The following is a 72,089-nucleotide window of genomic DNA, read 5'->3' on the forward strand; positions in this document are numbered from 1 at the left end:
GTGCTAATTAACTTGGAAGCATTGCAACAAATCAAAAGTTTCCCTGAACAATTATTTCTCAGCACAACCTACCCTACTACACCCCTACAATCTTTTCAGACAGTTTCTGACCACCCGTATAGTCTGTGTGTACACACATTCTGAGCTATTTATTTTCATTGCATTATGATGGCAAATATTATATCATAGGGAGATGATCCCTGGATAAATAAATCAAATCAAATAGCTCAGTTTAGTCTGTTTTTCTCTCAGAAGTAGCTCTCATTGTGCTAATGTAAAGACAAATTGTGTTGGCTTATTTAGCATTTTATCAACCATTGTCCTCTTATGGATTTATCTTCTTGGGCAGTTATGAGCTCAACAAGTTATTAGAAGTACTCTGCAGAAGTATTGAACCATGCTGCCACTATAGCTGTCCATAATTGCAAAAGTATAGCATTTGCATGATTTTGTGCACAGACTGACCTCTCAATTATGTCTCATAATGTTCAATGGGATTCACATGTCAGGTGATCTGGGTGGCCCTATCATTTGCTCAAATTGTCTAGAATGTTCTTCAAACCAATCGTGAACAATTGCAACATCATCCATAAAAATTCTTTGAGTCTCTGGAAACATTAAGTCAAAGAATGGCTCCAAATGGTCTCCAAGTAGTTGAAAGTAACATTTCCAGTCAATGATTGATTCAGTTGGTTCAGAAGACCCAGTTCATATCGTATAAACACAGCCCACACCATTATGGAGCCACCGCCTACTTATGCAGAGCATTGTTGGCAACTTGGGTCCATGGCTTAGTGGGGTCTGCTGCACACTCAAACCATACCATCAGCTCTTATCAACTGAAATCGGGGCTTGTCAGACCAGGCCATATGTTTCCCCATCATCCAGGCCCAACCGATATGGTCATGAGCCCAGGAGAGGTGCTGAAGGCAATGTTGTGCTGTTAGCAATGGCACTTGCATCAGTCATTTGCTGCCATAGCCTGTTAACACCAAATTTCACCTCACTGTCCTAATGGATATGTTCATCATATGTCGCACATTGATTTCTGCAGTTATTTTAGACATTGTTGCTTGTCTGTTAGCAGTGAAAACTCTATGCAAACACCGCTGCTCTCAGTAGTTAAGTGAAGGCTGTCAGCCACTGTGTTGTCCGTGGTATAGGTAATTCCTGAAATTTGCATTCTCGGCACTCTCTTGACACAGTGGATCTCTGAATATTGAATTCACTACCAATTTCGGAAAGTCGTTAATTCCCGTCATGCAGCTATAATCACATCGGAAACCTTTACACTTGAACCTGAGTACAAATGACAGTTCTGCCAATGCACTGCCCTTTTATATCTCGTGTATGCGATACTCCTGCCATCTTCATATGTGCAAACCACTGTCCCACGACTTCTGTTACCTCAGTTTAGTACACAATTGCACATCTTTCAGAGGCCTTTATAAGGATTTTGAAATGCTTACACTCCCTTCCAAGTACATTTGTCCTTTTGTTGCTGACAATACAAATCAGTTTCAGCTGAACTTTGATCTACACAATGTAATCTTCCTTCTACTCATTGTGTTGTACTACAACAGCCTTAATTTGATTTTATATTGTTGTTGTTGTTGTTGTGGTCTTCAGTCCTGAGACTGGTTTGATGCAGCTCTCCATGCTACTCTATCCTGTGCAAGCTTCTTTATCTCCCAGTACCTACTGCAACCTACATCCTTCTGAATCTGCTTAGTGTATTCATCTCTTGGTCTCCCCCTATGATTTTTACCCTCCACGCTGCCCTCCAATACTAAATTGGTGATCCCTTGATGCCTCAGAACATGTCCTACCAACCGATCCCTTCTTCTGGTCAAGTTGTGCCACAAACTTCTCTTCTCCCCAATCCTATTCAATACTTCCTCATTAGTTATGTGATCTACCCATCTAATCTTCAGCATTCTTCTGTAGCACCACATTTCAAAAGCTTCTATTCTCCTCTTGTCCAAACTATTTACCGTCCATGTTTCACTTCCATACATGGCTACACTCCATACGAATACTTTCAGAAATAACTTCCTGACACTTAAATCTATACTCGATGTTAACAAATTTCTCTTCTTCAGAAACGCTTTCCTTGCCATTGCCAGTCTACATTTTATATCCTCTCTACTTCGACCATCATCAGTTATTTTGCTCCCCAAATAGCAAAACTCCTTTACTACTTTAAGTGTCTCATTTCCTAATCTAATACCCTCAGCATCACCCGACTTAACTCGACTACATTCCATTATCCTCGTTTTGCTTTTGTTGATGTTCATCTTATATCCTCCCTTCAAGACACCATCCATTCCGTTCAACTGCTCTTCCAAGTCCTTTGCTGTCTCTGACAGAATTACAATGTCATCGGCGAACCTCAAAGTTTTTATTTCTTCTCCATGGATTTTAATACCTACTCCAAATTTTTCTTTTGTTTCCTTTACTGCTTGCTCAATATAGAGATTGAATAACATCGGGGAGAGGCTACAACCCTGTCTTACTCCCTTCCCAACCACTGCTTCCCTTTCATGTCCCTCAACTCTTATAACTGCCATCTGGTTTCTGTACAAGTTGTAAATAGCCTTTCGCTCCCTGTATTTTACCCCTGCCATCTTTAGAATTTGAAAGAGAGTATTCCAGTCAACATTGTCAAAAGCTTTCTCTAAGTCTACAAATGCTAGAAACGTAGGTTTGCCTTTCCTTAATCTTTCTTCTAAGGTCGGCTTCTACTAGTTTTTCCATTCGTCTGTAAAGAATTCGTGTTAGTACTTTGCAGCTGTGACTTATTAAACTGATTGTTCGGTAATTTTCACATCTATCAACACCTGCTTTCTTTGGGATTGGAATTATTATATTATTCTTGAAGTCTGAGGGTATTTCGCCTGTTTCATACATCTTGCTCACCAGATGGTAGAGTTTTGTCAGGACTGGCTCTCCCAAGGCCGTCAGTAGTTCCAATGGAATGTTGTCTACTCCGGGGGCCTTGTTTCGACTCAGGTCCTTCAGTGCTCTGTCAAACTCTTCACGCAGTATCGTATCTCCCATTTCATCTTCATCTACATCCTCTTCCATTTCCATAATATTGTCCTCAAGTGCATCGCCCTTGTATAGACCCTCTATATACTCCTTCCACCTTTCTGCTTTCCCTTCTTTGCTTAGAACTGGGTTTCCATCTGAGCTCTTGATGTTCATACATGTGGTTCTCTTATCTCCAAAGGTCTCTTTAATTTTCCTGTAGGCAGTATCTATCTTACCCCTAGTGAGATAAGCCTCTACATCCTTACATTTGTCCTCTAGCCATCCCTGCTTAGCCATTTTGCACTTCCTGTCGATCTCATTTTTGAGATGTTTGTATTCCTTTTTGCCTGCTTCATTTACTGCATTTTTATATTTTCTCCTTTCATCAATTAAATTCAATATTTCTTCTGTTACCCAAGGATTTCTACTAACCCTCTTCTTTTTACCTACTTGATCGTCTGCTGTCTTCACTACTTCATCCCTCAGAACTACCCATTCTTCTTCTACTGTATTTCTTTCCCCCATTCCTTTCAATTGTTCCCTTATGCTCTCCCTGAAACTCTGTACAACCTCTGGTTCTTTCAGTTTATCCAGGTCCCATCTCCTTAAATTCCCACCTTTTTGCAGTTTCTTCAGTTTTAATCTACAGGTCATAACCAATAGATTGTGGTCAGAGTCCACATCTGCCCCTGGAAATGTCTTACAATTTAAAACCTGGTTCCTAAATCTCTGTCTTACCATTATATAATCTATCTGATACCTTTTAGTATCTCCAGGGTTCTTCCATGTATACAACCTTCTATCACGATTCTTAAACCAAGTGGTAGCTATGATTAAGTTGTGCTCTGCGCAAAATTCTATCAGGCGGCTTCCTCTTTCATTTCTTAGCCCCAATCCATATTCACCTACTACGTTTCCTTCTCTCCCTTTTCCTACACTCGAATTCCAGTCACCCATGACTATTAAATTTTCGTCTCCCTTCACTATCTGAATAATTTCTTTTATTTCATCATACATTTCTTCAATTTCTTCGTCATCTGCAGAGCTAGTTGGCATATAAACTTTTACTACTGTAGTAGGTGTGGGCTTCGTATCTATCTTGGCCACAATAATGCGTTCACTATGCTGTTTGTAGTAGCTTACCCGCATTCCTATTTTCGTATTCATTATTAAACCTACTCCTGCATTACCCCTATTTGACTTTGTGTTTATAACCCTGTAGTCACCTGACCAGAAGTCTTGTTCCTCCTGCCACCGAACTTCACTAATTCCCACTATATCTAACTTTAACCTATCCATTTGCCTTTTTAAATTTTCTAACCTACTTGCCCGATTAAGGGATCTGACATTCCACGCTCCAATCCGTAGAACGCCAGTTTTCTTTCTCCTGATAACGACATCCTCTTGAGTAGTCCCCGCCCGGAGATCCGAATGGGGGACTATTTTACCTCCGGAATATTTTACCCAAGAGGATGCCATCATCATTTAATCATACAGTAAAGCTGCATGCCCTCGGGAAAAATTACGGCCGTAGTTTCCCCTTGCTTTCAGCCGTTCGCAGTACCAGCACAGCAAGGCCGTTTTGGTTATTGTTACAAGGCCAGATCAGTCAATCATCCAGACTGTTGCCCTTGCAACTACTGAAAAGGCTGCTGCCCCTCTTCAGGAACCACACGTTTGTCTGGCCTCTCAACAGATACCCCTCCGTTATGGTTGTACCTACAGTTCGGCTATCTGTATCGCTGAGGCACGCAAGCCTCCCCACCAACGGCAAGGTCCATGGTTCATATATTTTTAGCTACAAATATGTACAGTTGCAGAAGACTGTCTCTGTAATGCACATTCATGAATCCATGTTACTTCCAATTTATTTTCTCCTGGGCCCACAGCATGGTAGATGTCTCGTACTGACATAATAAAATAAAAGTACATACCGTATTTACTCGAATGTAAGCCGCACTCGAATCTAAGCCGCACCTGAAAAATGAGACTCGAAATCAAGGAAAAAAAAATTTCCCGAATCTAAGCCGCACCTAAAATTTGAGACTCGAAATTCAACGGGAGAGAAAAGTTTTAGGCCGCACTTCCAAATCGAAACAAAGTTGGTCCATTGAAATATGAGACACAATTTAGGTCGAATGAATGTCGATACAGCTACAGTAGTTTGGTTCGAGTCGTAAGTTTAGCAGTTAAGCTTTACCAGGTAGCCATTGCTATGCGTCAGGTGCTCCGTCCGTATTTATACGAGTTCCCTTCCTTTTTCGCGTACTTCGCTTGGTTTGAAGTGATTGTTTATTTTTCTTTGATCTGATAAGTGCCGTTCTCTTTGTTATAGGTGTTTACGTCACACTAAGCTGCAAATGCATTACTGTACTGTGTCATGCATTGTTTGTCACATTCTGATAACGAGGGTTTACGACCTGTCACCGCTCGCGGCATGCCTTGCTTTTGTGGACACTACTGCCGCTTAAAATTAAAAAAAGAGAGAGAGAGAGAGAGAGGAATTGTCCCATTAGCGAAACAATGGCAAGAGACCGCTATTTGCTGTTACCTACACTCCTGCTTTCTTTGATAATGATCAACAAGAACCAAATAATAGACAGCGTATGATAGAAGATGTTCTGAACGAGAGTTTAGCGAAAAATTTTCTCCGTTTGAAAATCTTTGCAGACGCCTCTTTAGTACATTACATTCTGCACTGAAATTAGTCATCTTAGATTTAAAAATCTAGTCAGTTGCCGTGCTTTATTTCTGAATGTATCACTATTATGCATAAGAATAATACGAATATAAACATGGGTTGATATCTATATTTTTCCGCGTTTGCTGTTGTCTCACTCTAGTTTTGTAGTTTATTAGGCAGACAGGATTTAAATGAGTTAGCAGCAAACACGAAAGAATACATGCCAAAATGTTTATATTCGTATTATTCTTAGGGTGAAGAGAATACAGCATGCAATTCACAATTCATAAAAGTTCCTATAAGAAACCATCTCTTCTCACGGGTAGGAAAAAATTCAGAACGTAGAGTTGGCCATATTGACAAACATCCCAGTCTTGCCAGTCGGATTTTCGTAGTATATTGAAATGCTGCTACATTCGAAGATGCACAATACGGAATTTGTATTTACTTCGTTGGATAATGTATGAAAATGCAGTGGCCGAAACTCGAGGTGGAGAAAAAAGCTCTTCTTCCACCTTTTTTTTAAATTTATTTACTGACGCAGAGGGTTAGGCGCCAGTATTTATCTTTGTGCCTGCAAAGCATGCCTGTGTAGCGCTACATATATTCGACGGCAGAAGTTAGTTGTGGCGGCACCTACCAACATTTTCCAGAACTTCCGCTTACTTTGCACTCGATTCTAAGCCGCAGGCGGTTTTTTGGATTACAAAAACCGGAAAAAAGTGCGACTTAGATTCGAGTAAATACGGTAATGTACCAGAACACTACTATAACTGTTAGGCATTTTACATTAGCAATAGGCTTATTTCAGCCTTATCATCATCTTCAGGCTACTGCAATGCAAGACCGAATTCACCAATGTCAATTAAAATTAAGCACACCTTAAAATATTACTGTCTGTGTAAGTATTTTTTCTTTTTCTTTTTTTTGGTTAGTGAGAAAGAAAAATACACCCTTAAGAAGTTCTTACCATTAGTTAATGTTTTTGTATTCTGCTATTAGCTGCTAGAAGCATGTGATTACAAAATACGGTTGAGAACCACGGGCTGCACAAACACTTGATTCAAGCTACACATGGCCTACGGACCACAGTCTGATGATGACTGCTGTAGACTGTCACTGGATAGTAGCATATCTACAGATGGTCCAGTTTTTACCTTTTGGAAACTTCTGTAAAGCCAGTTGTTAGAATATTACTCAAGAACAGATTAGCATACATATACTGTTCTCTACCGTCTTTCCTCAAAAACATAAATAATTGTATTTGTTAGCCAATACCATGATTTACCAGGTATGCGCTCTGTATGTACCTACATAGACTGGTTATAATCAGCAGATGTACCACTGAAGTAAAATAGTGCCAGCCGTACATGTACACCACAAACTGATAAATAAAGGGCCATGGCATACATCTCAGTCCTTCCCATTGCAGCTTTCAGATTTCTGAAGCGAACCAAATTCTTGTACCATAAGTTTATTACTGTTTTCAGTGTTATTTTCATGGTTGCATACTGTTTCGTTTTCTTTCAGTAAGTTCCAACTTAATGGTATGGTAACAGAAGTTCACTGTTCTGGCCCTAGATGGGCCAATTGGACTGGACCAACTGCTATGTCATCCTCTGGGCACTGGCATCTTTGGGTGTGGTATGGAGGGACATGTGGTCAACACACCATCCTCCCAGTCACTTTTGACTTTCTTTACCTAGGAACTACTAACTGACTGAGTAGCTCCTCAGACGGCCTCACAACATGTACCAGGAAAATTCCTGACAGAACCAGGAACTGAAACCAGTCTCCCCACATGACAGTCACCTGCACTGACCATTCAGCTGCAGTGGTGGAAAACTTATGGTTTGATGTAAATAATTTACAAGGCAGATAAACACAAAAACATATTCACACACACACAATGCATGACCACTACCATCTCAGGTGCTGTGGCCTAACTGTCTGTCAGAAGTTAGACAGCATGGTTGAGGAAGAAGAGAAAAAAATATTACATCCCCTCTCCCATAAAGAAGTTTCATAGCTCGTATTAACAAACTTATTAAAACAAATAACTTAGGAGTAAAGAAAACCATTCCCTGTACAGCAGAAGCATGCTAGGAACGTGGGAGGGAGGAGTGGCAGGTGCATGGGCTGGTTATGTATACACAAGTACCAGAGCTGGTGGGGTGCAGTACCTGATGAAAGAGACGTGAATTGGGAGGGGGTGAAAGGACAGACAAAAGCAAAACTGTTGAGTGACTGGTGTGGGCAGTGGATTAATGGAGATTAGGTTGAGGTCAGGAAGGTTGCAAGAATCAAAAATGCGTGCAAGGATAACTCCAATCTGTGTAGTCCATAAAACCTAGTGCTGGAAGGGAGGATCCAGATGGCCCAAGTTGTGAAGCAACCACTGACTTGAGCATGGTGTGTTCAGCTGCATGTTGTGCCACTGAGTGATCAACTTTTGTTCTTGGCCATAGTTTGGTGGTGGCCACACATTCTGATGGACAGCTGGCTGGTTGTCATACTGACATAAAAAGTTGTGCAGCGACTGCAGTGGAGTTGGTAATGACGTGGCTGCTTTCACAAGTAGTACTGCCACTAATGGGGTGGGATAAGTCTTCACAGAACTGAAATAGGAAGTGCTGTATGGGTTGACTGGACAGGTCTTGTACATTGGTCTCCCACAGTGGCATGATCCTGTGGCACGGGATTGGGAGTGGATAAGGATGGATTAGGATCATGTGGATGTTTGGTGGGAAATGAAACATCACTTTAAGAGTGGTGGGAAGGATCTTTGGTAGGATGTCCCTTATTTCCAGGCATAATCAAAACCCTGTCATAGGATATGGTTCAGTTGTTCCAGTCCAGTGCGATACTGGATGAGGGGGGGCTGTGTCTTTGTAGTTGATTCTTTGTAAACAACCTACGATTCAAAAATGGGTAGTCCAGGATAGAATATCGACGATATTATGAAAAACATATTAAATGAATTTGCAGTTGCGAATAAGGACAAACATCAGCTGTAGAAGGGAATGACGACAACGAAAATTCGTGCCAGACTGGTACTCGAACCCGGATTTCGCACTTATCATGAGCAGTTGCCTTACCATTTGCCTACCTGTGCACGACTCATGGCCAGATCCAAACCTCCATATGTCGTCAAGCATGCATTTATGACCTGCACTGTTACACGCATTATGTATATTCCTGCATGCATGTCCAAAGAAACTTTGCATTGTAATCAGAATTACACAGGCACTGCAATATTATGAAAAGGACTGCTACTCACAGTAAAGATGACATTGAGTCATTGAGCCTTCAGCCAACACCTCCTCCGGCGGAAGGGGGGGAGGAGGAAAGCCCCCCCCCCTCCCCCATCTCACTCAAAAAGCACTCTTCATGCACACATGACCACTATCATTGGCTGCTTCACTATGACTGTGTTTGTATAAACATTGTAGGAAAAGATATAATTGCTACTTGCCTACAGATGGCACATTAAATTGCACAAAGGCACAATTAAAAGACACTTACACAAAGCTTTTGGTCACAGCCTTCATCAGTATAAAAGAAACATACAAGCAAGGACACCTCACACACAGATGACTTCCTACTCTGGCAGCTCGGGCCATATACAGGGTTATTACAAATGATTGAAGTGATTTCATAAATTCACTGTAGCTCCATTCATTGACATATGGTCACGACACACACTACAGATACGTAGAAAAACTCATAAAGTTTTGTTCGGCTGAAGCCGCACTTCAGGTTTCTGCCGCCAGAGCGCTCGAGAGCGCAGTGAGACAAAATGGAGACAGGAGCCGAGAAAGCGTATGTCATGCTTGAAATGCACTCACATCAGTCAGCCATAACAGTGCAACGACACATCAGGACGAAGTTCAACAAAGATCCACCAACTGCTAACTCCATTCGGCGATGGTATGCGCAGTTTAAAGCTTCTGGATGCCTCTGTAAGGAGAAATCAACGGGTCGGCCTGCAGTGAGCGAAGAAACGGTTGAACGTGTGCGGGCAAATTTCATGCGTAGCCCGCGGAAGTCGACGAATAAAGCAAGCAGGGAGCTAAATGTACCACAGCCGACGGTTTGGAAAATTTTACGGGAAAGGCTAAAGCAGAAGCACTTCTTAAACAGGAGATTGGAAAACCGATGGATCGGTCGTGGTGGAGATCATGATCAACAATTCATGTCATGGCCTCCACGCTCTCCCGACTTAACCCCATGCGATTTCTTTCTGTGGGGTTATGTGAAAGATTCAGTGTTTAAACCTCCGCTACCAAGAAACGTGCCAGAACTGCGAGCTCGCATCAACGATGCTTTCGAACTCATTGATGGGGACATGCTGCGCCGAGTGTGGGAGGAACTTGATTATCAGCTTGATGTCTGCCGAATCACTAAAGGGGCACATATCGAACATTTGTGAATGCCTAAAAAAACTTTTTGAGTTCTTGTATGTGTGTGCAAAGCATTGTGAAAATATCTCAAATAATAAAGTTATTGTAGAGCTGTGAAATTGCTTCAATCATTTGTAATAACCCTGTATACTCCATTCCCTCCATCCAGACTGAGCTGCAGAAAATCCTAAAAATTCAAGGTCCCTCGCAAGGCCTCACAACGGCTTCCATAGACCTACTCACTCCACCTGAGCCACGTACCCCTACCTTCTCCCTATTACCCAAAATCCACAACGAGAACCATCCTGGCCATCCAATTGTGGCACGCTTCAAAGCCCCAACACAATGTATCTCAGCTCTGGTAGACCAACACCTCAAACCTATCACCTGTAGACTCCCATCCTACATCAAAGACACAAACCACTTCCTAGAACGCCTCAAATCCATTCCCACTGCCCTCCCACCTGAAACCTTTCTTGTCACCATAGATGCTACATCCCTTTACACAAACATCCCACATACCCATGGTCTCTCTGACCTTGAACACTACCTCTCCCAACGCCCACTTGAAGATCTTCCAAAAACCTCATTCGTTATCACACTTACCAACTTCATCCTCACCCATAATTACTTCACTTTTGAAGGCCAGACCTACAAACAAATCATCCCATGCATCCCCCCCCCCCCCCCCCCACAACCACCTACTCCAGTCCCACTACTGGTAAAACATACACAATTGAAGGCAGAGCGACATGTGAAACAACATGTCATTTATCAGCTGACATGTCCGCACTGCACAGCCTTTTACATCGGTATGACGACAACTAAACTGGCTGAGTGCATGAACGGGCACAGACGAACTGTGCGCCTAGGAGATGTCCAATACCCAGTAGCAGAGCATGCCGTCCAGCATAATTCTAGGGACCTAGGAACCTGCTACAACGTACGTGCCATTTGGATTCTCCCACCCAACACCAGTCCCTCGGAACTGCGGAGATGGGAACTTGCACTCCAACACATCCTTTCATCCCGCCATCCCCCTGGACTGAACCTACGTTAACCAACCTCACCCCCATTTACTCTTCAGTCTTCTCCTTTTTCCCTCTCCTCTTTAGCCATTCACGCATCCTTTCATCCTACGTAGTTGTGTTTATCTTTATACTATATACCTCTTTACTTCTGTATGCATCCTCTTTGGTTTGAAGCTGGCACAGTACCTAACAGTAGAATATCTTTGGCTTCCCTCCGACAACCATGCCTCCATCCTTGCTACCCTCCCTGTTGCTTCATAACCTGGGTTGTGAGTAACTGAATCCACTTTCCCTTCTTCCCTCTCTCTCCTCCCTGATGAAGGAACAAAGTTCCAAAAGCTAGGAATGTAAAAATTCTCTGTTCTGTTTTGTGAATCTATCGGTTGTACTGAGCTGAGGTAAGTACTGGCCAGCCCATTTATAAGTTCTGTTCTTCTGTATAATTACAACTCATTCCGTGGCCATGCAATTCTCTTGTATATTGAATCAATGGAACACAAATCAGTATACAGAAATTCTTAGTTGTTATGTAAAGGTCAATTTACTTTCGATGTGTCATTTGTATTTAATCATGATCTGTAGATTAATATCCTCAGACTTGACAAATTTGGGAATTTCACAGATGGCCAGAATCCCCTAGAACAGAGGTTGTGTGTTTCCAGTTTTGCATTTTTTGCATCATCAGTGAGCTTCAATTCTATTTTTAGCAGGTTGTTGAGGAGCTACACATACTCTACATATCACTTGTTTTGTTCAGATGTCAGGCTCCTCAGCAGTGCTTTTAAGTCGCATACTTAGAAGCTTATGGTATATTATTCTTTACAGATATATGGTTGGAGACACTAATACGTGATGCTCAGAGCAACACATCTCAAATTTGTATTCAAACAATCTTCAGAAGCAGTATTCCACATGACTTGACTTTTTGATCATCTATAAACTTGTGTGTGCTCCTTTTGGAATCAACAGACATTATTGCACATAAATCACTTCACAAACATATATGGGCTCCAGCTGCCTGTAGGCTCCTAAAAAGCACAAAGATTCCCACCAGAGACAGGTAGCAATGCACTTTAAGAACGGCCTGCATTTCCAGGAAATTACGCATGCACAAATGCTTATGTGCAAAGTTGAACACAAAAAAAGGGATGGTGTGGGCACACTTTACGCACAGTGAAGCAATACTGTGTAACCCACTTTTACATTCCCAGAATTAACATTTTTCTGCATTCTATGACATTTGTCACTCCTGACAAATACCTTGTTTCACAATGTTAATTTGCATCCAATTTTGTGTTAACATAATTTTCCAGTGATTTACACCTTATGAAACAATGTTCATGGGCAAAAAGCTGACAGAATTGACAAAAAATGACACCAGTATGGCACTAGCCTTCAGGTATTCACAAACATTACACTGCAAAGTTCCTTGACATCAGGGTGCTCTACTCAGCAGATCTGAATCAGTAGAAGTCTTAACAATTCTTGCTTGTCTCCTGCTGCCACGCTTTATTCTGTATAGTGGCCGGTGGGAGTAACTAGGTTTGTGTAAGTAAAGGTATCATGATTGATCACAACCATTTACAAACTGTCTATGCACTTCCATGATTTTTCACTATTTACATTGCTCAAATTTCAAGCTTAGCAATAGCCATTTTGAGCATTTAATCTTGTTAAGTGCAAGTATTTTTTGTGAGGTTTTACACAAAATGTGAGTGATTGTATGCATATGGACAGTCTTCTGCATAATGAAGGAGGCGCATTACCTTATAACCTCAAGATGACAAGCGCAAGATACAGAAAACACATGCATACATCACAAAAATACTTACATAAATATTTCCACATGATTGCGATAGGCAAGAAAAGTGCAGTGTTTCATTTGGTCAAGACACTTGTGGGCTTTCCAGGTACACTGATTATGAGGAACAAAAGTGTTTCTGCTTCCCAGACAGTTTCCTGTTCCAGTTACATCACCAGTTAGAGTACAAAATTCAGACAACCTTTATTAGATAGTAAACAAGTCCCCCACAAGTATTTTGATGCCTATTATGTACACACATTCATATATTACAAATATGCAAGGACTCCTATAAGTAACTTACTGCTTTAAAAAGTTATCTCCCACATTTTGTAAAGGCCCTTGAAAAGTGTAAAAGTGGGGTCTCTCAGGAATCTACTCATCTAATTGCATGGGCAAGAGCTCAGAAACATAGAAAACTTTTCACATTCAAATAATTTTTCTAAAATCTACACAAATTGTTTCCCCTCTTTTCTGTATATAGAACAAACTATTAGAATATGCTGTACCTTTCCATAGAAAGTGGCCATATGTCACTGAAGTGCCCTATTCTCAACACATCCCTCCCTCCCTCCCCCCCCCCCCCTCGTCCAATACGAAGTCTGGGTCCACACCTCAACAGCCACACACAAAATCCCAAGATCTCATGGTACCTGACAGCAATTAAATCTTGCTGATTCACCCGCACAATTTCATGAAGAGGTATTCTTGTGGTCAACATAATCCCTGCTCCCACCATCAGGGATCCTCAATATCTCTCTCTCTCCACAATGTTTGGGTCCCAAAATTGTGCCCTCCAAATGCAAATCTGTTGCGACTCCAGACCACATCAGGACTCACCGGCCAAAAGAATACTGGCACACCACTCAACTATCCAGGTGGCTTTGTTGACAGCTCCACTCTAGACATTCCCTTCTGTGATGACACGCCAGAAGCAAACATAGCAGAACAATGAAGACCACTCAGCTGAAGCCCCTGTACAGTGTTTGCCTCGATACAACACATCCAGAGGATGCTGCAATGTCAGAAGCAAGGCAGTGCAGTACTAAGCCAGTATCATTGTGCCCTTACAGCCAAATAACAGTCCACTCTAGAATAGTTTCAGTCCCTAAATTGTCGCCTCATCTGAGAAACAACATAATTCATATTAAGCCATCAAGTCACATCAGTTTGCAACTCTCCTGCTTCCATTCTTCCTAAGTTCCTCCAAAATTGTGTGTCTGTAGGCATATCTGAGCCATACTGCACCATCTATGAGTACATAGTGTTTGATGTGGGACTACCCTGAAAACTATCCCACTTTATAGGTTCCCTGACAGTGGTTGTTCATAGATCAGAATGCCATCTTTCATGCTGCACACAACTGACTGACAATTTGATTATATCATGAATTAGACACAGGACAAGGAATTAGTTTGTTGCTTTAATTTTTGACAGTTTACATTATTTCTTCTTATCAATATTTGGAAACCAACACTGGAAGATTAGCCAAGGACAAATATTCATAGAATTTCCTTTCCTTTGCATTGGTACCATTATAAAGTGGTAGACTACTTGGTCTAGTGACCACTTTTCCCATATGAATTAGCCATAATAAACTGTCTGAAATGAGGGTACCAAAATTAATTAAAATGAGAAAACAGTGCTCTCTATGACTAACTCACTGCACTGAAAAATATGCAAGGATTAACATGTTGTCACATTAGGGTGTAGAGGCACACCATATTAAAGTGTCCGTGAAACAGTCAGTCCCTGTTAGGAATTTACAGTACACTGCAGTCAGCTGTAATTGAAAAATGTGGCAAGAGTCCAATAAAAGTTATAGCAAGTGTTCTTGTCTCAACCATTTCACACCATTAGTGAAAGTATGGGGGTTTCCTTAAGATTTATACCAAATCAGCATCAAGCATACAGGACAAATGTGTTCTTTCTACTATATATCTCTATCAGAAGAATAGATTCATTTCCACATCCATTAAACACAAGCCTTTGCACCTAGAATTAAATTTTATTATTACAACCACCCATCACAATGTGGTGGTGGCTGGGGTGAAACATTCAATTTCCATCACAGTGCAGCATCAAATGTTTCTTTCACTTAGATTTATTCCGAAGCATTTAAATTCGTGGGAGATGCAGTCAGCCCTCAAGAGTATAAAGGATGACTTCTCAAATACAGTTCTCAAAATGGAGTTCCACAAGCTGCATCAGACATGCAGACTCAACAACCTCTGTGTTGGTTGTTGAACCAGGAAGCTAGTACCCACATCCAGGAAGTAACATTTGAACCTACTATATAGCGTCACAACAGAGTAAAGACTATGACATGGGAACAAAACAGAGCAGGAAGTGCTCCTATGGAAATTTTGAGTAAAGATGAAGAGGTAGTGTACAAAGATCATGACGACGTCCTCCAGAGATGGGAAGAATATATAAAAGAGCTATATGACACAAATAGCAAACCAGAAACTCTGGAACTTGAATCACACAACAGTGTAAGTGATGACGAGAAAGGACCGACCATCATAATGAAAGAAGTAAAGTCTGCCATAACTGCAATGAAAAATGGCAAAGCGGTAGGTACAGATACAATACCTGGAGAAATACTAAAATGCTTGAGCCACGATGGAATAAGAAATATTGAGGTTATGTAATAAAATATGGCAGTGGTGAATGGCCCGAGGACTTTCTGACAGTAATTCCATTACCGAAAAAACAAGGAACCAAGAAATGCAGCAAGCACATGACAATCAGCCTCATTTCACATGCAGCCAAAGTGATGTAAAGAATAAGTAATAAGAGACTTGAAAAAGTAATGGAGGAGAATCTTGGGGAGGAGCAGTTTGGCTTTAGACGAAATACGGGCACCAGAGATGCAATAGGGCTCCTACAACTCTTGGGAGAAAGGTTTATTGAAAAAGGAAGATCTAGAAAAGGCATTTGACAATGTGGTTTGGGACAAGCTGGCGACTATACCGAGGGAAAAGAGTGGGCTGGAAAACCAGAAGACTTATAAACTCATATCTTAATCAAAAAGTTTCAGTTAAAGTGAGAGGAGAAAGTACAAACTGGATCAGACTAGGGAAAGGAGTGAGACAAGGATGCTGTTTATCACCTACTCTTTTCAACCTCTACTTGGAAAACATGATTGACCAATGCTCATTAGATGACAAAGGGGTAGAAATTGGAGGAAAAAGAGCAGGGCACTTGAGATTTACTGATGACATGGTCCTTCTAGCCACGGGAAAGAATTACAGGGTTTGGTGGACACCATTGCAACTAACGGAAAAGAATATGGAATGAAAATTAACACACAACAAAAGTATTGGCACTAGCAGGAAATAAAAATTATGCTGAATGGAGAAACACTAGAACAGGTGCAAAATTTTACGTATCTTGGAAGCAGGATAGACACCGACTGGAAGTGCACCACAGAAATTAAAACAAGGATAGCAACGGCAAAAGGTGTTTGTAAGAAAAGGAGAATCTTCTGCAGCGGTCTGGACAGAGAACTCATAAAGAGACTCATAAAATGTCTTGTATGGAGTGGTGGTCTATATGGCGCTGAAACATGGACTGAGGAAAAAAGACAAAGGCTGGAGGCTTTTGAGATCTGGACATGACGGAAGATGGAAAGAATAAGTTGGATGGACAGAGTAAAAAATGAAGAGGTACTGAGAAGAGTGGGAGAGAAAAGACAGTTATTAGATGTAATAAAGAGAAAAAGACATTGGATTGGGCATATATTAAGAAAGAATGACGGACTGATAAAAACAGTATTAGAAGGTTATGTAGAATGGAAAAGGAAGCGAGGAAGGAAGAGATTCCAGATACTGGATGATATGGACAGTACAACATACAGCAGCCTTAAGAAGGAAGCAATGGATCGCAGAAAATGGAGAGGCAAAGGACCTGCTAATATAGCACATAACATGATTATATATAATCATTTTTAAAAAGCCTTTATTTTTGCAATATAAAGTCCTGAGAAAGAAACAGGATTTTGTGGTCATTTTCCAATATCTTTCCGAGCCTACATTAAGTGTAGTGCTCCTCAGGAAATGTGTCAACTTTTTGCTATAGCAATTAACATCACTGTCTCAACACTGAGGCATAAAATTCTGTCGTGGCACCAGACAATCATTCACCAAACGCAAAATGATCCGTGAGTTTGGAAACATTTGAATCTACCAGAATTGGAGCTTCAGCATCTCATTCAAAGTATTTTCTTGGCCTCATACATTGAGAAATATAGCTGCTTAGCACAAAATACATAGTTTCAAAAGTGTTCTAAATGTATTTCATGGAATAATGTGAGGATGTAGATAATTCTCAATTTTTTAGGAACAGCTTCACAAGCTAAGTGGCAACTATTACAACATAAGGATGATGCATACGCAGAACAGGCTTCTTCACACACACTAATAAAATACCAACAAATTCACGTTGCAGAAAGTGACTTTGAACAGGAACAGTCTCCAAAAACTTTATACAACCCTACAATGTAAAAGTCACTTTTTGCTGTGCCACCCCTTCAACAAGCCTGAGTATGCTTTACAGTGTTTACGTGACAGGCATGGGCATGTCATGTGGCAACATGGGCACAGGCATGTGATATTTGGCCCACTTCAGAGTTGTGTCGGTGTACAAACTCATGTTTGCTGAAGGGTTAGCCTAACTGTTATTGACTAATGCTTCCAGATATGGGTTCTGCCTTCAATTTCTATCTCAAGGCACCCTGCATAAAGCCTCGAAATTGCCAGTATAGTTTTGTAAACCCTGTATATTGAGTTTTTCTTGGATTAGTTACTGCACCAGTAGGAAATCTCTCATAATCAACTGAAACTCTTCCTAAGTAGCACAGACTTTCTAGTACATGGGAAGAGCTTCAGCCTGTAAATTTAGGATTAATATGACATGAATTTCTTAATATAAGGCCAGGAGTAAATACCTTCTCTCAGTGTTAAGGAAACCTTTTTGATTATGTAACAGGGAACTCAAAAGAGTTCCTGTGCCTGTTGCAAATTTGTTAGTGGCAAAGGTAATGTAGTTTCTATGCCTGTTGCAAATTTGTTAGTGGCAAAGGTAATGTAGTTTCTATGCCTGTTGCAAATTTGTTAGTGGCAAAGGTAATGTATAAGTGGGTGATGACAATGGTACTAAACAAAACCCTACAACTCTTCTACACATTTCCAAGTGGACCATCCTACAAGAAAACAATTGGCTGATGCAAGCCTTAAAACTTTTATAACTCAGTATACAGTACACTCTTCTGATGTAAAGTCTTAATCCAGGCTGCACATTACTAGGTGGATAAATTTAACTTGCATTCACAAACCATTAAAAATAAACTCAGGAGGCAGTTTTCTCTAGTCATCCAGTGACACCATGTTCTTTACATCTGACCCATTCCACTTTTAAACCCCAGTTTTTGCCATTGCACTTACAGCTTAGAACACACTTACTGAAGATCATTTTGCTTTTGCACTACAATGGGATATTTGTCCAAGACATCAGTAGGTACAAATTTTGTCCTCACTTTGAGTGTGGCTTTTTCTATCAACCAGAGTCATTTAACAAAGCTTTAAGGCTGTAATGGCGAACACTGAAGCAACATAACACTTCATTATGTCTGACACTACTGTGCCCCGTTAGCATACCTATACAATTAGCTAGAGCATGTCTTGTTTCAGTGTTAGCTGAAACACATCCAAAGTTTCAAAGAAGCATTGCACTGACCAATTCATTCCTCCCCACCCCCAACCCAAAAAAAAGTTAGTGGTGACTGGGTGATTCCTGCAGCTAGCTACTTATGGCAGTCTCCAGTCACAGTCTGAACCAGCCTGTTTATCACCGTTGTTCCTACAGGTACGGAAGGAAGTTTTAAGTATTGCTCGTGTTCTTGACTCGAGCCAGGTGCTTAAGGTTTAGTGTGGGTTCAGCACAATTAACTGATAGCCTACTGGTGTGCATCCTCCCTCCCTTTCCTGATGTTACCTTCCATTGTTTATTGTAACACTAATACTTCCTCCCCACATTTGTTGCTTCACTAAATTTATACATTTGTGAGACTGACATTAGGTACCTCATTACTTTTGTCAAATTCAGTATTTATCTTGGTAAAATATTACTTCCTGCATACTTTAGGGCTTGACGTCTATATTCACAAATGAAGGTGTTTCAAGTTGACAGTTTCATATTGAAGAACTCAGATTTTTCAAGAATTGTACACTGGCACCTAAGTACATAATATTTTGAAAATGGAATAAACTGTTTTACACTGTATTACAATTTATTGTTTCCAAGAATGCTGAGTTTTAGAAGCCGAACTTTTGACTGCATGAAATTCAAGTAGTTATTAACATTTTGATTACAATGGCTTGAACATACAATATGAAATAATTTATACAAATAAAAAACATTAAAAATTACTTAAGCATTTCTATACAGGAGAAAATTACAGCAACTGTGACTGAAATAAATAGTTCTCAGACGATAACTGGGTAATTAAGGTCATCACACCTACTTTCAGGAACTTGATAATGAACACACCCCCAATCTTCATTACAAATAAATTTAATACATACTCAGCAATGACATAAAAAATCCTACAAGAAGACATCCAATACAAAAATTTTCAGTTGAGTAGAATGGTAGAAATTAGCTGGAATCAGCAAATACTACCATTATTACAATAATTATGACCAATTTTTGAATTACCAAATATAATGATAGTAATTACATAGTTTAATAACGCCAACAGGCTTTAAATTCGAGTTTACCCCTCCCCAAGTCGCCTTTTGTTTTCTTCACTTTGTAATACAATACCATAAAGTATAAACTCCACTGACATGAAAACAGTTTGCTCATGAGCCAACGAGACTAGATACTTGTTGGGCTCTGGATCATAGGTCCATCACGGGCAAAGCAGTTTGTGGAGTCTTCAGAAGAAAACTGCGCCTTACTGTCTGTCTGTGGCACGAAGTTTCTCTTCAACAGCTTCTTGAGAAGCTTCAGACATGTCTGTGGCCTGAAAAACAATACTAAAATTAGATTACTTCAACATTAACAATTGCCCTTTTTAGCCACTTTTACTTCAGAGATTTATTCTGTTACAGATTACATGTCTCAATTTAAGTCACCATTTTGTTCCCTTCCCAAATAAGATATCCTTTTTGTTAACTGCCTTTTTCTCAGATACAAATTTTTCTGGAGTACTTGTGTTTTCTTGCAAAAATTAATCAAAGTTACATTCAGCCATAATTCTGAAATAATTATAAATACCCTTTTCCTGATCAAGTTTATACGTTTAATTTTTTCTACAGTTACTACACGTAAAACTAGTTGTTACAGTATGAGCCAGTTGTATGCAACTTCTGTAAATATGTTTTAATTAAAATTTAAGTTCTCGTCTGATTCATCTACCTAAGACAAGTTAAGCACAGTAACCAACTACCAACATGATTTATTTTTTCAACTGGAATTCTTCCATCATCTTGATACAAAGGACTATGTAGCCAAAACATTTTTCCAGTTACTGCATTTCTTACTGCCCTATCTTTCCTGTCCTCCATAGCTTTTATCTTCCGCAGTATTCTCAGGCCTCAAATTCCATCACACAATATCACTATCTGCAAACTGTCCTGCAGTAACAATATTTTAGGAATAAGGTTGACCATACACTGAACAGCAGAATGACAACCCTTCACCTTCTCATTGACTGGTCTCTTACTCCTGAGGTATTCACATACTATCTGAGCTTTTCTATTGTGATCAACAGCAACTAAAGGGTGACAGCTTAATACTCTACAATAATTGGACATAAACATAATGGCCTCAATTCTAAAAAGTGGCTACTATATTATTTATAAGAAACATACCTGAATATACTTCTGCACACCAACCAACGATTTCTTCAGAGCATCGAAGCTAGAAGAGTACAACATCTTCTTCTTGACTTTGGCTGTGTCTGGGCACCAGGACATGAGAAACAGCTTCTGCTTCTTCGAGGCCTGAAATATCAATACCAGGATGTTAGGAATGTACTTAATTTTAGTACAATTTATACTCAGTTTGAAAAATTATGAAGAACTGAACTCTCAACCACCAAAATAATTTGAACTCGTTTAACATTTCAGGAGAGCTAATTATCAAATATGAAGAAAATCAATTATATCAACCAATGCTTCAAGCAATTTAAATGCAAGTCATAAAATCAGACAAACTTGAGAAACCCTATCTATATAGGCAACAGCAGCCAAGGACATATTCAGACAAGTCTCATCAGGACATAACACACACAAAACCATTTCCTCCTACATGGACATTAAATTTGTCACATGCAATGAATGAAGTGAAGTAAGGCTTTTCACAGATGCAGTTATCTATAATAAAGTACTATCTGAGAGATGCTGCATAAATATTCAGTCAGATCCTGCTAAGATTTCAAAGTGGTGCAGAGACTGGCAGCTTGCTCCCAACGTTCAGAAATGTAAAATTTTGCCCTTAAACTTAGTATCCTATGACTAATATCAATGAGTCATTGTTGGAACCTGCCAACTCGTACAAATACCAGGGTGTAACACTTTGTAGGGATATGAAATGGAATGTTCACATAGGTTCAGTCATGAGTAAAGCAGGTGGCAGACCTCTGTTTATTCGTACAATACTGTGAAAGTGCTATCCGTCTTCAAAGGAAATTGCTTACAACTGATTTGTGAGACCAGTTCTAAAATATTACTCAAGTGTGGGAAAATTACCAGATAGGACTAACAGGGGGTATTTAAAGCGTACACTCAGGGGCAGCACAAATGGTCACAGGTTAGTCCATTGGTAGGGAGGCTTGCAAGCCCCAACAATACAGATAGCATTACTGTAGGTGCAACCACAACTGAGGGGAATCTGTTGGGAGGCCACACAAACATGGTTCCTGAAGAGGGGCAGCTACCATTTTAGTAGTTGCAGCTGCAACAGGCTGGATAATTATGTGGCCTTCTAACACTATCAATGGCTGCAAGCAAGGGGAAACTACAGCTGTAATTTTTCCTGAGGGCACGCAGCTTTACTGTACGGTTAAATGACGATGGTGTCCTCTTGGGTAAAATATTTCTGAGGTAAAACAGTCCTCAATTCAGATCTCCGGGCAGGGACTACTCAAGAGACGTCGTTATCAGGAGAAAGACAACTGGCATTCTACGGAGCAGAGCATGGAATGTCAGATCCCTTAATCGGACGGGTAGGTTAGAAAATTTAAAAAGGGAAATGGATAGGTTAAAGGTAGATATAGTATGAATTAGTAGAGTTCGGTGGCAGGAGGAACAAGAATTCTGGTCAGGTGCATACAGGGTTATAAATACATCATCAAATAGGGGCAGGGGTTTAATAATGAATAAAAAAATAGGAGTGCGAGTAAGCTACTACAAACAGCTTAGTGAACGCATTACTGTAGCCAAGATAGACACAAAGCCCACACCTACCACAGTAGTACAAGTTTATATGCCAACTAGCTCCGCAGATGACTAAGAGAATGATGAAATGTATGATATAGAAATTATTCAGATCATGAAGGGAGGTGAAAATTTATTTGGGTGACTGGAATTCAATAGTGGGAAAAGGAAGAGAAGGAAAAGTTGTAGGCATATATGGAATGCGAATAAGGAATTTAAGAGGAAGCTGTCTGGCAGAATTTTGCACAGAGCATAACAATCATACCTAACACTTGGTTCAAGAATCATGAAAGAAGGTTGTATACACTTAAGAGGCCTGGAGATACTGGAATGTTTCAGATAGATTAAATAATGGTAAGATTTAGGAACCAGGTTTTAACTTTTAAGACATTTCCAGGGACAGATGCAGACTGGCTGCAATCTATTGGTTATTAACTGTAGATTAAAACTGAAGAAACTGCAAAAACTTGGGAGTTTAACCCTTTTAGTGCCAAATACGATCTGATCGTGATGTCCTTCTCATTCATTTTTTCCGCGCTTGAAGGGAAAGTTGTTAGTATTTCCTAGCCAAGACGCAGAAGGAAGGTCGAAGGCACAGCATATCGATCTTTTCGATTGTCAGTGCGATATTTCGAGTAAAATAAACTTCTCTGGTGGTTATTTACAGACTATTTTGCGGCAGCATGGCGTCGTCAAGTAAGAAGTTTCGGTTCGATACAAGTGATTTAGACAATAATATGATAAGTAGTGGAAGTGAAGATGAACTTGCAGGATTTGCAGAAAGTGAATCGGATTATGAGATGTCAGGTGGAGAAGAGTATTCTTCTTCTTCTTGTGAAGATTGTGCGTCAGCAAATGGCGACGACGACCAAACAGAACTAAATTGCAGTGCAAATACTTTTGTTGAAGTAATGGATGAGGCATCAGATAATCATCCTCCTCCAAGCTTTGTGTATGCAGAAGTACCAGGCCCTAAACATATACCAGCAAACGCCACACCAATTGATTTTTTCAATTTGTTCTTCTCACTGCAGCTTTTTACGATTATGGTGACAGACTAACAGATACGCTCGCCAGGTGATTCAGTCAATGCATTTATCGCCAAATTCGAGAATCAAACAGTGGCAACCAACAACTGTAGCAGAAATGAGGGCTTTTATAACAGTAATTTTGAATATGGGACTTATAAAAAACCGATGATTTTTAGTTATTGGTCAACTGATGCAAACCTGTTGACACCGTGGTTTTCACAAATGTTTTCACGCAACAGGTTTCAGTTGTTGCTGCGGTTTTTCCATTTTGTAGACAATTCGAAACTTCACCCTCCTGGTCACCCATTATATGATCCAACAGCCAAGTTTCAAGTGCTGGTGGATATTGCCAACAATGCTTTCCGTCGCTACTACACTCCACACCAGCAACTGAGTGTCGATGAAAGTCTTGTTGGGACAAAGGCGCACTCACAGCTAATCCAGTACCTTCCCAATAAACATCATCACAGATGGGGAGTCAAATTTTGGATGCTGTGTGATTCAGTCGTAAATTACTGCCTAGGGTTTTGTGCATACTGTTGTGCAAAAAATGACAATGACAAAAACGAAATAAAAGAATGGCCTGGGATACGTAGTCATGAAACTACTAACTCTTGGGAGCTACATGCAAAAAGGTTACCGCGACAACTTTTTTACATCTATTCCTCTGGCAGAAAAACTATTCAGTTGGCACTTATCTAACGGGAACGATTAGAAGAAACAGAAAATTCTTGCCCTGTGGTCTTCTGTCGAATTACGCTGTAGGTCAGCTAAAGTTTTTCAAGAAATCTTTTATACTTCTCTGTGGCTTCAGACAAATCGCAGAGAAATCCAGTCCTCTTTGTGAGTACATCATCCTCTGCTACATCATCAGAAAAGACAATTCGCAATAGACAGTCGGTCAAGAAACCGGATGTTATTTTTGAATATAAGAAGCATATGGGTGGCATTGACTCATCTGATATGATGGCATACTGCTATTTAGATGAGAGGAGGACTGTCAAGATGTGGAAGAAGGTAGTTTCAGCATAATTGCCAGGATGTTGCTGAATGCATATGTTTTGTATAAGGAAAGCCTAAACCCCAGCGACAAACCACTGACACGGCTGAAGTTTAACAGCATAGTCATTTGCAAACTTTCTAAACAGTGGTTTCAGGCAAGGACTGCAACCACAAGTGCAATAGACATAAATGTACCTGCTCCAACTGTATATGGTGTAGAGACTCTTCCAGTGAGAAAGGAACGCTACTGTAGTGTTTGTTCTACGAAGGATAAGAAGCGGCGTTCACGAACAGTGTGTGTTTGTTGCAAGAAAGGACTGCATCCTTCATGTGTTGGTCAGCATGTGTGCAAGTAGTTGTCATAACTGCAACCTCACATTTGTCAGTGATTTATGACTGAAGAAGAGCAAAACAATTTTTGTAATGTTATGTTCTTTTTGGTTTTCTCCTTAGTGAAATAAAAAAATTGTATTCCTTTATGGTGTTTTTGTTAAGGAAACTACAGAGATTCAATATATACACCTGAAATTTTTGAGTATATCATCATTTGATGGGTCTCAGAGTAAACTGAAATCAAAGTTTTCATTTTTTTCGATAAACCCCATCATGAAAATAATTTTTTTCTCTGAAAATATGTTCTTTGACAACGTGTATTGCACATATTACTGTAGCCAGCAGCATTCCCTAAAAATTAAAAAATTACATTCCTTTATGCATTAGTTTAGATTTTATTGCAAGTATGGCAGTTTACTGTAAAATAACATGGCACTTTTAACATGATCTTTTGAGAAAACATCTAGCATTAAAAGGGTTAAGAAGATGAGACAGGGATAAACTGACAGAACCAGAGGTTGTAGAGACTTTCAGGGAGCACATTAGGGAACAACTGACAAGAATACGGGAAAGAAATACAGTAGAAGAGGAATGGTTAGCTTTGAGAGATGAAATAGTGAAGGCAGAGGATCAAGTAGGTAAAAATATGAGGGCTACTAGAAATCCTTGGGTAACAGAAGAAATATTGAATTTAATTGATGAAAGGAGAAAATATGGAAGTGCAGTAAATGAAGCAGGCAAAAAGGAATACAAACATCTCAAAAATGATATTGACAGGAAGTGCAAAATGGCTAAGCAGGGATGGATAGAGGACAAATTTAAGGATGTAGAGGCATATCTCACTGGGGGTAAGATAGATGCTGCCTACAGGAAAATTGAAGAGACTTATGGAGAAAAGAGAACCACTTCTATGAATATAAAGAGCTAACAAGGAAACCCAGTTCTAAGCAAAGAAGGGAAAGAAGAAATGTGGAAGCAGTATATAGCTGGTCTATACAAGGGCAACGTACTTGTTGACACTTTATGAGAACGGCAAAGGACACAGATGTAGATGAAATGGGAGATATGCTACTGTGTGAAGACTTCAGCAGGGTACTGAAAGACTCAAGTCGAAACAAGACACCAGGATTGGACAACATTCCATTAGAACTATTGACAGCCTTGGGAGAGCCCAGCCCTGACGAAACTACCATCTTGTGAGCAAGCTGTATGAGACAGGTGAAATACCCTCAGACTTCAAGACTAATATAATAATTCCAATCCCAAAGAAAGCAGGTGTTGACATGTGATATCACTGATCTATCGGTTTAATAGGTCATGGCTGCAAAATACTCGGGGAAATCAGTTTGGATTTCATAGAAATGTTGGGACACATGAGGCAATACTGACCCTACAAGTTATCTTCCAAGATAGATTAAGTACAGGAATACCTATGTTTCTAGCATTTGTAGAAAGAACGCTTTTGACAATGTTGACTGGAATACTCTCAAATTCTGAAGGTGGTAAGGTCAAAGACAGGGGGTGAAAGGCTACTTATAACTTTTACAGAAACCAGATGGTAGTTATAAGAGTTGATTGGCACGAAAGGGAAGCCGTGGTTGAGAAGGGAATGAGACAGGGTTACAGCCTGTCCCCAATGTTGTTCAATCTGTATATTGAGCAAGCAGTAAAGGAAACAGAAGAAAAATTTGGATTAGGAATCCATATAGAAGAAATAAAAACTAAAGTTTTCAATAACATTGAAAGTCTGTCAGACAGTAATGGACCTGAAAGAGCAGTTGAACGGAATGGACAGCATCTTGAAAGGAGGATGTAAGATGCACATCAACAAAAGCAAAATGAGGATAATGGAATGTAGTCTAATTAAATCAGGTGATGCTGAGGGAATTAGATTAGGAAACAAGACACGAAGTAGTAAATGAGTTTTGTTATTTGGGGAGCAAAATAACTGATGATGGTTGGAGTAGGGAGGATATAAAATGTAGACTGGCTATGGCAAGGAAAGCATCTATGAAGAGAAATTTGTTAAGATCAAGTATAGATTTAAGTGTCAAAATCCGTTCTGGAAGTATTTGTATGGAGTGTAAACATGCATGGAAGTGAAACATGGATGTTAAGTGTAGACAAGAAGAGAATTTAAGGTTTCAAAGTGTGGTGCTACAGAAGAATGCTGAAGATTAGATGGGTAGACCACGTAACTAATGAAGAGGTATTGAATAGAATTAGGGAGAAAAAATTTGTGGCACAACTTTACTAGAAGGGATTGGTTGGTAGGGCATGTTCTGAGGCATCAAGTGATTACCTCTTTAGTATTTGAGGGCAGTGGGGAGGGTAAAAATCTTAAGAGGGAGACTTAAGATTTTACACTAAGCAGATTCAGAAAGATGTACATTGCAGTAGGTACTGGGAGATGATGAAGCTTGCACAGGACAGAATAGCATGGAGAGCTGCATCAAACCAGTTTCTGGACTGAAGACAACAGGACATACTCTCTGCCATGCACCTCAGTGGTTTGCAGGGCAGAGATGTAGCAAAAAGAATATCTCAACAGTTACACGTGTTTTGGAACACTTATGGTCTTCCATTACATGAGTGGCTGACGAAAGACAAATGACTACGAAACTTAACACTTCAAGGGGTTTTGACACTGTTTGCCTTCAAGATTTCAGGGACTGAACAGGTCCCTAATTTGTCAACAACAATTTGAAGTGTATGAGATAGTCAAATCCTGAACAACTTAAGGGAGTTGCAGGGTAGGTTGTGCTGGGAAGTAACTGAGAAAAATGTTTGGTAAGTGTTTCATTTCTGAGTTAATGAACACTTAAGTTAGCCAATCAAGCCACAGTACACAAATCCGAATTTGCCACAAGGGGTGGTATCACTAAATGTGTTCATGTGGTTTCCTGAAAACAAAGTGATACAATTATTGGACATGGGACAGTAGTAAGGATGAAACCCAAGTTAAAGGCTGAGCAGCCTCCTGCACTATCATTTACACTGTAACAACTTTAACTGTTTATGGCAGGCCACTTGAATTTGCACACAACTTGATTGGCTAGCTTCAATATTGATAGAGATATGTTGCACCATTTCATTTTATTTCTCAACAACGTACCCTGCAACACCCTTAAAGCTTTTCAGACTGTTCCTGACCATCCTGTATAACATTTGAAAATGTTTCTGTACTATGAACACCCAACAGATGTCTATTTGCATCTCTTTACCTAACAAAGCTTCAAATCCATTTAGAAACAATTTTGGGCTTTGCCATCTAAAAGCTTATCATCATATTAATACCTTAGTAATACACCAATTTTCACATTTGGTGTGAGGAAAATCTGTTTTTACAGACAACCATTTATCAAATTTTACTGACAACCAATTTTGCAGCGCACAATCCTGAAATCCTTATTTTTCTAGAAATTACCGGACATTACAGGTATCTTACACCCAAACGTAAAATTCATTTGGATAGCTGATCTCTAAACTTTCGATCTGCATAATCTATGTTTGGGGATCTGAAATTTTGTTAACTGTCTTCCAGGCCAACACTGGGCAAATCAAAACAATCTGGATTTCTAAACAGAACAGCACATCTTTCCTAATAATTCACTATTTCTACCCAGTAAATTGTAGACTTATACACAGATTATTCAAGTGCACGATAATCATTACATATCAATTGCGTGCCCTTGGTCACTTCAATGTTAAAGATGGACACTTATCTTTACTACTGTTTCTAGAAGAAACTCACCCTTTATCACATTGTACAACATACTTTCCTGAGATCATAAAAAAGAAGCTATCCACTCAACCTTACACATTTTAGAAAAACATTTTTGCAAGCTGACCCGTGTCAGCTGGATGTACAACTTCACAGTTAAGGGCTCAAATCAAATGATTTTAATAGCTATAAATATATTAATTACCAAAAAAACTCCAGAATTTTATTAATAAAATGCTTTAATTTTTTTCATGTATCACAACTTTAAGTTTTCTACCTGCACTTTCAGTTTTAGTGCTCAATATAACTTAAAGAGTGAGTGACTGTTTAATCACACTTCCAAGTAAATTCACAAATTTCAGCATAATTAAAGATGTGCTATCTCTAATTGGTTACCATCTTTTAAACTCTGTATCGATCAAGTAACAAAGAAAAATTTAGTATTGATCCATCAGATTTTGTATGAGAAAGCTGACCACACACAGGGTGAAAAGACTGCTCACTGTGCCATCTCATCCCAGCAGGGCAAAAGTCAACACAAATTGTTATTTGAACTGCTTTATCACCCTACTTGCCAGTTCTAGTCCCAAATTGATGTTCCCTCAGCTGAAAGTTGAACTGAGGGCAAATTTGTCAAGTGAAGATGCTATGACCAATTTTGCAAACAAGGACACTTATTTGGACAGGACAAAGATGGAAGCACCATTTGGAGAAGTGTATAGACTTCCAAGGAGATTACGTTGAAAATTACGAAAATTAAAAAAACATCTCTTCATTAGGTATGAAACTTTAACAGTAAACCCCAATTTTTAAAGATTTACCCAGACTAATGTATAAACATTTGAAAATGTGATTTCACAAGTGAGTTAATGAGTTAAATATTTGACAACCATGTAAGAAAGATGAAGTTCAGAAATCAGAATTATACTTCCAATTTGATGGAAGCCACTATACTCCCATTCTGGAATACTGGATGAATAAAAGTCCAGGTATTTGTATGCCATCAGTTTATGCTGCCTCATGACTTGATACTTTTCTTATTGTGTTAAACTTCTACTGTTTTACCAGTAGGTTAAAACAGCATTTTTAATTTTTTATTCCATCAATTAAATAATATTTAACAAGTTTGTTGCCCTGGAAGCCCATTAGGCAACCAGAATTAAGAAAATGCAACTATTACTGTAAGCTAAAACCTATCCCAATAGTTCCTTATTCCATACATTGGTAAATAATATGCTGATAGTGCCTTTCAACACAGACTGTTATACCAATTTAACATTTAAAATCTGTGGCTGCCCTTTAAGCAACATGGCACAAATGCTAGAAATATATTAGCAGTATCTGTAAGTAACAGTGCGCAACTGAGCCAGCTGTGTTCATTCTGCACAAAGGGATTTAATATTTTGCAGCAGTACCATCGGGTGTTCCAACTTCATTCCGCAACTCCCACTCCAGCCATTGCTAACCCCAAGAACTTAACAGTGGTGTAAGCTTTGTATCAGGCCACTACTGCAACTAACAATTCATATCTAATTACCGTATTTACTCGAATCTAAGCCGCACTCTAATCTAAGCCGCACCTGAAAAATGAGACTGGAAAACAAGGAAAAAAAATTTCCCGAATCTAAGCCGCACCTGAAATTTGAGACTCGAAATTCAAGGGGAGAGTAAAGTTTTAGGCCGCACCTCCAAATCTAAACAAAGTTGGCCCATTGTAATACGAGACAATTTAGGACGAATGAATGGCGATACAGCTACAGTAGTTTGGTTCGCGTAGTAAGCTTAGCAGTTAAGCTTCGCCAGGTAGCCATTGCTATGCGTCAGGCGCTCCGTCCATATTTATACGGGTGCCCTCCCTTTTCCACGTGCTTCGTCTGGTTTGGATTGATTGCTTATTTTTCTTTGATCTGATAAGTGCCGTTCTCTTTGTTATAGGTGTTTACGTCACTAAGCTGAAAATGCATTACTGTACTGTGTCATGCACTGTTTGTCGCATTCTGATAATCCGTGTTTACGACCTGTCCCGCTCGCGGCATGGCTTGCTTTTGTGCGCGCTACCGCCGCTTACAATTAAAAATAGAGAAAGAGAGGAATCTTCTCATTAGCGAAACAATGGCAAGAGACTGCTATTTGTTGTTAGTTACTAACACTGCTGCTTTCTTTGACGATGATCAACAAGAACCAAATAATAGACTGCGTATGATAGAAGATGTTCTGAACGAGAGTTTAGCGAAAATTTTTCTCCGTTTGAAAATCTTTGCAGACGCCTCTTTAGTATATAACATTCTGCACAGAAATTAGTCATCTTAGATTTAAAAATCTAGTCAATTCACGTGCTTCATTTCTGACTGTATCACTATTAGGCATAAGAATAATACGAATATAAACATGAAATGATATGTATATTCTTCCACGTTTGATGTTGCCTCACTCTAGTTTCGCAGTTTATTAAGTAGACAGGATTTAAATGAAATAGCAGCAAACACGAAACAATTCATGCCAAAATGTTTGTATACATATTATTCTTATGGCGAAGAGAATACTGCATGTGATTCACAATTCATAAAAGTTCCTATTAGCAACCATCTCTTCTCATAGGTAGAAAAAATTCAGAACGTAGAGTTGGCCATATTGACAAACATCCCAAACAGTCTTGCCAGTCGGATTTTCGTAGTACAGTACACTGAAATGTTGCTACATTTGAAGATGACCAATACGGAATTTGTATTTACTTCGTTGGATATAATGTATGAAAATGCAGTGGTCGAAACTCGGGTCGGAGAAAAATCTCGTCTTCCACCTTTTTTTTAATTTTATTTATTAACTGACGCAGAGGTTTTGGCGCCAGTATTTATCTTTGTGCCTGAAAAGCATGCCTGTGAATCGCTACATATATTCGATGGCAGAAGTTAGTTGTGGCGGCACCTACCAACATTTTTCAGAACTTCCGCTTGCTTTGCACTCGATTCTAAGCCGCAGGCAGTTTTTTGGATTACAAAAACCGGAAAAAAAGTGCAGCTTAGATTCGAGTAAATACGGTATCTCAATTTTTAACATAATACTTGGGTTTTCTGTATGCCATCCACAAACTTTAGTGTCTAGGTAAGTGCCCTGCTCCTTGCCACTGCACATTGCCCCACTATCCACCTTGTGTGCATACCACAGTAAGATTTATTGCACAACCTTTTGTTTATCAAGTACATTCAAATGTCTTACTTGCAATCAGAAAATGGCATTACAAAATGAAGCTGAGAGTCACTTCCACCAAGCATTTTATCACACTTAATAGTTGGGCAGACGTGTAGAATGATTAAACTTAACAGCACCTGACTACATGTAAGTGACACACTACACATTCTGCCACATCTAATTTTATAAACCTCTTTTATAGAACTTAGATGCCATCTGGCACCTCTAACACAGGATACCAACAAATTTTTGAAGAATATATTCTAATTCTGTCATTTGATTTCTAACCTTTAGACGGAAAACTAATAAGTAGTTTTGCATGGTAATTTATGGGATGTCATCTCTACCTTACCTCAGAAGTGCCTTGACATTGGTGCGTGTATTCGAAGTCGAACAGACCATATCGACATTCACCAGTACCACCCTTTTGAAGGTCTTCTAGAAATTGATCGTATGTAGCATTGCGTTCACCTGATGGACAAAAGGACGCAGTTAATCATATGTAACAATCTACATGCAAATTAACACATGCACTGCCTCATGGCAGTTTTCAAACATAAGGCATGCATAAATGTTATTTAACTAACATTCCCTCCTGAGAGGAAATAACAGGCCTGGGTGGTTAAGAAAGAGTTCTAACTGATCTTTCAGCAAGTTATGAAATTTAATGTGGTCTCCATTCTAAGATTTTCAAACAATTTCTATAAAAATTACTTCAGAATTAGACCTACACTTTTTGTAAACTGAAAACCAGCTGCAACATGAAATTCTCCAATGTTACAAATTAGTTTTCACTCCAAGTCATTTGGGAGTATGCTAAATTTTTATGAAATGTTTGAATTACCATGACATCTTGGCAACCACAATTATCAAAGAGGATGTAAAAGTTTGATGTAAAAAACTTAACAGGTTAAAACTATGACTTTCACAGCCAAAGGTCCCTTTTTTGTTTTGGTTTTAGGGCGCAAAACTGCTATGGTCATTAGCGCCCGGTCCGTGACTTAAGCAACAGTAAAAAACCGAAAATGGAAACCAGCAGCAATGGGAACGAAAGTCATAAAATTGGAGAAACTAAAAGCAGAAGGAAGGCTTAAAAATCCACTACAGAAAGGGGTTGGTTGTCCCCAAAAAAAGCTTCAAATGACTGACGTCATTTCACTGGCACGAATAAACTCGAGAACGCGATCGGCTGAGCACGTGTCAAAATAGGGGCACTCAAAAGGTGTCTTACCGTCCACAGCTGAGAGCAGTGGGGACAGAGTGGGGGAGGATCGCCGCTTAAAAGATGTCGATGGCAAAAAAAAGAGTGCCCTAATCCGGAGTCTAGCTAAAATTACCTCCTCCCGACAACGCGTTCGGGAGGAAGAGGTCCAAGCACAAGGAAGAGCTTTCACGTCCCGCAATTTATTATGGGGAAGTGTCGACCAATGTGCGTGCCATAAATGAACAACACGACATAAAACGCTCGTTAGATCGGCGAAGGGAATCGATTGGATAGCTGGTCGAAGAAGAGAGACTGCAGCCTTGGCTGCAATATCGGCCGCCTCATTTCCACAGGTACCAACGTGTCCCGAGAGCCAGAGGAACACCATCGAGACGCCCCCAGGTGGAGCAAGCGCAGACAGTCCTGAATCCGGTGGACCAGAGGGTGCACAGGGTAAAGAGCTTGGAGACTGAGGAGTGAGCTGAGAGAATCTGAGCAGATGACGTACTGTATCCACTGATGGCGGCGGATGTAGTGGACAGCCTGGAGAACAGCGTAAAGCTCCGCAGTATAAACCGAACACTGGTCGGGAAGCCGAAAGTGATTTGGGGTGTCGCCAACAATATAGGCTCTCCCTACACCTAACGATGTTTTCGAGCCGTCGGTGTAAATAAATGTGGCTTCCGTCATTTGTGCACATATAGCAGCAAATGCCCGGCGAGAAACAAGTGAAGGGGTACCATCCTTGGGAAATCGACAAAGGTCACGGAGCAGGCAGATCCGGGGACGGAGCCAATGCGGTGCTGTACCCCAAGTTGTCAAGAAGGTTTTAGGAAAGCGGAAGGAAAGAGAATGGAGCAGTTGACAGAAGCGGACTCCCGGTGGTGGTAGTAGTGAGGAGAGGCGGCCTGCATACCCTACATCAAAGGAGGCGTCGAAAAAAATGTCATGGGCTGGATTAGCCGGCATGTAAGACAGATGGCTAGCATAACGACTCAGAAGGACTGTTCGCTGATTGGACAGCGGAGGTTCAGCAGCCTCAGCATAAAGGCTTTCCACATATAATTAGTCGCTGTCACTGAAGTGGAACATAAGGTAGAAGTTTAATGCTGTCATTTTCATTTGAAGAGTTTCTTGGCTACACAGATTGTAACAGGAATGACAAGTACTGAGTACTTTCAGATTGAGTTTGAACCATCACATTAAACGAATGATTAAACAAAGCATTTTACAAGGACAACTAAGCACACAGAGCAACACACCACCATTAAGTGTGTGAATGATGCTTCACACTGTTTACATGTCCAGCACATTCTCCAGCTTTAAATTCAGGTGACATACCTCATACTGAATGCTCGACAAGAAAGAAGCTGCCTGCAACTCAAAACTGCTGCCCAGTATTTCACAAAATGTGTCAAATTTTACTTCATGTTAGACCAATGTGTAATGATGGAAACTCTAGAAATGGAGTTTTATGTCCAATAAATGTTGTTATAATTAAAATGCTGGCAACACTGCTGCCTGCCATCATGGATCCCTCACTTATGGCATACAGATCTACGAAACATTCTGAAGACAAGTTTTGATTTAAGTTTTCACTTACCTATATATTCCACATCAATCTGTTTTTCATCTCTAATGAAGAAAACAACATAACGATGTTTCTTATCTTTCTTTATTTCTTCATATGTAGTTTTACACGCATCTGACACTGTTACCCCAGAAGCCTGAAAGTAGAAAAGATGCATAGTAATACATGAAGTCCTAAAAAATGGGCTACTACACATTTTATATGGCATTTATCACCCTTAATCTATTTCACTATGTAGAATGTTATTTAATTACTTTAACATTCATTGTATGAACAAACATGGAAGCATTGCACACTACATATAACTGTATGAGGGAGTACCCTTAACACACACCTCATACAGGAGGATTGAGGTTCATGCTTTGGCCCATCCTGAATTCAGCTTTCCCAAATCACTTCAGGTTACAGCCAGAACAATTACTTCAAGGTCAAAGCCAACCATCTATGTTTAGACCTATGACACACTCATATTAGCTGACAATTTCTATTAATTGTAAAATGATACTTGATCAACTAAACTGATCATGTTAATCTGGGGCAAACAGTGTATTTTTATTTATTGACCAAATTTATTTTTCAAGAAATGGGTATTTTAAGTCCTGTGAAGAAATATGTTTTATGTTAACAATCTTCCGTCAGTTCTTGGTAGAACAATATAATAAATGAAAAGCACCAGTTTTAGAACAAAAATCAAACTGGTCCTTTTCATTTATTAAATGTTTTTCTTAACTAAACACTCATTCACTATTTTATCAGTAAAACAATGATATCCTTGTCCCAGCAGCACTAGTCAGAAGATCTGTTTATTATATGAGAAAGTTCCTGTACATGCATTCGGCTACTACATCTCTGCCCCCTTCCCCCTGCCTGTCAAGTGATTTTTTTTTTGATTACTTCCACTTTAAGAGTATTGTTATTACTTCAATTACCCTAATTTTTCCAAACCATGGGAAAGTGAGAAATGGTGTTAATTTTCACATTTCAAATGCAGAGTCTAGCAAATACTATAAATGCTATACTTTCCTTTGCACTTTTAATTTTCCATTCTGACACGGCAATTCTCTTGGTAGAATTAACACAATATCCATAACAAATGAATTTTTCTATCTGAAATGTCGTGTGGTCCCTAGCAACTGTGCGTTTTTTTTTGGCAATCCAAGGTACTAATACTACAAGACCAATCTGGAGCTTTAGTGCAATGGACTGTTACAGGAGATGAACACACACCACTACCTGTTAACCTCCACAATATTTTTATTGTGTGGGTTACACAGTTTTAAGCCTACATGTCCGACAAGTCGATCACACACATCTGCATGTAATTAACACCTGTAATTCTAAATTTCTGAATAGGAATTACAGCAGGGTCTCAAACTTCTTTAAATTTGGACGACAAATGTGGCTGCGAGATTTTTCGTCTGCGGGGTACGCTAAATGGGAACTAAATAACATTTTTCGCCGTCAAGAGCAAACAAAACCAGGCCACGAAAGCCCGGGGTCGTGTCGCGCGCTCCCCCCGCGGGAGGCGCTCCGTCCGCCCCGCCCCGTTGCGCTGGCTCGGCATTACCATATATAGGCAAACAGCGGCACAGAAGGCAGGCGCGCGCGCGTGTGCTATCGGCCGCCGGCTCCCGCCTTTCACTGCATTCCCCTCCCACTACGGCAACCTTGGCGTAGAGAAATCGCGGACGTGAGTCACCTGTCGCGTTGCGCGGAGGTGTGCGAAGTCTCATGAGACACCAGCCAGATTCAAATGCTGTACCAGATCGTTCAACGTTAAAACAATTTCGCAGTCTAATCTGCAGTCTATGGTATTTCCTATTAATACGTCCGTCTTTATATTTGGGTGCAATATTTTTAGGTAACATATTACTCCTACCACCTTCTGCTAAATCTGAAAGATTTGGGGACGAGCAATAGCGTCTTGATGCGTCATGTTGATATGAGTCAGTCAACCTGCCACTGTCTCGCCGTGTTGCCACATTGTAGAACGCTGCTGCCTGTTTTACCGACGCTTTTCCATTACGGGAGGGAGCAATGCTTTTTCCTTACTTCTTCTGGGATATGTAGAATTTCGCAATTCATTTACAGAAATGTGACAGACACGACTGACCATGCTTAACACTAATAACGGAATAACGGGGGGGGGGGGGGGGGGGGGGGTCGATGTAGGGAAGGGTAAATGGGTGCAAAAGGAATGCTGTTAACACACAATCCACATGCTATTTTACCGGCATATCTAATCCTGCGCTTTCGGCACATTCACTGATGACCGATGTTCAGTCAGCCGCAACAATCTGCTAGAACAAGCACAATACATTCAATGCATTTGAAGCCACCAGTCCTACACCACCTTAACACAGCAATTTTTATATACTATGCATGTGAAAATTAAACCAACGAAATTTATGAACGCGTTGAAGTGTGTTCTGAAATATGTTTACCTATAAGTCAGCTGAAACAATTTCACATTTAACACTGAATTATTTGGTAAAACTGATACGCGATGATGCATTTCGCAAAAAAGTTCTGGGGTCTAGGATAGGTCAAAAAGCCTATTCCTTTCGCTCTAACTGAAAGATTTAAGAAAAACATTTAGAATAAAAATCAAGAAGTTGACTATTTCAAATTATGGTAAAATTAAGGTGCTCACAGAACTACCTCGCCTCTGCCTGTGTGACTAATGCGTCAGAAGGAGAATTCTGCGTGATAAACTGTTTTGGCCGGTACCTGTACGGCAAGAGTGGAAAAAGGAGCTTAGCATCGGTGTTACCAAATACCTAGAGAGAGAGAGTACGGAGCGGTGTTCGAAGCAGTAAACGCAAAATTTTCGGACAAATGTGCGACAGTCAATTCATTTTAAGAAACGATGGCGAAATAGTTTGAACGTTCAGTTATTTTACTGGACAGAAGGCTAATGTGGGCTCTATGACTCAACCAACTATTCTAGTGGCTCCGTTCATGCACGTGCCTGAGGTCTACGCAGATGCTGGCCGTATTTCTACAGTTCGAAATCACTGTAAAGCGGTCATGTCTCATACATTCAGCAATAAACATCGCTACGGCGCAACAGCTTCGTACCCGCTGTGATTTTGGCGCCCCACCACTGCTCACGATGTTAAGACATACTGCGTTATTTGGGCATTCCACACTGTATTCCGAGCTAAGTAAGTTTCATTGCACTATGTTTTATCGACTGGAGCTCAATGCCATGACTAATCTGGCTGTGACACCTCACGAGCCATTCGGGGAATTGCCTCTTCGAAAAAATTCACCACGCAACGAAATCCCGGAATTCACGTCCTAACACGTAACGAGTGCACAATCGGAGGAAGCTGCACCCTTTTCTTTATGCATGTTGAAGTCATTGGCCTAGACTTGCGCAGCCTTCGTTACGAAATCACCGCCCAGATAGTACTTTGAGACGAGTCTTCTCTACACTTACTGTGTGCTCAGTTCATTTATGAAAACTGCATTCGTACTGTAGCCTCTAATACTGAAAGGTCCGTCATTGAGAAAATCTGGCATGTCCGAAGATGGAAGAACTGTGGCGGCGTGTCTTACTACTAGAGCGTGAGCCCGTTTTAGCTCCGACGCGCCCAAACCGCTGCCAGGCTGCGACTATTTCGGTCGATCCCCCACAAGCCCGGCGCCTCCTGCCGCACTGCAGGACCACTCGCTCAGTCAACGCCCCTGACCGGTTAAGATGGCGGTGCGGCACTCTGGGGAAACTACTTCCACTTCCAGCCGCGTTTCCGCCGGAAGTACGCATCGACTGCTGCTCGGTGCGAACGATTGATCCTTATAGAACTCTAGCAAACAATGGGAGCTTAAGAACGTTCTGACGTGCATATAACTGCACAAAGCCTTATTACAAATGCAAATTTTTCCACATGACAATGAAAAATCCCTGACTAACATTTATATTAAAATATAAACAGAGTTAATTGTATGCAAACTCAAAACTACGCCAGGGGATTACGCCAGTACAAAATGTACCAGTATTAAAAGTATTTCTTGTGACAACTTATGTATCAAACTTTATGGCCAGTCCACAGTTTTGAAACTTATTCAAATGTTTACTGTTATCTTAAATAGCTTGGGATTCACTTTCAAAACTAGACACACACACACACACACACACACACACACACACACACACACACATACACACTTTTTCCAGCAAATGAATGCTCACAACTTACATTAAGACTTAACATGTTTCCACATATATAGCATATTCATTTACAATATTTTCACACAGATGCTTCTGGAGGTCTACACACTGGTCACGTAACGTTGATATGACTGTAGGTCATAATGAACAAAAAATAGGATGCTCATTTGTAGAGGGAGACCAAGGCTTTACTAAGCAGGTTGAAATGGATGTAGGTTAGGTTGCAATAGTTGCACAGAAACAAGGCATATACAAGCACACATACAAGAGACTAGTATGAAGAGCACCACCAAATCAGTCTTGACTGAATATGATCCTGTTGGAGGTGGTATGTAACAGCCTTCAGCCTTTGAACTGACTTACCCAACTATTAAGAGGAACCTACAGTTAAACTGACTTATCCACAACCCAATCTGGTCTTTTTATATTGAACACATTACTGTAATACAGTCTTCCTAATATTAAGTCATTTCACTATGTTGAACTTCTGCTGATCTTTGACATCCTTTTCCAGACACTATAGGATACAACTGATGCAACTTGACTAGTTAGATGAAAGGTGATAAAGATCTTCTGGCTAAATTAAAATTAGAAATTGATCAAAATAAAGGTAAGGGAATAATTATGTTGGGCATCTTACAGCACCATCCAGATATTGACACTAATGTAAAAAATTCCATTCATCAGAACCCCCAATACCTTCAGAGGCACAAGGAAACAGCAATATGCAATTAAAGCTTTAAGATATTCTGCAATGCACCATTTAAAATCTTAAACCGAAGTTTAACTACAACCCAAGGTCCTTAACACAAAAACGTAATCAACAGGACAGCAAAAGAACTGTTAGCAGTTGCAAACTTTTCCCCACTTTTCAGTATTACCAAATAAAGCTCCAAGGGGAATAATGAGCTAAGAAGGTACAGTCCATTCCGTTAAGCAGTTTTGCTAACTTTTCAGCAGATTTATTGAACAGTGCAGAATTTCAAGCCCCAAAAAATTCCAATCAAGAAAATCCTACCACATTGGGGAAAAGCATTACCAATAGTGGACTCTATACACTGAAGAAACTAGCAAGTTACAGCATCAAAACAAAGCACAACCTCTTTATAAATAAGGTTGCAACAATAGAATGTGCCTAACAAACATCTTAAATCATTTTTAATGTTGGCCCATCAATCCTCAGCTAAAAGCAACGAGTTTTAAGTTGTCTGTAACTGAACAGACAGTTTCCACTTTGTCAGACATATTTCAGCCTTAATTACTGCAGAAACTATAGTGGCATGGCTGGAACCTAGTTACTGGACCCCATACATTTTTTTCATGGCACAAACATCAGGCTTCCTACTGGTGGAGGAGACGAGAGTTTTAACATCTTGTCGACGAGGTCATTAGAGACTAAGCACAAGCTTGGATTAGGAAAGGATGAGAAAGCATATAAGCTGTGGCCTTTGTCAAAGGCACCAACTTCACTACTGATCCATTTGTTACCAAAAAAATTTTCTGCTTTCACATTCACTGGCTGTGCCAACTCACAACCAAACTGTCACCTCCCAAAGTAACCTAGGCCTCAGTTTCCACTACACATATATGAACACAAAGATTTCAGGGGTCCAATACATAACTTCAGCCAGAGCATGAGTATACACTCAAATGCAGCACACCCTAAAAATCAATATTTAACAAAATCAATTCACTCAAGATTCATACTACTTACTGTCACATTTGACAAGAGCATCATTGATACACTCACCTGTGTATGCAACTCATTCATTCATTAAAAAATGCAATTTCTCCAAGTCAGAAATCTGAACATCTGTTAATACAGAACACACTGTATGCAGTAAAGTTTGATTACATTGGGTTCATATGAACAGCTAATTTACCAAATCTGATAGCACTGGCTACCAATTTATGCCTATCCACCTAATTTTGTAGATGTCTTCCTCATCTTGTCACATAAATGACATCCTCTCAAATTCTTTTGCCAACAAGAATTTTGCAACCATGCTCACTAGAGCAAAACATATCACTGACTAGCAAACTACAGTGTGTAGCACATCTCCTTGGAAAGACCACTACTTATTTAAATATTGCAGTGAATCCAAAAACTCATTTTGTACTGTCTAATATACAAACTGATTTCAGGTCTGAACTGACATTTCAATGAGAGGGGAACTGGTTCTCCCACTTTAGTTTGTCATCACTGACTTAGTTCACACTTTATACTAACTATAGAACCACAGCCCACAGCTAAATAAAGCAAATTATACAGCACTTAAAACCACTAGCAGTCATTTTAACAGTACAGGAGCACTGATGCTTAAACTGACTAAGCTAAGTGTCTCCATGAAGCAAGACTTGTGGAAAATTTGACTGCTGGTTGCAGTGGCAAACTTCTGTTTCCATTATTACACGAGCCTACATATACATTTGAAATTGCCGGAAAAATAGAGAACCTGGAATCCAACACAAAATTACTACCCCAGCACTTGTCAAACCACATGCAGCTAACTGTCCCAACTTCAATCTCATGACAAGCTGATGAAATCAGAATGTGCTGACCAGGAAAAAAAATATCCTACGAAAGAGCTCAACTGAAAACGTCTGCCGACATTCCGCGGTGGAAAGTTATACCGTAAAATCATATGACAAGACAGCCAAACCAACCTCGTGTACACACCAATGCAGAAAACTTGGCTTGATATAAATTTAGGAGGACCGAGACAAATTGACTTACTACTAAACATTCGCAACGCCATGAAACCTCCCTATGCCAGTAGCACACCAACATAACCAACTGAAATTAACGGCGTTCACATGTTGCCAACACTCAAACCTATCAACACATCATCCAAAATTTGCGAATAGAGCAGGAGCCAAAAATAGATAATACGCTTTACATAACTTAATTTACTTTTACCTACCGAGAATTACGGGCAGCTGAAACACGACACTACACAAGCAAGTAACGCTATGTTTAACAGTTATCACTACTGAACTTCAAAGGGCTGTATCCATACGTTCAAGTGTCAAATGACACCTAATTGGGGAAATTATCTGCAAATTGAACGATATATACATATTCTTTATTTAAATAAAGGCGCTAAGTTCAAGATCAATTATTAGAAAGGAAATTTCTTCCGGTATAACTTATTTGACACGACACCTGAGGTGTCAGGACAGTAATACCTTATAACTTAACTGACAGCTTGAATGACATTTCTCAGAGAGACGACGTAACAGCTTTCTATGCCGATATAATATTATGAAGATGGCGGCGCCGGCGTGCAGAACCGGTGAAAAGTATGGAGGAAAAAGTACGTTACTCAATTTTACTACATTCATAGACTATTCCTACTACAATCACGGAAACTTTTCTTACCATTTCCCTTCAACAAATTCCACTGCTCCGGGTAACGTGTTTTTTTTTCCCGTCACTGTACTACAGCACAAACTCTCCTTCACACACAAGATGAAAGGGTGTTCACTGATGACTGACCACTTTGCCTCTGCTGCGGAGTGTATCACTACGCCGAATCTATAGAGTTCGTAAGCTCGCCTCCTATTGGTCGACTCCGCAGCACGATTCAATATGCCACTGTCTTTGCTCTTCCAATGAACACGTATGACTCAGCAAGGCAAGGTGTAGGCCAAATTTGGCAAAAAATACTAGCCGTGAATGGTCTGAATCATTTTTCATGTAATATACCGTTAGAATTTGTTATCACTTAAGATAAAAGTGTTTATATCCATGACTCAGTAATTTTTAAAGTGGGACTACTTCTTTGACGCCCACTACGCCACCAAGCCAAGCGGTTTCCGTTATGACGAAACTGATGTAAGCGAAATGCTCGCATCCTTACGATTTTTAAATGAAATTCAGTACCATCACGTAACGTATAGGGAAGAATCATACATACAAGGCAAGTATATAGCATAATGAAGAACAGAATTAGGGACATCTCTGGAACAGTCTCTTGTAAGAGCCAGTCCTGCTTTTTCACGGAAGATATTGCCATATATGGTAAGGAGTGGTCGGTAACCTTTTGCATATAGCGGCGTTCTTTGATTTTTCTCCATTAATTTTCGGCCTCTTCAACAAATAAATTTGTATACTAGCCTGCATATGTTCACGAACGAAATTACATTTCCTATCTGCGAAAGGTGTTCGTTTACGGTATGCAACGACAACTGTGAAATAAATGTGGCTTTCAAACTGGTGTCCAAGATGCAGTTAACAAAAGTTGATGTACCACTATTAGCAACAGCCGTACCTCACACGATATGGAATCTAACGAATATTTTAGAAAAAAAAATCCCTGGCTCTAAATTTTATGAAGGAAGTGCAACTATTGCCAGAGAATGTAAACTGCTGATTCGAATCTCGCGCGCAAACACCGAGGATTGTCGGTCACTACCGAGCACACTATCGTCTTATGTTCCGCACAAACCTCATAAACGAAAATATGTCAGGTGCGGATGAGAAATCATTTGTCAAAAGCAATTTTACTAAATTTACATAAAAGTAGAAAGTCATAGGGTGATAGGTTTAGAATTAATACCGAATGGAGTAAACTGTTGCTAACAAATAGTTTATTGCAGAATGAGAGTTGTTGTTGACATTCCTAATAATCAAACTATTTCCATACTTATCGAGTATATGTCATTTCAAAGCAGCTAAATGACGATGCAGATTTAAAACTAATTGACACTTTATGCTAAAACGTGTAACCAACTTTCTATATTTTTTAAACCAGTGAAACAGAACAAGACAGTTAATATCACTCACATAGCAAACTGCAGAATCAATTCGAAGCTTTTGCAGCGTAACTACGTTCTTTTACTCAGCAAAACTTTATCCTAAGAAGAACTCCTTGAAAGATTCAATTTCCTCTAATGTAACAGAGTCCTAATGTATCATAACATGCATAATGATTATTTAATTGTGTAATAACGTAGAACAGCTTTTGAACACCTTTTATGGAACTACCAATGTTTGATAGCAACTTCACATTAAAAAAATAGTTTCCAGGGTTTTAATGCACAAGGTAGCATAATGGGGAAGTACAATCAGTCTACAAAAGCGATTTCTTACAAAACAGTTGTGCGACCAATCCTAGAATATTTTTCCACTGTGTGGACCTGTATCAGATAGGACCAACAGGGAATTTGAACTTATACAGAGAACGGCAGCACAAATGGTCACAGGTTTGTTTAATCCATAGGAGAGCGTTACAGAGTTCCTGAAGGAACTGAAATGGCAGACTCTTGAAAGCAGACGTAAACTACCCTGAGAAAGTTCATTAACAAAGTTTCAGAACCGGCTTCAAATTATTACTCTAGGGATACACTACAACCACTCTAGGGATACACTACAATACCTCACATAGGAATCAAGAGGATACGATTGGAATAATTACTGCATGCAGAGTGTCATTCAAACAATCACACTTCCTGCACTCCATACGTGAATGGAACAGGAAGAAACTCTAATAACTGGTACCATGGGATGTATGCTCTGCCATGCACCTCGCAGTGATTTGCAGAATGTAGATGTATATGTAGAAGGTGATTGGTACCAATCATCTAAATGATGAATGAACATTATAGTGACAGTTTTGAAGATAGGGGACATCCAATTTTGCTTCCTACACTATACATAATTTTGTCTGAAATTCGCTATGAAGTGCGGAATTTCCTCTCAATCTTCTCTGAAAGTATTGTATTATTTCACACATCTCAGCAATATTGATTTCCTATTTTTCGTCTCTAATATTCAGTTAGCCTATATAGTCATTTATAATATGAAATTAGTCTTACATATGTATTACAGTTAACCATTTTGCATAGCTTCCCTCCACCTCCACATGATATCTTGATTAGGTTTGTACTGAATGGCCTTTTTAATTTTTTATTGATGCAATACTTTATTGTTTTCTTCAGAAAGCAACAGTTAAATAAAAATGCCTCTATAAACATATCAGACTTTCACTTGGGATCAACATCTGTCACTTTTTACACATCTCTCTAGGTAGTTTCCTGTAAGGCTACATTCAAGCTTTCTCTTGCTTGTTCATTAACTACTATAATTGTTTTCCATGATACCAATTCACAGTAATCTCGCACTTTATTGAAACTGCTAGCTGTGCCTTGTGATCAGAGAGGCTATTCACTATTGGAAAAAATTGACATTCTCAAATACATCAGTAATCTCAAAATATCTCTACATTCATGAACGTGTAACATTTCATTTCTTCTCTGTTATTGAAACAGGCTAGACTACCTACTACTTATTGACCTATCGAGCAATGGAAAATGCTTTTTGTTTCAGTTACATTATCTTTGTTTTAGTTATTAGGTAATGCTTATTCAGTTGGAGGACTACAAGACTCTTCATTGAAAATTCTTCAGAACTGCAAAAAGAAAAGGATAGTTCCATGAGAACCGATTTCCCATTTAATAGAAGTAACCAGGCTCAAAAACAACTTTGCATTAGCAATCTGAATACACAGCAAAATGTTTTTCATTGAGCCATGTATAATTTTTTTAAATTCTTTTCCCTTTAACTGATGGATTTGTAATTTATAAAGGGACTGCCTGACTGTTTCAGTATATCTAAAATTTCTCTTATTTGGCCTCATTATTTCATCTCATCTTCAATTATGCACAAGTCACCAAAGTGGTGTCAAATAGAAAGACTGACTTGCACCAGGTGGCCGAAACTACATGGCCAGTAATGCCATAAAGTCCTATCTCTTTTTTATTTCTGCAAGGTTCGCAGGAGAGCTTCTGTAAAGTTTGGAAGGTAGGAGACGAGGTACTGGCAGAAGTAAAGCTGTGAGTGCCGGGCGTGAGTCGTGCTTCGGTAGCTCAGATGGTAGAGCACTTGCCCGCAAAAGGCAAAGGTCCTGAGTTCGAGTCTCGGTCGGGCACACAGTTTTAATCTGCCAGGAAGTTTCAAAGCTACTTCTACATCTGACAATTACTCTAAATACAATATAACATACTGCGTCCTCTCTATCCGGAAGTCCTCAATCCAGTCACAAATTTCATTTGATAATATGATCGTATTTTGGACAATAAGCGTAGATGTGGTATTGAGTCAAGCGCTCTTTGGAAATCAAAAAATACTGCATCTATCTGACTGCCTTGATCCAAAGCTTTCAATGTATCATGTGAGAAAAGTGTAAGTTGGGTTTCACGTGGTCGACGTTTCCGGAATCCATGCTGCTTGGCATGGAGTAGGTCATTCCGTTCGAGATAACTCATTATGGTTGAGCTCAGAATATGTTCTCAGATTCTACAACAAATCGATGTCAAGGATATCGGATAGTAGTATTGTGTATCACTTCTACTATCCCCTTCTTGTAGACAGGTGCGATCTGTGCCTTTTTCCAAGAACTGGGCATGGTTTTTTGTTTGAGGGATCTACGATGGATTATAGTTAGAAGAGGGGCTAACTCAGCCGCCAGTTCAGTAAAGAATTTGATGGGGATTCCATCAGGCCCAAAGGAACGTTTGAAAATGGAGTTCTTGTATCATTTGCTAGTGGCTGGACACTAACTTTGGTGCCACTAACAGCCTTTACATATGACCAAAATTTCTTTGGGTTTTATGAAAGATCATTTGATAATACTCTGCTATAGCAGTCGTTGAAGGCTTCACATATTGCTCTCTTTGCCTGCCAAACGCATTTCATTCAGCACTCTCCATCTATAGTCCTATGCTTTATTTTGCATATAATATGCAGTGAACATTGTTTCTTTAGAAGCTCCTTACAGTGACTGCATACCATGGAGGGTCTCTCCGATTACAAACTGTTATACTCAGTACATATCTGTTTAGTACAGGTCAACTATTCTTTTAAACATGAGCCAGAGTTCCTCTAAATGCTCCTGCCCTGTGCTGAACGTTTCAAGTTCCTCATGGAGATATGACACTACTAATTTTTTATCTAGATTACTGAACATGCGTATCTTTTTACTTGTTTTAGCTGTCCTTTGTACTTTGGTGATCACTGTTGCCACAACTGCACCATGGTCACCAATACCAATTTTGATGTGGATATCCTCAAAGAGGTCAGGTCTATTTGTTGCTATTAAGTCCAATATATTTCCGTCATGGATTTGGTTCTGAGCTATCTGTTCTAGCTAGTTTTCAGAAAATGCATTCAGTAATGTTTCACAGGATGTGTTACCATGCCCAAAACTAACAAAATTGTACTTTTTTCAATTGATCATTGACTGATTCAAGTCTCCACTGATGACTACAGAGTGATGGGGAACTTACATACAAGTAAACTGAGGTTGTCTCTAAAGTTTTCAGTTGTATCACGAAATAAGTCTGGTAGCCAACAGAAGGATCCAATTATCATTTTATGCCCACATCTGATACTGAGTCTTGCTCAAACAATCTCACATGCAGTTTCAATTTCTACTTCAGTTGATTTGAGTTTCTTGTCTACGGCAAAAGATACACTGCCCCAATTTCTCATTAGCCTATACTTTTGATACACACTTAAATTTTCCCCAAAAATCTCACTACCATCAATTGCAGATTTCTACCAGCTTTCTGTACCTAATATTATTAGAGCTTCATTTCTTTTCAGGCGCACTTCGAACTCTGGCACTTTGTTGCAAATGCTTCAGCAGTTTACACCTAGGGTTCTAATACTCTCATTTGCAGGAGGTATTACTTTCGACCTTACCTGATACTTCTGGTTTTCCTACACTATCGTTATCTGGACTGGATGGAGAGTCGCCTATTGTAAAAAAATTCTTGTGTGCACTCCACACATAGTCAAATGCTGGGTAGCAGCCTCTGATGTATAGTGCGCACATGACCTATTTAGGGGCACCCTACAGTTCTCAACCCTATGGCGCAAGTCCCAGAATTCGCAGCCTGGCTTGTGAGAGAACCTTCGGAGTCCCTGCTGCAGTCCTTGTACTCGACTCAGAACCAAGGGGCCACGTTCGGTTCTGGGAACAATGCAGCAAATTTTGAGTTTTGTTGAAAAGCACTGTGCAAGGCTGGTCCTCTCACCGAAATGATCCAAATATGACCTTGGAGACCACAGGCATCATTTGTTCCAATGTGCGTCACAATATGCAGCTGGTTTCACCCTGTTCCCTCAATGGCTACCAGAACTGCCCCTTCAACATGTCGAATGAGGTCCCCAGGCATACACGCTGACTGCATCTGGTATCCTTTCCTGTCTGTAGCTGCCACTATCCTGACGGGTTCCATCATTCGCTGTACATCTGAACTGCCAACGTTAACAGACCCCTACTGTTTTGGGTTTGTCTCCTCTTCACACTGGATAAAACAGGTTTCCCCAAAACAGGTGAAATGAGTTCCGCTGGATCAGTTTCAGTGTCAGTGGAAGACAGCACCTCAAACTCGTTGGTTAGGGGGATCGGTATAACACTCTGAGACCTCTCTGGTTAGAATTCACGCTGTACAAGGCTCCTAGATCTGCTATTGAAACGTCACTCGCATTCAAGTGGATGAGTAATGACAGATCCCATATTTCCTGCTGAGAAGACAGGATCCACAGGAAAGTACCTTTGTAGCAGTACCACAGGTACATGACTCTCAGGAACTTTTCCAACACACCGATTCAGAGCATCTGCCATCGACTGACAGTAATCAGAGCGATTTCCAGCTGCTTACAAACGTTAACAAACTCATCCTGTATTCAAGAGCAGCGTTCATGGATGGGACTGCGTTTTGGCTGGTGCAATGTATTACAGGACTCTGAACAACCAATTTCAATCTAAGTTTGCTGATTATCTTTAAATCTGTTGAGCTTAAAAATTACTGATTCCCCATAAGAACTGAAGCAAACACAAAAAGAGAGTTTTCTATTAAGGCAACAGAAAAGTCTGTGATAAAAATTGCTAGCTCCTGAAAACTTTTTGAGATTAATTAAAGTTGTTTAGAAAACTCGAAAATAGAGTTAATTTACGACAAATGTAAATAGTATGTACTCCTCTTTAAAGGAAAACTAGATGTGACACAATCAGTTAGTTACAGTATACTACAGTAACTTAATCACAGGCGCCGATTTAGCACAAATTAGATCATGCAGGGGCAATGGTAACTTCCGAAAATTCTCCGAAATGGCCGTTTATTTACGTTGATATACAACGAAATTCGAGGTGATCTATTCTTTGGCAGTAACTGTGAATCACAAGTGCTGATTTGCTATGAAGTAAATTATCCAAAACACTCATACGGTAAATTACGAGAATATCGTTTTGCAAGCGTCAAAAAATTCTCAAGAATAGTCTATTTCTCAAGTAATTACACAATGAAATTAGAGATAGACTATTCTGAACGAGGCTAGGTCTACTGTTATCAAATAATTTTAAAAGAACACAGATAATTTTAAGCTTACAATTGTCGATAACAGTTCAGGTTTATTCAGCATTCGCGATTCTTAGAAATTTCACAATGCATTACAATACAAATGGGTACTGATACAAGCAATGAAAAATTATGCAGAAGAGACAGGAACAGTAAAATATGAGAATCTAGAATTTGAAATCAGCACATGGATCTTGCACTCACAGCTTTACTCAAAGCAAAATTCCGAAGTCGGCTTTTACAAATAAATAAAAGTCGAATTACAAGAATTTTTCACTCAGCTGTTTCTGTGCTAATTTCTGCACTGGTGTGCTGAAAATGAACCCTGTAGCGTGAGTTTATCTCGGTCAAAATCGCAAATATGTGCAGCACCAACAAAGTACATCTTCTGCCCGTTGCAGTTAACAACTTTCAGTGACAGTTCGTGCATTCTGTGTACACAGCTATGGATTTTGATGAGGAATGCGATACGAACGAGTGACATAAAAATGAATTCTTTGAGACTGAATTTATGCCACCTCACATCGACGGACAACACAGCGTAAGGTGATGTGAGGCAGCAGGCATTCAGCAGCTGGGATGCAGTCTTCACTTTGCAGCACATAGACAACCTTCACACCAGGCGTCACTCGAGGAGCAGTCATGTTGAGTCACTACACTTGAGGACCTAGGAAGGCCTGTAACCTGCGACAACAGGCAGACTGGTACTGTGAAAGATAAGGTAGGCTGACCTGATATTATCTCTGTTAAAAGCCCCAAGACCCCTATTTGGCAGAGTGCCACAGTGCAGTCTGCACCCTTAGGTTAGCAAGCAGTGAGTAGAATATTATAGTAATGAGCACCAGTAACATTCGAAACCATAAGTGACAAAGGTGAAGAGGTTGTCATACTAAGGATGAGGGAAGTACATTACTCTTTTCATGGGAGAGATGAAGATGATGAACCTATGTCAGAAGAGCGCCGTGCGGTTCTAGGTGCTACAGTCTGGAACCGAGCGACCGCTACGGTCGCAGGTTCGAATCCTGCCTCGGGCACGGATGTGTGTGATGTCCTTAGGTTAGTTAGGTTTAATTAGTTCTAAGTTCTAGGCGATTGATAACCTCAGAAGTTAAGTCCCATAGTGCTCAGAGCCATTTGAACCATTTTGAATCAGAAGAACGTGACGAGAGTTCAGCATTGATGCAAGACATTTCCAATGACGTGGAATATACTGCTCAGGCGGTTGAGTGTACTGAGAGGAAGTAACAGCACTGCTTTGGCAGACAGTGTGTCTGTCAACAGTTAGGGTGAAATATCCAGTAAAGTGTGGTAGTATATGTTACTGATTGTGAACATGTGGTAATTAAGTTTCTCTTCGGATTTAATAAAAAATTAGATATTCAAGCAAAAGAATATTAGAGAAAAGCAACTGAAGCTCAGAAAATTGTTGAAGAAACTAAAAATTCGATAATTAAATAAAATTAAAAGTCAATTGATAGCTAAGCATCAGCTGCTGAAAAGGCCACTGAGAAACCAATGAAAAACTTGATAATATAAAAGATGAGATTCTCTTAGAAACTCCAATCTTACTCAATGAGTGCGAACAAAGGTATGAATTAAAATTGATGCTTTATCAGAAGAAGTATCTAATGTTGTACTATTAGAACTCTGAAGTAGCTCCTTGTAGAGGTAGTTAAAAAAACCATGCTGTGAATGCACTTCATTCAAAATTGAAAGAAATTCGCGAAAAAATTGACAGTAGATCCAGACTGAAATTAGCCAGTGGCTTAGTGTGCCACTCGATCTGACTATGATGTAAAGCAAAGGCTTTGTATGAGCAAGAAAAACAGGAGGATAATATGAACAAGAAAAATAGAAGCATAAAAATTATGTAATGTCTGATGATCAGTATTAGGAAGAGTGTAAGTTTCATAGTTTCTCGACCAGGTGAAGCACAGAATCGTTTGTGTTCAAACAACAATCACAGGGAATGTTTCCTAAGTAGTGGGTCGATATTAAGGAAACTGGTTGTGTACGAGGGTAATCCCAAAAGTAAGGTCTCCTATTTTTTTTTTATAAGTACAGAACTCTGTTTGTGTGGCAGTTGGTCACAGTGTTATGAAGAGTGCTTCACGCGCTGTGTGTAAACATGTGCACGCCGCGCTAAGGCGCTCAGTCTTGACTTGGCAGCCCTTGAGAATGGAGTTCCCGTTGGATGTTACCGCCAAGTGCGAATTGGGCGCAGTTATTCGGTTTTTGAACGCAAAGGGCACTGCACCGATTGAAATCCATCGCCGATTGACGGAAGTGTATGGTGAGTCGTGCATGGATGTCAAAAATGTTCGTAAGTGGTGTAGAGAGTTTGCAGCTGGTCGGACCGAAATTCACGACGAACAAAGGAGCGGGAGACTGTCAATTTCTGGGGAGACCGTGTTGAAGGTTGAGCAAAGCATGCGTGAAGATTTGTGTATCACCCTGGATGATCTCTGCACGTTGGTTCCTGAGTTTTCCGAAGCACCGCTCACAAAATTTTAACGGATACATTAAACTACCGGAAGGTGTGCGCAAGATGGGCGCCACGCATGCTGACTGAAGACCACATGCGGCAACGAGTTGATGCTTCCCGAGCATATCTTCACCGTCTTGCAGCCGAAAAGGACAACTTTCTGGACTCGATTGTCACGGGTGACAAAACCTGGGCATACCACTTTGCACCTGAGACCAAGCAACAGTCACGCCAGTGGCGACATCCTTCTTCACCGAAGCCGCGGAAATACAAACAAACAGTCTGCCGGAAAAGTCTTGATAACCGTTTTTTTGGGGATCGGAAAGAGGTATTGTTGGTCGACTTTATGCCCACTGGGACCACAAATAACGCTGACAGGTACTGTGAGAGTCAGAAATAACTCAAACGGGCAATTCAGAACCGGGGAAAAGGAATGTTGAGGAAGGGCGTACACATTCTCCATGACAACGCTCGCCCACACATCGCTCGGCAAACCGTTGCTCTCCTGCAACAGTTTCAGTGGAACATGATCACCCACCCACCCTATAGTACTGACCTGGCGCCCAATGTCTATCACCTGTTCCCTAGGTTAAAAGAACATTTGCCCAGAAAGCGATTCAGCTCTGACGATGGGGTGAAAGAAGAGGTTCATAATTTTCTGAACAGCATGGCGGCGAGCTGGTATGACATGGGCATACAAAAAGTGCCACAGTGTCTACAAAAATGCATCGACAGAAATGGTGATTATGTCGAAAAATAGCTAAATGTTCAAGCTGTAAACTGATGTAAACCATTGTAGAATTAAACAGGTCTATGTACTTATAAAAAATAGGAGACCTTACCTTTGGGATTACCCTCATAATAAGTAACGCAGAAGGGGAAGCTTTATCCTGGGGAATGAAACAAGTTCACAAAGCAAGATATATCACTGATTTATAGGGACGTTTATGAATCAATAGTTGTCGAGTAATACACAAAATTGCCTTATGAGAGACTGATTTGAAGATCGAAATTTCAACAGCTGTGGGTGCAATAGTTGTAAGGCATTGTTTCAGACATGTTTAGGAAAGAATCCGTATTCAGACATTCTCTAAAAGAATCTGACTTAATTTCAATCATAATAATCAAATTATCAGTATAGGAACAGAAAAAGCTAATCAATATTATGAGAACTGACATTAATGCTATTGTGTAGGCTTTGGATCAATCAGACTCGTTGGATGGTAAAAGTCAGAAATTGGAGGGTTGATGCAGAAACAGATGGAAAGGTTATAGGCAAAAAGAGGTGCAAAACGAGGAAGATTTTCCACCAAAGAAGTTGGCACGATGCCAACATAGACACATTATGAGAAGAGAGGCCGCAGTATGAAGCACAGGGTTTATGTAGTTATTATTATGATACCACTAGATGAGGGACGGGTAACATACAAAAAGCAAGCTGTCATGGACAATCGAGACATTTCCATAACAGTGCTAACTGAGAAAATGAACAAGACACGTCACCTCAAGGAAGCTCACAGAATGTTCAGATGAGATCTGATATTGAATGGCAATGGCTCTAGAGCAGATAAACTTCTTAAGCCTGCCACAAAGAATAAGACTGAAACGATCCAAGAAAGTAGTGTCAGATATGACACATGAAGAAGGAAAGTATTTAAAAGATAGGAATCATTTGCTACAACCATGAATATGAGGTCAATAATATATATGAGAATACTATAGAGACTGTAAGTACAAGTAAAAAGGCTGATTTTACAGAATCTGCTGAGCATAAAAGTGTGTGTGAGAACTTAAAATCTGTCTGGAGTGACATCTCACACAACAGTATTGTGCAGTAGGTGTAGTCCACAAAATGTAATTGTTGTTGTTACTGGCGAGTAAATCCTTGGGATGACGATTTGTTGAACATTTGTAGTCAGAAAATAATGATCATGAATGGAGATAGGATGAAAACTTAGAGATTTAAAAAATACATTCGAGGAGAGACAGGTAGACAGCTGCAGACAAAGTAATTCACAAAGTCAGGTTAGGAAATGAGGAAACTGTAGTCAGTGACAAGGAGGTGGAACAGGAAATGATGTTACTGGAAAGCGATGATGGGTATATTAAACATCTCGTTAAAGCCAACATTATAAAGACTAACTAATATGTATAGGATCTGAATGAGGATCCAGTGAGAGAGAGAATGGATCCAATGAGTATAGTAGTCTATGCTAGGATCACAGAGATCTTTGCAGTCCATGGACCTGTGTCAATGGTCGTATTATTTATGTTTCATTTTACATATGAGCATGCAATCTCCATCCTTTCATTATTTTGAAGTTGATTTTTCACTAATTATTTCTATAGAACCAAGGCTGAGACAACACACTAGACAGCAGATTAAGTAGCGAATACGACACAAGTAGTGAGATAGGAGAAGATGTAACTTAACAGGTATGGAGATAGTTGTTGACTAATTATAAAATCTGGTCTAAGTGCCAAAAATAATAACTTTCGTTTTATTGTCAAAATATGGGCTATGTCGCCTAACCTTCATCAGTAAAAACTGGGCTATCTAGTAATCAGTGTGTAAGTGGTTTAAAACATAGCCACCAGAATGTGCCAGGTGCGAAGTGCCGCCTGTTCTGAAACAACATCCGGGCTATGTGCTCCTGCTGTTTTTTTTAGTTTGAGGTTCAAGTTGCATTGATTAGTCCTGTCTGTTGTATTTACTATTGTGGTTTATGTGATGGATGAACCAAGAAAACGTCGGCAAAGGTGTGAAGGTAGTGTTTCCCAAATAAATAGGAAGCTAAGAGCCAAGGGAAAACCACATGAGAACAATTAGAAAGTTACTGTACCTCAAAAACACACTCCACCTGATTAGGTAAGTGTATATGATAACTTTAACGCCGTAGGACTACAGCTTTTTTTAAGAACTTCGCTTGATTATGGTTTTTCTGTGGCATTTTAAGGTACCCTATGTTTAGCTTATGCAGACCACGTTAGGTTATGTTTGACTTGGTTTCTGGATATAGCAGACCTACTAATTGTGCAGAGTAGCAAATAGGTTATTTGTGGCGGACGCAAATTATTTAATGCCTCTAATTCCCATGTTTGTATGTTATACACTCCTGGAAATGGAAAAAAGAACACATTGACACCGGTGTGTCAGACCCACCATACTTGCTCCGGACACTGCGAGAGGGCTGTACAAGCAATGATCACACGTACGGCACAGCGGACACACCAGGAACCGCGGTGTTGGCCGTCGAATGGCGCTAGCTGCGCAGCATTTGTGCACCGCCGCCGTCAGTGTCAGCCAGTTTGCCGTGGCATACGGAGCTCCATCGCAGTCTTTAACACTGGTAGCATGCCGCGACAGCGTGGACGTGAACCGTATGTGCAGTTGACGGACTTTGAGCGAGGGCGTATAGTGGGCATGCGGGAGGCCGGGTGGACGTACCGCCGAATTGCTCAACACGTGGGGCGTGAGGTCTCCACAGTACATCGATGTTGTCGCCAGTGGTCGGCGGAAGGTGCACGTGCCCATCGACCTGGGACCGGACCGCAGCGACGCACGGATGCACGCCAAGACCGTAGGATCCTACGCAGTGCCGTAGGGGACCGCACCGCCACTTCCCAGCAAATTAGGGACACTGTTGCTCCTGGGGTATCGGCGAGGACCATTCGCAACCGTCTCCATGAAGCTGGGCTACGGTCCCGCACACCGTTAGGCCGTCTTCCGCTCACGCCCCAACATCGTGGAGCCCGCCTCCAGTGGTGTCGCGACAGGCGTGAATGGAGGGACGAATGGAGACGTGTCGCCTTCAGCGATGAGAGTCGCTTCTGCCTTGGTGCCAATGATGGTCGTATCAGTGTTTGGCGCCGTGCAGGTGAGCGCCACAATCAGGACTGCATACGACCGAGGCACACAGGGCCAACACCCGGCATCATGGTGTGGGGAGCGATCTCCTACACTGGCCGTACACCACTGGTGATCGTCGAGGGGACACTGAATAGTGCACGGTACATCCAAACCGTCATCGAACCCATCGTTCTACCATTCCTAGACCGGCAAGGGAACTTGCTGTTCCAACAGGACAATGCACGTCCGCATGTATCCCGTGCCACCCAACGTGCTCTAGAAGGTGTAAGTCAACTACCCTGGCCAGCAAGATCTCCGGATCTGTCCCCCATTGAGCATGTTTGGGACTGGATGAAGCGTCGTCTCACGCGGTCTGCACGTCCAGCACGAACGCTGGTCCAACTGAGGCGCCAGGTGGAAATGGCATGGCAAGCCGTTCCACAGGACTACATCCAGCTACTCTACGATCGTCTCCATGGGAGAATAGCAGCCTGCATTGCTGCGAAAGGTGGATATACACTGTACTAGTGCCGACATTGTGCATGCTCTGTTGCCTGTGTCTATGTGCCTGTGGTTCTGTCAGTGTGATCATGTGATGTATCTGACCCCAGGAATGTGTCAATAAAGTTTCCCCTTCCTGGGACAATGAATTCACGGTGTTCTTATTTCAATTTCCAGGAGTGTAGGTTTCGTGTCAGTGCCACTATCAATGTAGAGACATTACATTGGAATGCAAATTAAACGTATTCAATCAGTTGTATGAACTAGGTGATAATGTTAAGCAAAACTCTTTTTTGAGGAAAACGTAAGTGTATGCAATGTTAGAAGAAGGCATCATGGTTCCTACGAAGAACCCAAGCAGAGTTGCATACAGGCTAGTGTTTTTTATATAATTCCTGATGACAAAACCTTTCTGGAAATACACAAAAATTACCAGGCGAAGAGTGGAAACCTTAGTAAAACCAAAAAAGAGTGCTGATATTACCTACATTGAACGTAGGGGAAATAAAAACAAAGAAAGGAAATATACAGCTGCTGATGTAAAACGCATTGCTGAACACATAAAAATTTTTTCCAAGGACGAAAGCCATTACACAAGGGCTAAAAGCACCCTTCTATTTTTAAGCGAAGAGTTAAATTACAGGAGAATATATGAGGCTTTTGTTATGCTTTATCCAAACATTAGATATTTGTACTACAAAAAGTATTGAAAGAACACATTCCCAAACTGAGGTTTCACTGCCCAAGGAAAGATACCTGTAACACATGTGGTCTGCTGAAAAGTAAAATGTTGAATGACTCAACCAATAGAGCTTTACATCGTACTTACTAGAATTTCATCATAGACGCGCTGCAAACGCTAGAGAAGAGATAAAGCGTGATCATGTATATTCTACCACTCCTGTAAGTGATACATGCACAGTATTTATAGATTTAGAAAAGGTTTCCACTTTGTCAACGTTGTCACACTGCCAGATGTATTGTTGTTGTTGTTGTGGTCTTCAGTCCTGAGACTAGTTTGATGCAGCTCTCCATGCTACTCTATCCTGTGCAAGCTTTTTCATCTCCCAGTACCTACTGCAACCTACATCCTTCTGAATCTGCTTAGTGTATTCATCTCTTGGTCTCCCTCTACGATTTTTACCCTCCACACTGTCCTCCAATACTAAATTGGCGATCCCTTGATGCCTCAACACATGTCCTACCAACCGGTCCCTTCTTCTAGTGAAGTTGTGCCACAAACTTCTCTTCTCCCCAATCCTATTCAATACTTCCTCATTCTTCTTCTTCTTCCGTGTCCGGATGCACCAATTATATCTTCCCTTCCCAGTAATTAGCAACGTAGATTGCTTTGTCATTGACTTTCAAAATATCATCTTTAGTGCATGTCAGAGACATGTCTGGGCAGATCAGTAGGTGGTCCAAGTCCTGTATTGCTCCGCATTCACACCTATCGCTATCACTGTAACCCCATTTAAATAGGTTTGATTTGCACCCAGTTACTCCAGTGCGCAGCCTGTTTAATGACCTCCAAGTTGTAAAAGGTAGTTGAAATCCTGCAGATCCCTCCTCAAGTAGTTCCATTGTGGAGTGTGGCACCATTTCTTCCCAGAGAGATAGCCGCCTTGCGACGGGCTTGGTGGCGAGCTCTTCAGTAGTTTCAATGAAACTCCTGCGGGATTTCAGGCGGACACGTTGTTTTCGGTGCATATACATCGGGTGTCGATGATCATTCTTTTGTTTTGATCTTTCGATCTCGGCGGCTACTTGTCTGCGCATAGTGGGTGGTGCTATGCCTATGATGGGGTAAATGATGTCTGTGGGAGTTGGTTTGAGGCATCCTGTGGCAATACGTACAGTTTCGTTTACGGCGACGTCAACTTGCTTAGCGTGGGCAGAGTTCCTCCAAACTGGCGCCGCATATTCCGCAGCTGAGATACTCAGCACCAGACCTGTGGTGCGCAAAACATGTGGTTGAGCTCCCCACGATGAACCTGTTAGCTTCCGCAGTATGTTGTTCCTGGCACAGACCTTTTTTTTTAGTGTTGTGACAGTGCTGCTTAAAAGTAAGTGCTCTGTCCAATGTTACTCCCAGGTATTTTGGGCTGTTTGTATGTTTCAGCTCTTCCCCTTGCCACATGACTCGGAGTTTCCGTTTGGCTTGTTTGCTCCTAAGATGGAAGGCGGATACTTGTGATTTACTGGGGTTTGGTTTGAGATTATTGCCGTCGTAATAGGTAGCAAGTTCTGTTAAGGCTCCTGTGAGATTCTCCTCCACTTGTTCAAAGGTTTTATCCTGTGTGGCCACTGCTGCATCATCAGCATATATGAACATTCGTGTCTGGTGGCTGATGGGAAGATCATTGGTATAGATGTTAAATAATATTGGAGCCAAAACACTGCCCTGTGCAAGTCCATTTTTCTGTGTCCTCCATCGGCTGTTTTTAGATTGTAAGGTTACATAGTAGCGTCTGTTCTGTAGCATACATTGCACGAACATAGAAAGGGTGTAGTCCTTAGTGACATTATACACTTTCTGGGTAAGCAACTTATGGTTAACTGTGTCATATGCAGCACTGAGATCCAGGAATGCGACCCCAGTTACTTCTCCTCTCTGATAGCCGTCTTCGATGTACTGTGTGAGATTCAGGATTTGGCCACAGCATGATTTTCCTGGTCGGAATCCAGCTTGTTCGTTAATGAGGACTTTGTCCACATAATCAGCTATGCGTTTGAGGATCATTCGCTCCAGCACTTTAAATAAATGACAAAGCAGTGAGACAGGCCGGAAATTTTTAGCTTCAGCTGGGTCTTTCCCTGGTTTTAGTAACGCAATAACCCGGGCTTTCCTCCACAGTTTAGGAAATTGCATTGTTGTAATACAGTTATTCATTAGCTCTAGGATCCATGCTTGTACTCCCGGTCCAAAATGTTTAATTTGCTCAGATCTCAGATCGTCGAGGTCAGCGGCCTTATTGTTTTTCAAATCTTTGATGGCATCTTGTAGCTCCTGAATGGAGAACGGGTGAGCTAGGAAGCTAATCTCCTCGTTCAATTTTCTTTTAATTTTGCCATTCCTGATCTTCCTTTTAGTTTTTCCGTTCATGAGTAGTTGGTGAGCTATCTGATCAGGTGTAACTTCACTGTAATTTGGTTGTGGTTCTGTTGGGTCGTTGTTGAGACTTTTGACCAGTTTCCATGCCTTCCTACTGCTGTGCTTCATGTCCGTCTCTTGTAGGAGGTTGCACCACTTTTCCTTTCTCGCTTCGGAGATACCAGACATCAGTGCTTCACCTGCCTGGATCGTTTCCTCTGAGAAGGGGTCCTTATTGTACAGTTCTTCATACTTTTTCAGAGCTTCCTTGCTGCTACCATTGAGACCAGCGATATACTGGGTGCGGCACCCTCTAGGTATGCGCCGACGAGAGATTTTCTTGACAAGGTCTATAAAAGTTTCATATGTTTGTATCTCTGGATTAATTTCCTGGATCTCCTTATCAAGCTCCTCTGTGAAAAGTTCCCAATGAGCTTTTTTGAAATTGAAGCGTCTCTTGAAGGGCATTACATCTGATTTGATTACTGCAGTAATGCAGCCAAGTTATTGCTCTGTGTTGCGATCTTGGAATTGGGTCCTCGATTTGCTTTACAGTTTGCAGGGATACCTTTTCGGAGACAAAGATGTTATCTGGATTATATCCTCGTTTCCATCTTCCGCTGTTAAATGATGCAGGCAACTTTGGGTCATGTATCAATTTCAGTTTAGTCTGGTCTGCCCAGGCCTCCAGCATTTCGCCATCGTCATTTGTCTCTTTATAACCCCATGCGAGACAGTGACAGTTAAAATCTCCTAGTACAACTTTCATGTTTTTTGAATGGAAATTTCCAGGCTCCGTAAATTTGAACCTCGCACCGGGTGGTTTGTACACGGATGTTACAGTACATGAATGTAGCTCAATGGTTAAGATTTCTATGTTTTCTTCGCAGGTCAGAGCACAGGAGCGTACGTCTAAGTTCGGTTTCACAAATATAGCACTTCCGTACCTTTCGTGTGGTCTCTCAAGAACTAATTTCATGCCCTGTATTTTTGGTCTATGGCTAGTTGGTGCTCTGTGTGTTTCTTGTAACACTAAAACATCACAGTTGTTTCGTTTGCACTTCCTCATTAGTTATGTGATCTACTCATCTAATCTTCAGCATTCTTCTGTAGCACCACATTTCAAAAGCTTCTATTCTCTTCTTGTCCAAACTATTTATCGTCCATGTTTCACTTCCATACATGGCTACACTCCATACAAATACTTTCAGAAATAACTTCCTGACACTTAAATCTAAACTCGATGTTAACAAATTTCTCTTCTTCAGAAACGCTTTCCTTGCCATTGCCAGTCTACATTTTATATCCTCTCTACTTCGACCATCATCAGTTATATTGCTCCCCAAATTTCGAAACTCCTTACGTGTCTCATTTCCTAATCTAATTCCCTCAGCATCACCCGACTTAATTCGACTACATTCCATTATCCTCGTTTTGCTTTTGTTGTTCATCTTATACCCTCCTTGCAAGACACTATCCATTCCATTCGTCTGCTCTTCCAAGTCCTTTGCTGTCTCTGACAGAATTACAATGTCATCGTTGAACCTCAAAGTTTTTGTTTCTTCTCCATGGATTTTAATACCTACTCCGAATTTCTCTTTTGTTTCCTTTACTGCTTGCTCAATATACAGATTGAATAACATCGGGGAGAGACTACAACCCTGTCTCACTCCCTTCCCAACCACTGCTTCCCTTTCATGTCCCTCGACTCTTATAACTGCCATCTGGTTTCTGTAAAAATTGTAAATAGCCTTTCGCTCTCTGTATTTTACCCCTGCCACCTTCAGAATTTGAAAGAGCGTATTCCAGTCAACATTGTCAAAAGCTTTCTCCAAGTCAACAAATGCTAGAAACGTAGGTTTGCCTTTTCTTAATCTAGATTCTAAGATAAGTCATAGGGTCAGTATTGCCTCACGTGTTCCAACATTTCTACTGAATCCAAACCTTCGCCGAGGTCGGCTTCAACTAGTTTTTCCATTCGTGTGTAAAGAATTCGCGTTAGTATTTTGCAGCCGTGACTTATTAAACTGATAGTTCGGCAATTTTCACATCTGTCAACACCTGCTTTCTTTGGGATTGGAATTATTATATTCTTCTTGAAGTCTGAGGGTATTTCGCCTGTCTCATACATCTTGCTCACCAGATGGTAGAGTTTTGTCAGGACTGGCTCTCCCAAGGTTGTCTACTCCCGGGACCTTGTTTCGACTCAGGTCTTTCAGTGCTCTGTCAAACTCTTCACGCAGTATCATATCTCCCATTTCATCTTCATCTACATCCTCTTCCATTTCCATAATATTGTCCTCAAGTACATCGCCCTTGTATAGACCCTCTATATACTCCTTCCACCTTTCTGCTTTCCCTTCTTTGCTTAGAACTGGGTTTCCATCTGAGCTCTTGATATTCATACAAGTCGTTCTCTTATCTCCAAAGGTCTCTTTAATTTTCCTGTAGGCGGTATCTATCTTACCCCTAGTGAGATAGGCCCTTACATCCTTACATTTGTCCTCTAGCCATCCCTGCTTAGCCATTTTGCACTTCCTGTCGATCTCATTTTTGAGACGTTTGTATTCCTTTTTGCCTGCTTCATTTACTGCATTTTTATATTTTCTCCTTTCATCAATTAAATTCAGCATTTCTTCTGTCACCCAAGGATTTCTAGTAGTCCTCGTCTTTTTACCAACTTGATCCTTTGCTGCCTTCACTATTTCATTCCTCAAAGTTACCCATTCTTCTTCTACTGTATTTCTTTCCCCCATTCCTGTCAATTGTTCCCTTATGCTCTCCCTGAAACTCTGTACTCTCTGGTTTTAGTCAGTTTATCCAGGTCCCATCTCCTTAAATTCCCACCTTTTTGCAGTTTCTTCATATTTAATGTACAGGTCATAACCAATAGATTGTGGTCCGAATCCACATCTACCCCTGCAAAGGTCTTACAATTTAAAACCTGGTTCCTAAATCTCTGTCTTACCATTATATAATCTATCTGAAACCTGTCAGTATCTCCAGGCTTCTTCCATGTATACAACCTTCTTTTATGATTCTTGAACCAAGTGTTAGCTATGATTAAGTTGTGCTCTGTGCAAAATTCTACCAGGCAGCTTCCTATTTCATTTCTTACCCCCAATCCATATTCACCTACTACGTTTCCTTCTCTCCCTTTTCCTACTGCCGAATTCCAGTCACCCATGACTATTAAATTTTCGTCTCCCTTCACAATCTGAATAATTTCTTTTATTTCATCATACATTTCTTCAATTTCTTCGTGATCTGCAGAGCTAGTTGGCATATAAACTTGTACTACTGTAGTAGGCGTGGGCTTCGTATCTATCTTGGCCACAATAATGCGTTCACTATGCTGTTTGTAGTAGCTTACCCGCATTCCTATTTTCCTATTCATTATTAAACCTACTCCTGCATTACGCCTATTTGATTTTATGTTTGTAACCCTGTAGTCACCTGACCAGAAGTCTTGTTCCTCCTTCCACCGAACTTCACTAATTCCCACTATATCTAACTTTAACCTATCCATTTCCATTTTTAAATTTTCTAACCTACCTTTCCGATTAAGAGATCTGACATTCCACGCTCCGATCCGTAGATTGCCAGTTTTCTTTCTCCTGATAACGACATCCTCTTGAGTAGTCCCCGCCTGGAGATCCGAATGGGGGACTATTTTACCTCTGGAATATTTTACCCAAGAGGACGCCATCATCATTTAACCATACAGTAAAGCTGCATGCCCTCAGGAAAAATTACAGCCGTAGTTTCCCCTTTCTTTCAGCTGTTCGCAGTACCAGCACAGCAAAGCCGTTTTGGTTAGTGTTACAAGGCCAGATCAGTCAATCATCCAGATTGTTGCCCCTGCAACTACTGAAGAGGCTTGCTGCCCCTCTTCAGGAACCACACGTTTGTCTGGCATCTCAACAGATACCCCTCCGTTGTGGTTGCACCTACGGTACGGCTATCTGTATCGCCGAGGCACGCAAGCCTCCCCACCAACGGCAGGGTCCATGATTCATGGGGGCGGGGGGAGGGAATGTATTATTTGCATAAAATTTCTTGCTACAATTTGGGACTGCATATGGCAGATAATAATAAAGGTTTTATGTTTCTTTGGCATGAGGACATGAGTGGAAGGGAGACAACAAAATAGCGAGCAGTGTGTTAAGGGGGATTAAAAGTAAAATTACCCAGAAAAGAAAGTTAATAGTGTGGTCTGACAATAGCTGTGGCCAAAACAAAAATCAAATGGTATTGTCCCTATGGATATTCTTGATCTGTAACGATTTCTTTGACGAAGTTCACCACAATTATGTCGTCTCGGGACACTCATACTTAACGTTTGACCGAGACTTTGTTCTAGTTGAAAAAAGAAAATGAGTAGAAAAATGTGAAGTTCCTTTGGATCTTGTGAGAGTTTTGTATAAGGCCAAGAGCAAAACTCCTTTTCTAACCACTATGATGAATAATGATGATTTTTATGAGTTCCCCAAAGTAGCTAAAAAACACCTTGTCACAAAAAAGTTAGAAATTTCAAAGGCTGTTTGGCTCAAGGTTTCCAAAACCAACCCAGGAAAAGTGTTTAAAAAAACATTCAATGAAGTTGTAACGTGGACACAAACGAATGTATTGAAAAAAGGTGTGAAGATGATTTCATAAAAGGCTTAGATCTACCCCAGCTTGAACTAACAGCCGGATTGAAAACTGAGAAAAAGCAGGGCTTCAATAAGATCATACCTTATCTCAAACAAGAAAACAAACTGTTTTATCAAAATCTGACTGAGTAAAGACAGCAGCTGTTTATAGACTGAAACATTGTAATATTTTGTTTATAAAATAGTGGTAAATTAAAACTAGACTGTAACATTGTAATATTTTGTTTATAAAATAGTGGTAAATTAAAACAAAATATAACTTTTTGAATTCTGTAAAAGGCATGTATTTTAAAATACAGTTGTAAGAACACAGTAACATGCTTGATTTTGTCTTTGTTCTTTAACTAGTTTGTCTCCTAACACAGCACTTCTGTGACCCTTACTGACTTTTCATAATAATATAGCTATTATAGAAAAACTGTAAACAGTAGTTTCCAGATTTTTGTAATAGTAAAATTATTATTACTGTCCTTCGCACACACCTTTATTTACAGATATAACTGGTAGACTTCACTCGGTTTTTATGTTACAGAGGTTGGCACATAGCCCTGTTCTTGTTTTGTTCAATCAACAATTTTGTTGTTGTTGTTAAATGTTTTAAGTAACTTTACTCTAAAAATGTTTGTAGATTAACTGTCTTCATTTGTTTAGGCTATTAAAAAATAAGGATATCAAAAAGGAATGCTTTCTGGAAGTTTTTTGCGATTTCTTCAAAACAGCAGTTGTGGCACTTACTACGGATTTTATGATCAGTCGCTATTTGGCGGCGATTAGAAATGTGCAAAAACAAGCCCTTTGGCTTATGTCTTTTCATTTATTTATCTTTAATGGCGCGACTGGAGGGAAGCTGTGTTAGTTTAAGGGGTGATTATATGAGATGATTTCATTTCCTCTTTTTAACATCCTGTAATCTAAAATGGCACTGCCTATATCGATTTGCTTTTATGGGCTGGCTTTGGAAGTAAGAAGTGCTCTGAATATGAGATAGGTAACTTGTAGTGAGGCTCGGTGAAATGATCCCAGGCGATGTAAGGACACGCATGCTTTTACAGCCACCTCACCCTTTTGAGGAGAAAGTCGCATCACTGAGCATTGTGCCGGCGCTTGAGCTGTTGTCCACTTCATAGCATGGGTCCACTGTGGATGGCCGAGATAAAAGCATTTGTTCCAGAGGACAGATTTCTGTCCGTTGGTGGAAGATGTAAGGATGTTGTTAAGAGAAATACTGTAGCAGATAAGCATCTCCCGTCTTTCCAAAAAACATGGCAAAACAGCTCTGAACTATCAGACATGCAGAAGTTTCGGCAGAGCTGGTGACTAGCCTCTTAGACACTTCTTTAAAATTTCTCAGGACCTGAAAAGCAAAGTTAGCTTTCTGGAGGCCCTCGCCATTACCTGAGGGGCTGAAACACACCTTGCAAGTGAGCCACTGGGACACTCGCCCCAAGGTGGTGTTATAGGCCCTTTGCTGTTCCTTATCTATATAAACGATTTGGGAGACAATCTGAGTAGCCGTCATCGGTTGTTCGCAGATGACGCTGTCGTTTATCGACTAATAAAGTCATCAGAAGATCAAAAAAATTGCAAAACGATTTAGAAGAAGTATCGGAATGGTGCGAAAAGTGGCAGTTGACCTTAAATAACGAAAAGTGTGAGGTTGTCCACATGAGAGCTAAAAGGAACCCCCTAAAGTTCGGTTACACGATAAATCTGTCTAATCTAAAAGCCGTAAATTCAACTAAATACCTAGGTATTACAAATACGAACAATTTAAATTGGAAGGAACGTATAGAAAATGTTGTGGGGAAGGCTAACCAAAGACTGCGTATTATTGGCAGGGCACTTAGAAAATGTAACAGACCTACTAAGGAGACTGCCTACACTACACTTGCCCGTCCTCTTTTAGAATACTGTTGCTCGGTGTGGGATCCTTACCAGCTAGGACTGACGCAGTACATCGAAAAAGTTCAAAGAAAGGCAGCACGTTTTGTATTAGCGCGAAATATGGGAGAGAGTGTCATAGAAATGATACAGGATTTGGGATGGACATCATTAAAAGAAAGGCGTTTTTCGTTGCGACAGAATGTGAAAATATTTTGTTGACACCGACTTACATGGGGAGGAACGATCACCAAGATAAAATAAGGGAAATTAGAGCTCGTACGGAAAGATATAGGTGTTCATTCTTTCTGCGCGCTATACGAGATTGGAATAATAGAACATTGTGAAGGTGGTTCGATGAACCCTCTGCCAGGCACTTAAATGTGATTTTGATTTGCAGAGTATCCATGTAGATGTTGATGTGGATGTAGATGTAGATGAACAGTCGCCTCCAACCAGTCAGTAGTTAGGGGTGTATTCCCTGGATGTCTACGTCCAACAGTCGCCAGGCCAGCCGGGTCTCAGCGGTTATGCTCTCAGTGAATTATGTCAGCCTGCCTGCATCAGCACCAACTCTGCCAGCCAGCTGGCTGGGAATGTCTGCAATGAAAGGTTCAACTACACCTGGGCCACACTGAGTGTAGCAGTGGCCGGTGTCCTATTAAAATGCTTCGCTATCATGGCATCTGTGGCTCGAAATCCATCTTGCAGCCACTGTCAGATGTGGACTCGAGCTTTTAATAAGTTAATGAAGGTATCATGCTGTCTTAAAGCAACTTCAGACTCGCCCTGAGTCACCATACTCCAACAAAGCATACCTACACATTTCACAGGACGTTATTTTAGGTGGCGGGTAAACCGTACTCACAATCTCAATGCTGAGACATATTTTTTAAGAACTACAGAACCCACAGTGTTGCCAAACTGATGTGATAACAAAATTCATTTATACATGATGCATTCTTCAGTACTGAAATACTTTCTTCATATAGAAGGTACATTCAAAATCAAGAGAGACAGAGGCTGTAAAATGAAAGCTGCTGAAAGGGTCGCAATGTCATTACCTGTGGGGCAATGTGCGGTCCCAACAAGAGCACTAAGCTCGCAAAATCGCCAATAGCGGGACACGAGAGTACAATCTCATAACGAAAGAGGGAGCACGCACACACATCAACGATCCATTACACTCATCCTACTGAAAACAGAGGAATGGAGACTTCGTAGGAAGACAAAATGAGTGTAGTGCGTTTTGGGTGGTGGCAACCCTGCAATCTTCCACTGGACGTCTTGTCGTTTTGACTCAGGTTCAAAATGAAGACGCTATGTCTTGTCTCCAGTGACCACTCATGACAGGAACTCATTTCCTTCCCCAGCTTAGCACTGCAGTTGTGGAAGAGAAGGTCCCATTTGGCATGGTTCCTGTACTGATTGAAGACTGTGAGACATGCATTGGGCGCACACTTTGTGAAATGTCATTCTGTCCTTAAGGACAGTGTGAGCACTTTAAAAATATACCTGTACAAAGACTAACTGTGAAAAGTGTCGCCGGCCGGAGTGGCCGTGCGGTTCTAGGCGCTCCAGTCTGGAGCCGAGCGACCGCTACGGTCGCAGGTTCGAATTCTGCCTCGGGCATGGATGTGTGTGATGTCCTTAGGTTAGTTAGGTTTAATTAGTTCTAAGTTCTAGGCGACTGATGACCTGATAAGTTAAGTCACATAGTGCTCAGAGCCATTTCAATCATTTTTTTGAAGTGTCCTAGGTGCCTGCAGGCAGGCTACACTGCTGCTCTTGTGCCAGGTAGCAGGCATGCGGGATCAGAGTGGTGTCAAGGGTTTGCCTGCCTGCATGCCCCTAGGATTCTTGTCACAGTTTGTCTCTTGTCACAGTTTGTAAATCAGTGTTTAAGAACGCATCAGGTACAAATGACGTTTGTTATGACATCAGTTTGCCAATACTGCAACGTACAGGCTCGACGAAAGACCTGTAACCAAAGACTGGAAAGTTGCACAGATCACACCAATATTCAAGAAAGGTTGTAGGAGTAATCCACTAAATTACAGGTCCATATCATTAACATCGATACGCAGCAGGATTTTGGAACATACGTTGTGTTCGAACATCGCGAATTGCCTCGAAGGGAACAGACCATTGACACACAGTCAACACGGATTTAAAAACCACCGTTCTTGTGAAACACAGCTAGCTGTTTACACACATGAGGTGTTCAGTGATATTGACAAGGGATTTCAAACTGATTACGTATTCTTGATTACCAAAAGGCTTTTGAAACTGTACCACACAAGCGGGTTGTAGTAAAATTGCGTGCTTATGGAATATCGTCTCAGCTATGTGACGGGATTCGTGATTTCCTGTCAGAGAAGTCACAGTCCGTAGTAGTTGACGGAAAGTCAGCGAGTAAAACAGAAGTGGTTTCTGGCGATCCCCATGTAGTGTTATAGGCCCTTTGCTGTTCGATTTTGGAGACAATCTGAGCAGCCATCTTGGGTCGTTTGCAGATGTTGCTGTCTTTTATCGTCTAGTAAACTCATCAGAAGATCAAAACAAATTGCAAAACGATTTAGAAAAGATATCTGAATGGTGCGCATATTGGCAGTTGACCCTAAATAATGAAAAGTGTGAGTTCATCCACAGGAGTGCTAAAAGGAATCCGTTAGACTTCAGTTACACGATAAACCACTGAAATATAAACGCCGTAAATTCAACTAAATACCTAGAAGTTACAATTACGAACAACAAAAGAGCATATACAAAATGTTGTGGGGAAGGCAAACCAGACTGCGTTTTACTGGCAGAACACTTAGAAAATGTAACAGATCTACTAAAGAGACTGCCTACATTACGCTTGTCCGTCCTCTTTTGGAGTACTGCAGCGTGATCTGGGATCCGACGCCGACCTACATAAGGAAACGATCATCATAATAAAATAAGGGAAATCAGAGCTCGCGCGGAAAGATATAGGTGTTCGTTCCTCCCGCGCTCTGGTCGAGATTGGAATAATAGAGAATTATTGTGAAGGTGGTTCGGTGAACACTGTGCCAGGCACTTAACTGTGATTTACAGGTAGATGGAGGCGATGCACCACGTGCTTCGACCCACGCAGTGTCGCCTGTTGCTACACACCTGGACGCCAAAGCTGCCAACTTCTCTGAATCCGACGTCTTCGACGTACGCCTCAACGCCCAACACTTCCTGCCAATGATCTGCATGTCAAAATAGTTGAGCTGAACAAAGGGTCGTCGTTCATCGAATGTGCTTCTGAACTGGACTGGAGTGCGAGAGGGAGAGACCCTTTGCTGTTTTATTCAAGCCTGTGTCAATGTCACAACCCTTCATGATCATGACCTAGGAAAGTGAGAAGCGGGAGAGCTGAAAAAGCATAAGATCTTCGGCTGCTTCAGACCGCGTTCAAGTTGCGTCGAATGGTTTTCAACGGCACCTAGTGGTTCCACACTCTACACTCGACCAGTGTTGTCACACTGCGCTCCAAAGGGATGCGATCACATTCAATGTGTTTCTGGCGCACAGTGTGCTTAGAGGCGGGTTGAATCGTCTAGGGGGTGTTAGTAGTGTCGAAGGTTGTCAAGAAAGTTATCTTTTCGCTCATTGCACTGAAGACTGTCGTTTTCGACGGCGAATGGTGTAGGAATCTACCTCCCAAAGAACGGGGTAGCTTGGTTGACGACCTACAGGCCACCACCTGTGGCCTTTTCGTGCCGATTCTGAGCGGCATTGTGTCTAAAATGTTTTCCTCGGCCACCCATAAGAAAACTACGTGATTCCAACGCTGCGCGTTGCATTTCTGGCCTCCATCGCAGAGGCGTCAAAGAAGGGGTGAAAAACGAGTAAGAAGGGGTCTGACGACCTTCCCAATCGTGTAACACGTCCACGGTGCGTTGGGCAGAATTGTGGTGAAGTATGGTGCCAGTGTGACATCATTAACTCACTTTACACCTCACAATAACTTCTGAGCTGTGGCCTCTTTTTTTCGCATGTGTCGACACCTTGTTGTTGGAGGCGTCGCAGAGCAACAGACTTTGCACCATTGCAGAGGATGGTTGTAGGCACCTTCGAGCCAAATTTCAAACTTCTACGTAGCAGTGAAAGTCAATTGCGGTGTTTCTAAGAAGTCAGGCAGCAGTAGCCAGCCGAGACAGACGCAGCGACAGGCAAGTAATCGCTTTTGTGACATTTACGAGTTCCTAACCAGGAGCGAATTTCATTATATCATCTGTGTGCTTTATCAGTTTAGTTTCTTGTGTTTCTGCGTGTAAATTTAATATCTAATAGCCACAGGTCTCGCGTTTTCGTTTGCGGCGTAAACCGATTTTGTGACTTGTTACAAGTTCCTAATCAGGGGCGAATTATTTAGTTTCACCTGAGTGTTTCGGTAGTTAAGTTTTTGAATATCTGCGTATTATTAAACACAGTTCCTGCGATTTCGTCAGGGTCTACAGTAGAGTCGTGCAACACGTGCCGATAGTCCGTTTATCTGTTTAGTTTAGTTTTCCGCGGTCTTTACTATGGACAGGGACAGCGATTGTTGTGTGCGGATGCGAGCCGAGTTGGTGACACTTCGCTTTCAGCTTCAAGCTGTGATGGCTTCGGCTACACAGCTTGAGGCTGCAGTGGATCCATCGGAGATCTAGCACGTCCGAGTCCTCCAGTCGGTCCTCACTGGTGGCCAACCCTGTTACTGCTCGCACTGGGGTTGATCCCTCACCTGTGGTCAAGTGGGAGGTCACCCCGGGGCAAAGCAGGCGACGAAAGACTTACCAGGCAGCCGCACGTAAGGCCTTCCCGGTTTGTCTGACAAACAGGTTCCAGGTGCTGTCTGTGGTTGACACTGTAGCTGAGCCAGATGCTGTCGCCTGTCCTGTTTCAGAGGAAACCACTCAGCCTGCAAGATCTGGGCAATCACAGAGGGTGGGATTATTGGAGCTCCAACGATAGGCGGGTTATGGGGCCCCTTAGGCACTTGGCTGACAAGAAGGGTAAGAAAACCAATGTCCACTCCGCGTGCATACTGGGTGGAGTCATTCCAGATGTGGAAAGGGTCCTCCCAGATGCCATGAAGAGCACAGGGTGCAGCCAACTGCAGGGGGTTCCTCACGTCGGTACCAATGATGTGTCTCTCTTTGCGTGAGAAGAGATTCTCTCTCGTTTCGAGCGGCTAACAGAAGTGTAAAGGCTGCCAGTCTTGCTTGCAAGATGAAAGCAGAGCTGAACATTTGCAGCATAGTCGACAGGACCTATTGAGGACCTCTGGTACAGAGCCGAGTGGAGGGTCTGAATCAGAGGCTCAGACGGTTCTGCGACCGTGTAGGCTGCAGATTTCTCGACTTGCGTCAAAGGGTGGTTGGGTTTCGGGTTCCTCTGAATAGGTCAGGTGTCCACTATACGCAGGAGGCGGCTACACGGGTAGCAGGGGCTGTGTGGCGTGGACTGGGCGGTTTTTTAGGTTAGAGGGTCTTGGGGAAACACAGGAAGGGCTTCAGTCACAAAGGGTGCAGGCTGAACACAGGAAGAACGTAGATACAGGAACCGTTGGTATAACAGTTGTAAATTGCCGTAGCTGTGTTGGGAAAGTACCAGAGCACCAAGCACTAATAGAAAGCACTGATGCTCAAATCGTTATAGGCACTGAAACGATTTAGAAAAGATATCTGAATGGTGCGAAAATTGGCAGTTGATCCTAAATAACGAAAAGTGTGAGGTTATCCACATGAGTGCTAAAAGGAATTCGTTAAACTTCGGTTACGCGATAAATCAGTCTAATCTAAAAGCCGTAAATTCAACAAAATACCTAGGTACTACAATTACGAACAACTTAAATTGGAAGGAACACATAGAGAATGTTGTGGGGAAGGTCAACCAAAGACTGCGTTTTATTGGCAGGCCACTTAGGAAATGTGACAGATCTGCTAAGGAGACTGCCTACACTACGCTTGTCCGTCATCTTTTACAATACTGCTGCGCGGTGTGGGATCCTTACCAGATAGGGCTGACGGAGTACATCGAAAAAGTTTAAAGAAGGGCAGCACGTTTTGTATTATCGCGAAATATGGGAGAGAGTGCCACAGAAATGATACAGGATTTGGGCTGGACATTATTAAAAGAGGGGCGTTTTTCATTGCGAAGGAATCTTCTCACGAAATTCCAATCACCAACTTTCTCCTCTGAATGCGAAAATATTTTGTTGCCACCGACCTACATAGGGAGAAATGATCACCAAGATAAAATAAGGGAAATCAGAGCTCGTACGAAAAGGTATAGGTGTTTGTTCTTTCAGCGCGCTATAAGAGATTGAAATAATAGAGAATTGTGAAGGTGGTTCGATGAACCCTCTGTCAGGCACTTAAATGTGGTTTGCAGAATATCCATGTAGATATAGATGTAGATCCTTTAATTGTGTTGCACATTAAACCTGTTTCGTTATACTGAATTCCTATTCATTTACAGGATGTCTCAGAAAGGGGTTTCACTGTTTGAACTTTATTAACTGAGGAGATATTGATGAGAACCTGATCAAACTGTGACTATATCGTGCTCTCTTGAATTGAATGTGTAGCAATTCGTTTAAGCCGGC

At 40.9% G+C, this 72,089-nt stretch overlaps 1 protein-coding gene across 3 annotated transcripts; it reads right to left on the reverse strand.

Moving 5' to 3' along the window:
* Nucleotides 1–19,511: 19,511 nt before the first annotated feature.
* Nucleotides 19,512–42,186, reverse strand: LOC124772789 (cofilin/actin-depolymerizing factor homolog). 3 transcript variants are annotated; one of them, XM_047249349.1, is made up of 6 exons: nt 42,031–42,110; nt 36,703–36,771; nt 34,484–34,607; nt 32,029–32,147; nt 20,832–20,963; nt 19,512–19,981 (listed from the first exon to the last, which is right to left on the reverse strand). In XM_047249349.1, exons 2-6 carry the CDS (start codon nt 36,706–36,708, stop codon nt 19,913–19,915), a joined length of 450 nt encoding a protein of 149 aa, XP_047105305.1. In that variant the 5' UTR covers nt 36,709–36,771; nt 42,031–42,110; the 3' UTR covers nt 19,512–19,912. The 3 variants fall into 3 exon arrangements, with proteins under 3 accessions (XP_047105305.1, XP_047105306.1, XP_047105307.1); XM_047249350.1 differs by having other exon boundaries at nt 36,703–36,768; nt 42,031–42,088; XM_047249351.1 differs by lacking the exon at nt 36,703–36,771 and having other exon boundaries at nt 42,031–42,186.
* Nucleotides 42,187–72,089: the final 29,903 nt, after the last annotated feature.

This window comes from Schistocerca piceifrons, chromosome 2 (assembly GCF_021461385.2).
Source record: "Schistocerca piceifrons isolate TAMUIC-IGC-003096 chromosome 2, iqSchPice1.1, whole genome shotgun sequence".
Classification (NCBI taxonomy): domain Eukaryota; kingdom Metazoa; phylum Arthropoda; class Insecta; order Orthoptera; family Acrididae; genus Schistocerca; species Schistocerca piceifrons.

Bases quoted from the DNA above. Each gene is read 5' to 3' on its own strand.
- LOC124772789 (XM_047249349.1), bottom strand. The intron at 20,964-32,028 runs GTAAGGTAGAGA...TTGATATTTCAG, and splicing joins AATGTCAAGGCACTTCTGAG to GCCTCGAAGAAGCAGAAGCT. The intron at 19,982-20,831 runs GTATGTTTCTTA...ATTGTTTTTCAG, and splicing joins GTGTGCAGAAGTATATTCAG to GCCACAGACATGTCTGAAGC.